The sequence below is a fragment of the Engraulis encrasicolus genome, chromosome 24 (assembly GCF_034702125.1).
Source record: "Engraulis encrasicolus isolate BLACKSEA-1 chromosome 24, IST_EnEncr_1.0, whole genome shotgun sequence".
Classification (NCBI taxonomy): Eukaryota; Metazoa; Chordata; class Actinopteri; order Clupeiformes; family Engraulidae; genus Engraulis; species Engraulis encrasicolus.
Window position 1 is genome coordinate 12,819,905 of NC_085880.1, and position 60,483 is coordinate 12,880,387.

The 60,483-nt window shown below is 42.6% G+C and overlaps 2 protein-coding genes across 2 annotated transcripts; both read left to right on the top strand.

Annotated features, from left to right (window-relative positions):
* The first annotated feature begins 5,010 nt into the window (after positions 1-5,010).
* On the top strand, positions 5,011-26,820 carry minpp1a (multiple inositol-polyphosphate phosphatase 1a). The gene is made up of 5 exons (XM_063191537.1): positions 5,011-5,632; positions 7,439-7,633; positions 8,648-8,745; positions 9,662-9,792; positions 25,483-26,820. The coding sequence occupies exons 1-5, from the start codon at positions 5,056-5,058 to the stop codon at positions 25,868-25,870; spliced, it is 1,389 nt and encodes a 462-aa protein (XP_063047607.1). The 5' UTR covers positions 5,011-5,055; the 3' UTR covers positions 25,871-26,820.
* Positions 26,821-27,916: 1,096 nt separating this feature from the next.
* Positions 27,917-54,822, top strand: LOC134441290 (bifunctional 3'-phosphoadenosine 5'-phosphosulfate synthase 2-like). Its single transcript, XM_063191536.1, has 13 exons — positions 27,917-28,058; positions 33,155-33,269; positions 36,167-36,402; positions 37,657-37,795; positions 41,089-41,207; positions 43,032-43,145; positions 44,117-44,228; positions 45,651-45,856; positions 48,293-48,428; positions 49,017-49,078; positions 49,784-49,990; positions 51,438-51,667; positions 52,377-54,822. Exons 1-13 carry the CDS (start codon positions 28,032-28,034, stop codon positions 52,516-52,518), a joined length of 1,845 nt encoding a protein of 614 aa, XP_063047606.1. The 5' UTR covers positions 27,917-28,031; the 3' UTR covers positions 52,519-54,822.
* Positions 54,823-60,483: the final 5,661 nt, after the last annotated feature.

The following is a 60,483-nucleotide window of genomic DNA, read 5'->3' on the forward strand; positions in this document are numbered from 1 at the left end:
CATAATTATGAAGATTGCAAGATTCTTAATTTCCAAATAAATTATCTACAATAGCAAATACTGTAGGCCTGAATGAAAAATAAATAGCAGTTAAATAATAACATTCTCTACCTAAACAAATCTGTAAGGCGTTTGAGATAAAAAAATAAAAAATAAAAAAAATGTCAGATCATTAGTGTAATGTAGAGTGGACACGCCAAACAGCTTATATGATGCACAAAAGATCAAAAGTGCCCAACTGAATGGATATCAAGATGCTATCAGATCGATATGCCTCACTATTCTTTTTGACACACTGAAGGCTATAAAATGGTTTGATGTTAACCTAACAAATAATCATACACTTAAACTGCATTCATACTATATTCACAAATACTGTAACTATGCATTTTAAACAAATAACAATGCCTTTAAACACATCCATTCCATATTGTAGTACAATAGTATTAGTTGCATCTATGCATTGGAGAGGGTTAGAGTATGCCCGTATAGGTAATGGAACCTCAGGTGCCAAATCGGAGCTCTGAAGCAGACTACCGGTAATTGATGTGACAGTCAGAGCACATCCACGTCCACAGTTATTGGAGCAGGGTTGTCGTTCAGGGGGTTAAAGTGTGACTGAGTCACATGTATATAGGGGGCCTACACAGTGTCTGATTTATGTAGATACAGTATATGCCCCCCCACACACACACACCCAATGCATTCAATGTAATGAGGACAACTGACCTCTTTGTCCCCACTTGTCGGTGTCCCTGCATAGGATCCACAATTTACCCCTACGCCCCTGTATAGCAATATACCACAAGAGACCCCTTGTTATCCTTCCCCTCCCTAATGTCACCAGAGTGGGCAGGTGTTAACCCCACACGTTATCCTCTCCTTAATACCATCGGTGCACGAGGGGTCAGACATTATCCCCAGACGCAATATCCCATCCCCAATGTCACCAGGGTCAGGAGGGGTAGTAAAGCACTGTAGTATAATGTAGTGTAGTGTAGTAGAGCCTAGTAGCGGTGGTCACTCCATCATGTTGCCTTCCCCTTCTGGAAGCAGACCGTAGCCCCTTAATGCACGCCGTAATAGACATTGAAAAGTTAACTACGATAGTACTACACTACTGTGATATAACACAGGGCCTTTAGTAATGCACTACGACTTGGTCATTGCCATTCTGGTAACAGCAAATGTATAATGCTGTGTCTTAACAGTAATAACAATAGGGAGTGGAAAGGTGAGATTCGAACCTGCACCCTCTGATCTACGTAAAGCTCATCTCCTTAACCACTAGGCAACGGCTGTCCCAGAAGCGGCTCTTATCCAGAACATCCCATATTACCTTGCACGCGAGGTTACCTACCTATCCTGGGGTCCCTCGCATGGCTCACACAGCAAGTGTCTTCGATGGCCAGGGCCGGTTCTGNCTTATTTGGTGTCCTAGGCGAGTTTGAGTTCTGGCGCCCCCCCACCCCCCCCCCCCACCCACCCACCACACCCACCCCCCCACCCTTCTTATACCTTACAGATCACAAGAGTAATATCCGTAGTAAGCTTAACTAAATAGCATCAAGAACAATAACCATTTTTCATCAAATGGATTTGTGGTTCTTTTTGACAGGCGACCAACACATCAGATTGAGTCGCATGAAAGTAGCTTCACTGTGTGGTATGTTGGATGTGATGGTGGTGGGGCCCCCAACCCCAGATGAGATGGAGGTTATCAATGTGTTTGAATTGTAACGTGAAATTGAAATGCCAGGAGAGTGATACAGTAGGCCTACATTTGCATGTAAAATGCATGTGTAGACAATAAGCCTACCAAGGAGGTCTGCATTGATCTACACTACCTACAGCATCACAAAGCATGGCAGCATAACAATTTTAATAAGCCACACATTTGTGCTGTCTTCCAAACCAATTTCATTTCTGGACTGGAAATAGTGGTGCATTTGTGAGTAGGAGAATGAGAAGGGGGCTATCTATGTGTTTGAACTGGAGGGACAGGGTGAGAGAAAGGGAGAAGAGCTGTCACGCTATTGAATTTCATAATATACAAAATATAGTAAATAGCCTCACTTGTCTGCTGTGCATGGTTCTGTTACATGATTAATGTAGGCTATGTCATTCTGGTCTGGAAATTAATGTTTTTTTAAGCTTACAACAAGCAGGTAATTCATGTGGATGGAAGGAGATATGGCAGCTAAAATTGTTTTTAACATTGCACCAGTCTCACTTTACATTGCTTGTCAACCTAAGCAAGTAGGCCTATTATGATATCAGGTGGGTGTTAGTGAGTAGTGAGTAGGCTACTAACAGCTACTTTACTGGATTTCATTGCTTGGCATACTTGGCTAATGTTAGCATGCTAACTAGCGATTTCTCTGATCAAAAACAAAGCTCTTTTTCTCTCTAATTCCAAATAGTAACCTCATAACTATTAGGCTTTCCATAATCACAAACGGTTGCTGATTAAATCACATAGTTCCAAAACACCCTCTGAAACTCCTGCATCATGCAATGAGTGGTTTAATGAGAACATAATAATCTCCATCCAGCAGAGCAGCACTATTGTTTGCGCTTGCCCTCTCTGTCTCTGGAGTGAGTCTCCAAATTCAAAATAGAGCGCAGGCTGTCACTCGTCCCGCCCCCTTTCTCAGAACTGTCTGTTTATTGGTTCACAGACTTCCCAGAGACAGTTGGAAGCGATATTACTATTGGCTGAGGGGCGCTTTGCCGTGAGGAGCGCTTTCGCCACTCTTTGTTGATTGCGACTTCATAAAAAAAACTTCATATCGCAAAATTACGCATAGGAGAGCGCCATTTCGGCGCCCCTTCTTCACATGGCGCTCTAGGCGACCGGCTAGCCGGCCTATGCTAAAAACCGGCCCTGTCGATGGCCTCATGCAAAGGGCTTCCCACTTCTTACTCCATTTTGTAGTAAAGGCAAGGAGAGTTTGCCCACTCGACCTCAAGCGCAGGCCTACACAAGGCCTGTGACTGCTACATTGGCATGACAGTCAAAGTGCAACCACAAGCCCTGTGATAACTCCATCAGAATCCATCACAAATGCGAAACCTACCGTAGGTTTCACACGTAGCCATGTGAGAACTATAACAATCAATGTACTCTCTGATAAAAACCAATGAGGTATATCAGTCTCATGTGTGTAAAACATTTGTATGTGAACATCACTTTTTCTGAGATCTGGTTCCATAACATAGGGGTATACAAAGTATCATGTAGAGCTACTGGATGTAGGCATACAAGGCACACTACTTGCTAAATGAAGAGTTCAAATGCAAAACCTCCAGACTCCATTTCTGAAGACCTGCACTTCTATATTTTTAGAGAACCCCGTTGTTGGGTTGGTTTACATTCATATACTTGATAATACATATAAATAGTTATATTACATAAACAAAATAAAAGAATATGCAATTTTGATAGCTTTGTATTAAATAAAAATGAATTAAGATTATTTTCTGAAAAGGCACTTAGGGGGGTTTGCATCTGAACTCTTCAAATGCTGCTAAATGCTGATGTGCTGCTAAACACTGCTACTTGACCACTGGGCTACAATGGACCATGGTGGACTGCAGCACCGTGTGTAGTACAGCACAGCCCCGACTTTCTTTGTATTCCACTATTGGATTGAACTCAACCTGCACTACCCCACAAGAACACACACACACACACACACACACACACACACACACACACACACACACACACATACACACACACACGCGCACACACACACACACACACACACGCTCGCGTGCGCGCACATACCACACATACCACATGCGCACACACACACACACACACACACACACACACACACACACACACACACACACACACACACACACACACACACACACACACTGCACCATGGACTGCACCTTACCTGCACTACCTCAGTCCTGGAAAATAAGACAATATAACGTGCCGCTACATGCTGCTACCCCATCCACTACTTGTATAACTATTGTATTATACTGTCACTCTCTATTGCTACTGTCACAGTTATTTCTATTATTGTAATGTCTATATTCTATATTTATCTTATCTTCATGTTCAATGTTAAATGTTAAATGTTGAATGTTAAATGTTCTTGTACTGTTTTTATTACTGACCACTTATTGTTACCAGTCCATCAATGTTACCTGTCCTGTCTTGCACTTTATGTCAGTCTGTAAAATGTCAGTCTTGTATATGTCTATGTCCTGACATGGTATAGAGAGAAAACGCAATTTCATTTTCTTTGTATGTCTGTGCATATGAAGAAAGTGACAATAAAAGCTGACTTGACTTGACTTGACTTACAAATACTGATGTCTATAGTCTCTGATAACAATGTAATATAATATGCATCTGACATTGGCCATCATAACACCTAACCCTGTCGTTGTGGAACCAGCTCTCTGAAACAGCTACGTTCACACAGGCCTATTCGCAAATGTTATACACCCATGAGACAATTTTAAAATATAGGCTATGATTTATGGTATAACTACTGGTTGATGTTTTGAGAACAGGTAAAGCGGTGTGAAGTGGCCTTCAAAAGTCATATGAGAAATATGAATGAGGGAAAGCATGACACACCATCATAAAATATTATATAACGTGATATATAGGCTAATATGACATAGGTCTACTGCTCTGCATATGAACAAGCATCCCTTATCGCTTGTGCCTATAATAACAACAACAGCAATAATAATAATAATAATAATAATAATAATAATAATAATAATAATAATAAGACTAATAAGAGTAATAATAATAACAATGTACTAACATTTTGATAACAACTAAAGGTGAACACAGATAATTTAACTAATTAGTTCATCAACAAGGTAGTTGAGGTCAGCTGGTTAATTTAGTTGACTGTTGCATTTTTGTGTGAGATCTACCCATGAGAGTCTTTCCAAACCCTGGAATACACTGCGGTTGTCCCCATGGCAAATATTTGTGTTTTCAGCTGGAAATGTTTACCAGCCAGCGTCTGCTCTGACAGTGAACGGTTTCAGGAGCACTGGAGAGCCGGAATGATGGCGCTGGCTCGGATGACTATTGCGCTTTTCCACCTGGGTTTTAGTATAAGCGCCAGTGTACTTGAGAATAGCATCGCAGATGTTCCAGGTATTCCCTCAATAGCCGTACATTTTTCTACCAAAGGTCGTTATGAAGAGGTGAACACGTACTTGATCAACGACATACTGGCGGTGAATGCAACTTTACCCCTGTTGCCCTCCGCTGAGTGCCGGGCAGTTCACCTGACTGCGGTCATACGACACGGCACTCGGTACCCCACCACCAAAAATGTCAGGAAGATGAGGGACTTTTATGACCTGGTGCAAACCAATGCCTCAGACTGGATGCAGGCAGTGGGTTTGTCTGAGTGGAAGATGTGGTATACAGATGACATGGACGGTCGACTTGTGCGTAAAGGGCAGGAGGACCACACGCATTTGGCACAGAGACTGGCCAAGTCTTTCCCGACTCTGATTAATGAGGATAATCTGCGGAATGGACGCATGAAAATAATCACGAGTTCTAAACACAGATGTGTCAACAGCACGATCTCTTTCAAGGCAGGCTTGATGAAGGCTTTGGGTATTGAAGGTAGGTTACGTGAATCTCTCTCTCTCTCTCTCTCTCTCTCTCTCTCTCTCTCTCTCTCTCTCTCTCTCTCTCTCTCTCTCTCTCTCACACACACACACACACACACACACACACACACACACACACACACACACACACACACACACACACACACACACACACACAGACAGAGCGATCCACACACAAAACACGTATAGACCACTTTTTCTCTAGGCAGCTCTTTGATAAATTGTGGACTTTGGTAGAGGCCTTTCGGTAGCTATTTACAAACTGATTGGGGGCCATAAGTCCCCTAAACCTTTGACTCATTGTGTGTCTGTGTTCCCAAATAATCCTCAGTCAGTTTATGAGTCATAGTCTTTTTTATTGTGTTACATTGAATGAGGCATTCATCACAATAGGCCTACATAATGGGCCACACATGAATGATGTCCTCTGTGTGCTGTCAATATATAGTGGAACTTTTTCAGTGTAAGCGCCATTCGATCCAGCTATAGTAAACAATTTGAACATATTCGGGTTTAGGACAATTAGCAACAACATCACAGCCAAGTAAATGCAGCAGACAGCAGTTGAAGTTGGTCTTTGACTTTGACACAGCGTCCAGCTGCCACTGCTTCTTTTGCTTCCAATGTTCTCAAGTTCTGACATAAAAGTTGGTGCTACAGCAATATCACTGTGCATCTGTAATGTTGTGTGTTTGCACATACTGTATATGTGTGCAATACATAAGCTGAAGTCATTGACACAGCCTCTCTTATGGCCTTTTACTGTCATCAAAATTATAATGACCAGTCACCAAGCATACATAGTTAAGTAGCCCTTTCATGCAGATGGGAATCAGACAGTGGTGATCCTATTCACTATATTTTGCTGAAAAAGCTTAACTGCATACTAACAACATTGCCATGACATTACCAGAGTAAAATATAAAGACATTATTATAGATATTACCACTTTGGTGATAGTAAGGTTACAACAGAGGATCTACATGAAAGGATTGGCTCCGTCATTGCAATGTTGTTATGATGTAATTACCTGATGTCTGTTCAGCAAATGGAGAAGGGGCCTGCAGGTGGCTCCATCTGCACAAAGAGGCTACTGTTCCAGCAGCCCTGCTATAACGACATAGAACTAACACCATATTTATGGAATTTATTTTGTGTTTTGATGGCATGTCTTTGCTTGTTTTCCAGGTGACTATTCCAAGAAACTTGCTCAATGGTAAACAAGGTTAAAGTTCACTTTGGAAGGGGTAACTCATTTAATAAAAGAGCCTGGAGTCCTTATTTTCTTCACTAAATGACGCCGGTGGGCTGTCTATTGCTAGGTTTACTACTTCCTGTATGTTAACATGGCAGGCTTATTATGAAGCATGTTCTTGGAATACTCCGCATACAGAAAAAAATGTGATGTCAATTTAAATCTTTGAGTTTCTGATAACATTTGGTACCATTTTTAAAAAGTGTCAAATTTACTCTATAATCAGGGTCACATTGTTAGAGTCAATTCCACACAGCACAGTGTCAACACCAACACTGTAGAGTGGGTATGTATTTCGCTGTGGAGTTGCAATGACACGGGCCACCTGCAGCTAGTTGACACTGGCTGTTGAGTCCACGGTTGACCCCCTGGCACTGTTGGAAATACTCTATCTGGAGTTAGGCTATATAACTTTACTCTGCACTTTTGACACCCAGGTTTTACTGTGAAAAAGAAGTCTACAATTAAAATCTTTTGACACGTTTATAAAATAGTCACCATCATATTTCCTTTCTCCCCTTTCACTCATTTTTTCCGGTGCAGGTGAAGAGCTTGAGCATGAGGTGAACGACGCTCTGATGCGCTTCTTCGACCAGTGTCCCAGGTTCAGGTCGGAGGTGGAGGACAACAAGAACGCCCTGCTGGAGATGGACAAGTTCCACCGTGGACCTGAGATGCAGAGGGTGTACGAGAAGATAGCCGATAGACTCCAGGTCCCCTACAGCGCCATCACAGAAGGTTTTCTAGCAATATTTGCCCCCCTTCCCTTCTTTTTTTTTTAAAGATTATTTTTGGGGGATTTAAAGGTGCACTGTGTAATATGTTTAGTAGTTTATTTCCAGAATTTATGATGGCCATTCACAAATGTTACCTTTTTCATGAATACTTACCACCACCATCAAATTCTAAGCATTCATTATGAGTGAGAAAATTGCATTTGTCATACGCGAAAATGGGGATCTCCTCCATTGTCCGCCATTTTGAATTTCCAGAAATAGACATTTTTAGCAGCAAAACTTACTTTACTTTGTCATACTAGTAAATATTAGTTTATTATGTACTGTAGTAAATATTCATGAAAAGACCAAATTTGGCTGTAGGCAGCATAGTTTCAATGAGCAGCATAGTTGCCGTACTTACTCTGGCCATCCCACAATGCTTTCATTTGAGATGGGACAGTGAATATGGAGGCAACAGGAAAGATACCGGGAAGGATCAGGAAATGAACTTGCGAAATCACTGAAAATCCCAGATGCTGAAACGAAAGCATTACGTATTAATTATATTGACTGTAGAAACATGAATATATCTCGTGCCTATAGCAAAGACCTGCAAATGTCCCCAATTTAAATCTATGCATGAGGCCTGGTCACCTCATCCTACCCCCTCTGTTCTATTGTGATGCTCTTACTTAGTGAAAACTGATAAACTGTTCTTTATTTTCTCAAGGGAAAAAAAAACATTTGTCATGGATTTTTTAGTGGTTGCTGTTGATTTGTGAACTAGAAGGGAGATTACTCCAGTGTAGCTGTGGTGAAACATCCAGTGTGTTCCAAACTCACAGGACGCCATATTGATCAACAACATATATGGCTATGTGTTTCTGTGTCCAGCAGAGGGCACTGTTGGTCATGATTTCACTCATTGACGGAACTGTGACATGCAGCATCTCCGTGTCTTCATGCCATAAATGACTTTGAGCATCTATGTTGTTTGTTACATTGACACGTATACGTTGTATTGTTTTTGCAGAAATGGCTGAGGCTGCACTTTACTTCTGTGCTTATGAGCTGGCCATACACTCTGTGAACTCCCCCTGGTGTCAGCTCTTTGATGAGGTGGATGCGCAGGTAAAGTACGCACTGTGGTAGTAGTAGTAGTAGTAGTAGGAGGAGGAGGAGGAGGAGGAGGTGTTGTGGTGGTAGTAGTAGTAGTGATAGGAGTCGCAGCAGTTTGCAGTAGTAGTAGTAGAAGTAGTAGTAGTTGTGGTGGTAGTATTACCGTTAGAGTAGTAGTAGTGGTGGTGGTGGTAGTAGGAATAGTAGTAGTAGTAGTAGTAGCAACAGCAGCAGCAGCAGCAGCAGCAGTGGTAGTAGTAACAGCAGTGGTAGTACTGGGATTAGCATTGTTATATGTATTGTATCTAGTAGCAGTAGCCATAGACAAATAACAATAATAACAGTAAGAAGAATAATATTATTTTAAGACATAGTAATAATAGTAGAGGTAGTCCTACTTTATCACAGTAACCACAAAGGACAGTGATAAACGTCATGGGAAGTGTATTAGACAATTGAAAAAGTACATACCCTACTGTACACAGTTGCATCTGGGCATGTTTTAGGTCAAATCGAGGCATCAGATGAACCTGAAGAATGACTTCACATACAGAAGACAGAGAAATCTTGCCTGACCTGAAAAACTGAAATTGAACCTTCTACTTGTAATTGTAATGGAGTACAGGGTGCTAGCAGGGTACTGGTTACATATTTCTGGATATTTCGAAATGTTAATACATTTTTTTATCCGTTTATGTGTAAATGCAGCATGTGGATGTGTGTTTTAGCCCCTTGAATAATATTTTAAAGCCAGAGCTTTGGAATGTGCGCTCTAAAAGTCTGCTTAGCCTACATGTAGATGCCAAAACCAATGCATTTTCAAAGATACCCATATCCATACTGTATGTGCACATGTGTGCGTCCATGTGTGCGTGCATGCGTGCGTGTATGTGTGTGGGTGTGTATGTGTGTGTATATGTGTGTCCAGGTGATGGAGTATGAAGCAGACCTGAAGCACTACTGGAAGAGGAGCTACGGCCACGAGATCAACAGCAAGGCCAGCTGCAACCTCTTCCATGACGTATTCAAACGCATTGACAAGGCCGCCTCGGACCTCAGGTTAGCCTCGTAAAACATCAACCCGCCCGATTAGCTTTCAACTGCACACTGTACGTAGAAACAAACGCTGGGTTAAATCAACACGTTGAGAGTCTGTTTAACATCTCCCAGATTGTATTTGTATTTGTTTGGAGTACTCTCAGTGTTTCATTAACACTGCATTTTAATTACTGTGTTAGTACATCAAAGGGAGAAGACTGACTCAAGCTGAAAAGGCAAGTTCACCGGAGCAGCTGTGAAAATGTAATTTCACTTACCTGTGGCACGCTGTAATAGACATTGAAAGTTAACTACTATAGCACTACACTACTATGACAGTGCACAGGGCCTTTAGTTATACATTACGACTTGGACATTGCCATTCTGGTAACAGCTAATTTATAATGCCGTGTCTTGGAGTTAAAAAGGAGACAATCCGCACACTTCAGGTCTTTTTTAGTGCAAAGAAGCTTTACTTGACTTGCAAGCTTTCGGTCCTTAGACCTCTACTGAATCCTTCACCTTCTAAACAGATGAGTGGTGGCCTATCACAACTTTGGGGACTTTAATAGGCCTATTAAAAAGTTGCATACAATTACGTTTTCACATCTAAGCTGCTCTGGGTAGCCTCTCTATCTGGCTTATGTAGGCCTATGACATTCTCCCTTCTACCCCCAAAAGCACATATTCATTTAATCGTTTTTAAACTTAAAAGGGTTGTTTTCAAAATAGTTTCAGTGGTCCGTTGCCACATGAAAGAGTGATTAGGCCCTTCCCAAGTAGCTTTGCTGCCCTCTACAGGCTGTAATGCAATGAGCAAGTTTAGAGGAGTGGAGAGTGTCTCTCTGGTGTTGTGTCTATAAGGGAAATTCTAAAACCATTTTGCATTGCTTTAGCCTCTTCACGGATGCTGTTTCACCAGAGAGATGCTGTAATAGTCACTGAGACGTAGCTGTACAATCCTTGTGCACTGTTTCAGTGGTGTAGAACTACTATGATAGTAACGTTTTTTTCAGTGACTACGTTTGTATTACAGCATCTCACTAGTGAAAGAGCATCCGTTACTACCCCACTATGACAGTGCACAAGGACTTTAGTAAAACATTTTGACTTGGTCATTGCCATTCTGGTTTCAGCCTATTTATAAAAGGGGCCATGTCTTACTGGGTCGCCCTCTGCAGTTTACTGTGAGTTTGCTCGGTGTCCGGCGACATGCTGGTCTGAAATTCTACACTAAAGATTTGAGTTGTTCTAAAAGAGTTGTATAAAGTAGAAGTAAAAGTACAAATGCTATTACAACTCTAGTAGTATATTACAAAGTTTAAACCATGTAATCTCATCAAGTCAAGTCAGCTTTTTATCATATCATCATACTAGTGTTGTAATTAAATCTGTAAGAAGTTCTACTTCTACTTTACAGCTGTGCTAAAGAAATGACATTTTTCTCCCCTGATGGTCCTATTGTTTTCATCAACAGTCTATACAAATGACAATATGTCTCCTGTGGTACGTAATGTGAGATTTTATTGTAGCAAGATTTTGTATTCACTACCCTCGTCAGCCAAAAGTTACGAGTGGCTAATTCTGACTGCGGATCTCAAAAGCATTGGGGACAGTCAACGTCTATTAGTGACTCATTTATGCATTGGCTAACTTGTGAGCGTCATTAATTAATTCACTTGCAAATCCTACTTTCTGTCCCTTTAATGTGCAACTGTGTCTGCAATGAAGCAGACTGCTTCTGTAGTCGTGGCACCATCTGCTATTTTCTATGTTAGAGTGTTCCTGTTCTAACCAGGTCACTCTATCAATGCCATAGTAGTTGACATTATCTACATGCTCATCTCAGTCTCATCCTGGTTAGATCAAAACCACAGGCAGCTTAACCAGGTTATAACCTCGGCATTATGTGTGAGAAAGCTGAACTCACCTCACCGACAACTTCTTTCTTTGCCTTAAGTGAATCTTCCTTTTGTGACACAAGAAACGCAATCCTGTTTTTTTCCCCTGGAGTAAAGGTGAGGAGGGTAAGAATGGACTTATCTTTTCTTTTGTGTGCCTGGGTTTGCTGGAGTGAATGAAGGTTTTTGATACCAAAGTGGGAGAGCAGGAACACTAACACAACAGATATGCCATAGACGTGTCCCACTTCCCAGACGTTATCAGGATGTGTGTGTGTGTGTGTGTGTGTGTGTGTGTGTGTGTGTGTGTGTGTGTGTGTGTGTGTGTGTGTGTGTGTGTGTGTGTGTGTGTGTGTGTGTGTCTGTGTGTGTGTGTGTGTGTGTGCGTGCGTGCGTGCGTGCGTGTGTGCGTGCGTGCGTGTGTGTGTGTGTGTGTGTGTGTGTGTGTGTGTGTGTGTGTGTGTGTGTGTCTGTGTCTGTGTCTGTGTGTCTGTGTCTGTGTATGTGTGGGAGAGGAAGAGAGAGAGAGTGTGTGTATGCGTGCATGCGTGCGTGCTTGCGTGCAAAGTCTTAAGAGGGACATGCTCACTCGATCATCACCATTCTGGTAACAACAAATGTATAACAGGGGCCTTGTAATTCTGCATTACTGTGGACTCAAAAATATCTCTTTTCTGTGACCTACAAACCAGACTAGCCGATTGCCCATGACCCATGCAGTGTTTATTTAACACTTCACACACACGCACACACGCACATTTAACACCTTATAGACTAGAGTGTTTTTCACCCCAGAGTACTCTGTAGCCATATACAGTAATGCACACAGTTCCACTAGTGGGACACTGTAGTAGTCAATCAAAAGTTAACTACCATAGTACTACACTACTATGACATAACACAGGGCCTTTAGTAATGCACTACGACTTGGTCATTGCCATTCTGGTAACAGCTACTTTATCACGCCATATCTTAACAGGCTAAGTGTGGAATCAACACTGTATTTGTTTTCTGTGCTCATGCTACTGTTTTAAACCTCGGAGTGGAGCCCCAAACACTTGCCACTAGGGCAGCACAATATATCAAAAAAGTGTATCGAAGTCGCAATACCAAGTGTGGCGATATACGTATTGTGAATATGACTTAATTAGATTATAATTATTAATGAATAATTATTAATTATAACAAGTTAAAACTAGAATGAGCACTCGGTAGAGCGCAAACCTTCGCCTACGCCATTAATTTTTTTCTGGCCATCTTCAGAGTGTGGGGCATAACATTCTCCAAATTTTGGTGTTAGTTTCATTTAAATCGGACCGGAATATCGTAATATTACAATTTTGGCCCAGTCTTGACCTCTTATTCAATTCCGCATGCACACGTTGTTCTGGCATATAGTGCTTGGCAAAGAAAAATGTTTTTGACCTTTTCGTGACCTTGACCTTGATCTTTGACCCAATCACTCCCAAAAAGTAATCGATTGTTCCTTGGGTCATGACCAATCATCCCAGTAAATTTCATAAAAATCGTCTGAATTTACGTTTTTGACCTTTTTTTGACCTTGACCTTGACCTTTGACCCAATCACTCCCAAAAAGTAATCGATTGTCCCTTGGGTCATGACCAATCATGCCACTAAATTTCATAAAAATCGGCTCAATTTACGTTTTTGACCTTTTCATGACCTTGACCTTTGACCTTTGACCCAATCACTCCCAAAAAGTAATCGATTGTTCCTTGGATCATGATCAATCATCCCACTAAATTTCATAAAAATCGGCTCAGTTCTGTCTGAGTTATACGAAGTAAAAACAAACATTTTGTCCTTGACCTTTGACCTTTGACCCAATCACTCCCAAAAACTAATCGATTGTTCCTTGGGTCATGACCAATCATCCCACTAAATTTCATAAAAATCGGCTCAGTTCTGTCTGAGTTATACGAAGTACAAACAAACAAACAAACATATTCACAAATAAATAAATAAATAAATAAATAAATACACAGCGGTCACATACCTTCTGGCGAAGGTAAAAATATGCTGTCCAATCACTAGCTGAACGTCAACAAATGCGCGAGAAGTCGTGCCATCCACACAGACCAACAAATTAGTGACAAGAAAAACACTTGGCAATATTTCTAAATATCGTTTAAATATCATTATCGAGGTATTGCATGCTGTTATCGAGTATCAAGTTTTTTTTCTGATATTGTGCATCCCTACTTGCCACCCAGTTGTAGCCTGATTATCATAGAATTTCACATCTCGATTCGATTCTGAAGTTGTTGCGTCACTAGGAGGGCGCAGCCAGGCTAACCCAGTTGAGCAGTGAACCACATCAGGGATGGTTTTCTTTTGTCATAATAAAACAAAACTAACTCCACTTAGCATCTGCTCTTGTTGTTCTGTATATTTCCTGTGGACTTTATCCACTAGTGTCATTGACTATGATTATGTCCTCGATTGTAAGTCGCTTTGGTAAAAAGGGACTGCCAAATGCGATGTAATGTAATATAATGGCGGAAATAAACTCAAAAGAGGTGCTCTGGCTCAGAGTGGATTGGCAAAGGAGTGGATTTTCTCCTTTGTCCCCTCCCAATCCCAGAGACAACAATCCCGTTCCACTTTTGCCTCCAAATACCATCCAGACCCTATTCACTTGGTCACTCTACATGGCTGCTCCTGTTGGTCTTTTTCCTGATCCTGCCCGCACCATTTCTAAACATTTGACTTCCATTCCACAGGAATCCCACAAGACCCACATTGTTCTGTTGTATAGAGCAGAGTGATAATGTTTGATAACTGATTTAGGGTTAAGCTTACAAGGAAATAGTATTGGATGATATACGGTAGACCTGTCCAAGTTTGTGTGTGTGTGTGTGTGTGTGCACATGTGTGCGTGTGGACATCCTCAGAGATTATGCTCAGATCTGTCAGTTGAAGAACAAGGAATGTCTCCTGACAGGTTCCCAAGAGTATTCACAAACTAATTCCATTTTTGGATGCACATGACAGTACATTTGCCTATGCCTATGCCTATGCTCTGCCCATAGGCACAAGTGCTCAAAACTCGTCCCCATTGAGCAGTCATGGGTTACAGTGTCTGGTTAGCAGAAGTTAATACTTGTATGTGATGCCAATGCCACATGTAGTACAAAGCCGCAGGTTGTACATCCAGATGTCTTCCAGATAAGAACAACTTGAAATCCATTCTAGAACGTCTTGGAAATCCATTCTTCTCCTTCTTCCTGTCAGATCTTGGCGCACACTTACTTTTGACAATTTTCTGAAGTGTATACTTTTTAAAATCTGTTGCCAGGATGGTTGTAGTAGTTGTAATGCAGTACTAAAGAGTAAAGACTCTGTGCCATAGTAGTACTAGTCTTTACAAAGACTATATACAGTGAGTCCAATATGTATTTGATCCCTTGCTGATTTTGCCGGTTTGCCCACTAATAAAGACATGATCAGTCTATAAATTTATGATAATATGTATTCAAACATGGAGAGACAGAATATCAAAAAGAAATTCCAGAGAATAACTTAAAATAATATATTTTAATTTATTTGTATTTAATTTAGTCAAATAAGTATTTGACCCCTCTAGCTAAAGAAGATAAAGTGCTTTGTGGCAAAGCCCTAGTTGTCTAGCACTGAGGTCAGATGCTTCTTTTAGTTGATGACAATTTTTGTGCATATAGTAGAAAATATTTTTGCCCATTTTTCTTTGCACATTATCTCTAAAACATTAATAGTTTGTGGCTGTAGCTTGGTAAATGGGAGGTTCAGTTCTCTCCATAGAATTACTATAGGGTTAATATTTGAAGACTGTCTAGGCCACTTCACGACTTTAATATGCTTCTTATTGAGCCACTCCTTCGTTGCTTTGACTGTATGTTGTGTATTATTGTCATGTTGGGAGATCCAAAAATGGCCCACCCTTCAGTGTAGTGGTGGAGGGAAGGACGTTTGCACTCAGGATTGCACATTACATGTCTCCCTCCATCCATTCGTTGACGATGTGAAGTTGTCCTGTGCCTTGGCCAGACAAACACCCTCAAACCATAATGATACCACTTTCATGCATGATGGTGAGGAGGGTGTTCTTGGGATCATAGACAGCAGTACTCTTTCTCAAAACACATTGAATTGTGATAATGCCAAACAGCTTGATTTTGGTTTCATCTGACTACAGCACCTCCTTATCATATCCTAAACCAGTCTGATGTCCGTTGGCAAACCTCAAGTGGGACTGCACAGGTTCCTTCTGAAGTAGAGGTACCATGTGTGCACTACAGGATTTTAAACCTCTGTGGCATTAAGTGCTACCAGTAGTTTTCTCAGTGATTTTGGTCCCAGTAGCTTTGATATCATTGCCTAGTTCATCCCGTACAGCTCTAGGGTGATTTCTTTCTGTTCTCATGATTATCAAATCCCTACAAAAGGTCAAATCTTGTATAGAACCCCAGACAGGCTGATGGATAGTCATTTTGTATTCCTCACATTTTGGAGGAAATGCATCAACAGCTGGGTCATTAATACTCAGTCTCTTTCTTGTGGCTTTGCAACCCATTTAATCTTTGTTCAGGTGTAAAATCGTGTCCCTGATATCATTTGACCACTCTTTGGTCTTTCCCATGCTGGTGAGGTTGGAGTGTGACTGATTCACTCATACTATGGACTGATTCTGCTGATTCAATGTGTATTTTATGCATGTTAGTATGTACAGGTGTCTTTAATTCAGATGACAAGTTGATCGGAAGTGACCATCTGGTCTGTGGGCCCGGAACTGTAATCAGTTGGCAGGGGATCAAATACTTATTTTGCTTGATGAAAAGGAAATAAATTAATATATATTCTCTTCAGTTAATTTCTGGATTTTCTTTTTGATATTCTGTCTCTCCATATTAGAATACATATTATCATAACATTTATTGACTGATCATGTCTTTGTTAGTAGGCAAACCAACAAAATCAGCAAGGGATCAAATACATATTGGACTCACTGTATAAGCAACATGGCTGCTTTATGAATTCACAAACATTATTCATCGTCCATCACATAATGAACAGGTTTACCAGACTTGTACAATCTGTGCTTTTGGCTGTAAAATTTCAACTAGATTACCCAGTTTCTCTGTGTACTTGTGTGTGTTAACTTTTCACACAGAGACACTTTCCATGTTAACACGTTCTGTAATTTGTGAACAAAAAGTATCAAGCCATCATTGTTTGATTTGCTTTTGGATAAATATAAATCTAGGGACATAACACAACTCAGAATGCCACCCAAACTCCTGGCACAGGGCAGGCATGTATTTTGCTCCGACCACTACCATGCCCTGTTTTTGGGCGTGTCCGCATGCAGCTCACATGGTCAAGCATTTACAGATGGTTGAGAACACACACAGAGGGCAGCATCTGTCTCTCGTGGCACAGTAATGGGCATGGATGAAGCTAGATTGAGCTAGATCGTCATTTACAACCTTTTTTGAACAAATGCCCTCTTTACCTCATCATAAGCCTCACAACGCCCCCTCTACCTCATCATAGGCCTGCCAACGCCCCCTTAGTATAAAAAAATAAAACAGACCAATGCCCTCCAATGGAAGCGAAGTCCCGCCCCCACTCAGCGGTATCCTTCTCAATGCGTGTGTGTGTGTGTGTGTGTGTGTGTGTGTGTGTGTGTGTGTGTGTGTGTGTGTGTGTGTGTGTGTGTGTGTGTGTGTGTGTGTGTGTGTGTGTGTGTGTGTGTGTGTGTGTGTGTGTGTGTGTGTGTGGTCAGTTAAATACCATCAGGTTTTTAGGGGGCATGGGCCCCAGTAATTAGATCAGTTTAGTGTGGACTCTTTAGAATTCTCTCTATGGCTGGACCCAGCTACCAGATAGGTAAAGAAACAAGTCTGATTCAACCTGGATCTTTCTGCTCCCACTTTATTTATTTATTTATTTTTCAGTGATGTTTCAGGTGGAAACCCATCACTGTTTTTTTTTTAAGTGAGAGCAGAAAGATCCTGTTTGAATGGACTTTTTTTCTTTTTTTATCTGGCTTTTATCCCAGCCACCAGGCATCTTTATGTGCCTGCCTGTGCCTTAATACATCCTGACATGGAGTATTACAACAAGCCAGTTCCAGACGGTGGTCTCCAATTATTTTTTCTCCAAGGGCCAAACTGTGTAGAGCAAGTGAGGCTGCGAGCCAAACTAATGCCTAAACCCAAATGAGAAACAAGTTAGATGTCTAGACAGAGATTAGATTTTTGCTTTTCAGTTTTCCCTTTTTGTCAATGTCTGATATGAGACTGTTAGCATAAGATCTAATGTGAATGCTTTGGAGAGATATGACAAGCTGAAGTTTTAGTGATCGACAATCACACACATTTATGTTTTCATTTGTTCTGACCTCATGGCAGGCTAAATGTTTGCCATGCCCGGGCCAGATTTGGCCCGCGGGCCTTTGTTTGGAGATCAAGGCTGTACAGTCTCCCTCAATGGAGTAAGCCCCTCATTTGTTTTATGCAAAAAGAAATATTTTATGTTTACATTTTAAAGAAATGCTGCCCTACTTTTTTTAGCAACTCTTTTTAAAAAAGAAAAATGTATGTTGTGTGTAAACCTTGCAAAAAGTGATAAACCATTAACCATTGTATAAACAATTCTTCAGTTTCTCTGCTGGCTCTTGCATTAGTAGTTCATTTTCAATGCTCTGCATTACTGTAACATTCAGGATCATTGGTATAATGTTGTCTGTTTAGGGCAAAGTAGTGCAGCGTAATGAAATCACACCTCACTCAGATCAACACAACTTTTGGACAAGGAACATTATTTGGTAAATCTAGTTTTCCCTTCCTTTTCCCCTCCGACTAAAACACAAAAAAATATGGTGCAACAAGAGCTCTAAATTAACACCCTCAACCAGTCAAATGCTGATGAAAATTCAGATTGGCTGGTAGAAAATAAAACTTACTAGCCACTTTCGCCCATTGGTGAGTGTGTGTTTGGTTGGTAAGATTAACTTCTACTAACCATTTTCAACGGTGATGAAAAAAAGTTAATTTAGAGCCCTGTGTGCAAGTTTTTACATTTAAATATGTCGTATCTACAACATATTTGCCTTTGTTTTGCATGTGGGTCGATTACGTGTATAGTGTTATTATCAGTGAGCAATAGATTTCCACAAGGCTGCAGGGACTGTGTGGCTCCACTGTAATCTCTAAGGTCTCCCTTTGTCCTCAGTATCTGCAGACATAGACACCGTAACATAAACCCATAGAGCTTGAAAGTCCCGCCCCTTAGTTCCGCATTTCACGGGACCTAAGCTGACCATCTAACAACATGGTAGCTAGTAAATATCTTCTGATCTCAGTCATTACATGCGCTGGGCTACAAATATGCTGTTTAAGTGGCTAGATGAAGATTATTCATGCAGACGTATCAATGTTCTGTTCCAAGGCCGTCTGCATGAAAAATGTGAAGAAACACGGCTTTCTAAAAAGTTTGGGGGTTCGTACGAAAAATTAAACAAAAATATCAGAAACAACATATTTGGAGCTCGTGGCACAACTCGAAGGGGATCGAACTATCATTTTAATACCGCCATTGGATTACATGCTACGATTTTTGGCTAAAAATGCCATTGAGGTCCCATGAAATCGGGGGAAGTGACGTCACTTTCAAGCTCTATAGAGGCCTTCTGTTGTAACCTGTGTCTGCAGACATACACACAGTGATGGTTAGAGGTTCAAGTCCCCTACAAGTATGGAGAACATGGGTCATCTCCCGCAACGCAACCCTCCTTCATGGCTTATTTCAGAGAAAAGTGTCTGTAATGCCATAATGTCATTTCTGTCTCTTCATACTTCGGAATGGGAGTTCGAAGATGGAGAGATATGGAGGATAATTGGATGAGTGTTCTCTCGCTTCCGTTACAGCATATTAACTATATGAAAAAGGCATGATGAATGAGCTGTGTGAAACTTGCATATGTTTTAACTAAAACTTGGAAGTAAAATGTGTGCCCAGGTGTCCAATTTGTATTCACTCTATAAACCATTTTAAGTGTTATGCTTTTGTTGAATGAGAAGCATGTGGAAGTTGATTAAGTCATAGGGCCAACATGAGCATTATAACATTCTCATAATATTGTCTTCTGTTTAATTAGGATGTAACTCTTATTAGCTGATTTTTTTCAGACAGGTTTTTCGGGTTTGTTTGTCATCCCACAACTTGTTCCTATTTCTGTCTTACATGAGTTACAGTAATTTAGGTCACAGAGAGCCTAGAGGTCTCTGACATCCTCCACCAATATCTCCCTTCCATATCTCCCAATCTTCTGTCTCTGCTCTGGCCAGAGTTTGTTTCTCAGACATCACACACCACCACAACTGTGTAGCCCCATAATGCACGCCATACCAACAGTGGCATGCTGTAATAGTAATTGAAAGGTTAATTATCGTAGTACTACTGTGCTATGACGTAACAGAGGGCCTTTAGTAATGCACGACTTGGTCATTGGCTTTCTAGTAACAGCAAATGTATAACGCTGTTTTTTAATGGGTTAAGCGACGACCTGAGGTTTTTTTTGTCCTTTCAGGGTGACATGTTCCGATAAGGGTATTAATGAGGGCATCGAGGGATAAAGTGCATTTGGTTTGGAGGAGCTATCACTCTTGTCGCCATAACAACACTAATGGCTAGCTCCTTGTCTTTGAAGACTGGCCTTGAGATAGGAGACTGGTCTTGGAGATAGGAAAGAATAAATATTAGGAAATGATATATTTTTGTCATAAGGTCTATAATCAGTTATTTTTCCCTCACAAATGTCCAGTTTTTTTAATCTTTCCAGGAAATGAGTTTGTATGGCAATGAGAGAATTTGAGACACGCTAAAGGTTTAGGAAGTAGTGATGTAGAAGTAGTAGCATGTGATGATTTCATTACTTTTGAATACACAGATACTATCCAAATATGAATTCATTCAGGCAAAGTGAACACATTTTAATATGTAGAAGTTCCTGCATGTATGCATGTTACACACACACACACACACACACACACACACACACACACACACACACACACACACACACACACACACACACACACACACACACACACACACACACACACACACACACACACACACACACACACACAGAAAAAGTCAGATATATCATAATAACAGTGCCATGACATTATGGTGAGTCTTAAGTAATGGATTAAGACAGATTATTGGTCTATTTACCATTTTGGTAACAGTAAGCTTATGGTAGAGGCTCCGCATGAAAGGATGAGCGTCATGTATTGTATTGTGAATATCCATCCCCATTCATGCTTTTGTAACACACGCAAACAAGTTCGTATTGCTCAGACTCAGCCTGATTATCATCGACTTTCAAATCTCTTAAAGGGGTATGCCACCATCTTGGGGCTCAATACAGTCAAAATCGCCGGCCGGTGCTCACAAAGGTGGTGAAGTGTCTCATTTTTNATGTTAAGCATTGTCTTGCTTTAAGACAAGTTAAAAGAGGGAATATGTCGCTAAGCTAGTGAAAGTCAATGGATCCCTGCATGCTACACGGATCCATTGACTTTCACTAGCTTAGCGATATGCTCCCTCTTTTAACTTGTCTTAAAGCAAGACAACGGCTTACATGAAAAATAAGACACTTTACCACCTTTATAAACCCTGTCCAACTATTTTAATTGTATTAAGCCCCAAAATAGTGGCATTCCCCTTTAAAGACTTGGTCTGACCAAGAGCATAACAATTAAAGTTTCCCAAACGGCATGGCTGACCCGCCTCCCTAGGTTTGCTACTGGTTTCCGACAAAGTGAGTGGGGTTCCCAATTTTTCTGGAGATCAGATATGATATTTACATTGCCCTTGGCCTGACTAGAAGCAACAGCGAAGGGGTTGCGTCACTGTAAGGGTGTGGCCTGGCTAGCTCAGACTACCCTTGACTTGAATATTTTTGTGAGCAATACAACTGCTTGTTAAAATTGGCTGGAATTCTCCTTTAATGGCTAAAGTGGAGGATAAAAGGATGATTTTTGTCTTCAGTCAGATGAAAGTCATGGTGAAAAAGATGGTGGATATGAAAAAGATATGGTGAATGAGCTGTGTAACTCCTGCATACATATTAACTAAAACGTGGAATTGAAATGTGTGCTCAGGTACAAGATCCTTCAAAGGGTAGCATTTCTAATTTGTATTCACTAAAGCATGTTAAGTATTTGTGCTTTTGTTGAAAAAGAAACATGACATCTGACATTGGAAAAGTTGAGTGAGTTGTACATGTGCATTATAAGAGTCACGCCTAGAGTAAGAGGAATAGATGTGGAGGATTCTCTTGCAAAAGAGCGATTGAGGAACTGTGAAGGATGTCTGCCATCACAGTGTTTCCAGTCCTGGCATTACACAATTTAGGCCTCACTCACGGCTTACGCAACATGCGCAAAGTCAATGTAAAGTTCATATTAATCATTTTGCAGACCAGGCATGTCTTTCAGCTTTCAGAGACTAACTGCTCGCTCACATGCTTTCAAGAAGGGCAGGGCCATGCCAAGGTACACACACACACACACACACACACACACACACACACACACACACACACACACACACACACACACACACACACACACACACACACACACACACACACACACACACACACATACCCTTCCCTCAAAGCAAGAGTGAAAGCTGGGATTGCTGTGTCATAGTGACTTACTATACAGCACGCACAGCCATTATGTCACTACTTAATGACTACAATGGTTTATATAATACAAATGAAGGTGTCTCAAAGTGCCGGAACTGTATCAAATTAGTAGGTACAAGGTAGTAATCATCCTTTGTCTGTTCAAAGTAGCTCCTGGCTACATTTCCTCTGAGCCATCTCCCTCTCTCGCCATTCATTCTTCTGTGTGCTTTTTTCTCTTTCTCTGACGTGTTTTATTAGGCTACCTCTGCCAAGGAGGTTATGTTTTCAGTCGTGTTGGTATGTCTGACTGTTTGTTTGTCTGTATGTCTGTTAGCAGGGTAACTCAAAAATTCATGAATGGATTTGGAAGACATTTTGTGATGTTGTTGTAAATGGCAAAAGGACCAAATTATTACATTTTGGTGTGGATCCAGGACTTTCTAAAAAAGATTCTTCACCATTGCGAGATTGGGCGAATTTTGACATTCCAGTTTCTAATCGCACAAAACAAGGCAGAAAGACTAGAACAAATTAGGATATAACATAGCCAAATGTTTTATCAAACGGCTTCCTTGGGAGAGGTCTGCACTTCTAGTTTTATCTGTTTTTCTCTCATCCACCAAACTTGTACCTGTCTTTTTTGTGTAAGTTCTTTGAACAAGTTTTGTCTGTTGCTCTGTGTTTATTTAGCTTCAGCTTATTTCCCTCTTTAAAGTCAAGTGCATTTATGACTTAACCCCAAAAAAATTCTAACAAAAGGTTTCTCAGTGGTTTACAGTACTATCAGATGTACTTAACAACATACTAAAAATCTGCCAAAATCTGACTTCAGGAAAGGCCTCATTTTCAAGATGGCCGCCGCCGGGCCCTGAAATTGACTCGGGCTTTAAAATTGCATTGAAATGACCAGGAATAGTGGTGTTTGATGCATGTTTCAACCTTGTAATATTTTAATTAGACTATGTCCTTGATATATTTATGGTTATTAGTGCAGTTTGCTGTTAAAAAATCAATTTACAACTGTATGGTACTGTAATATTAGACAAATTTGGCCTAGCGGTTAGGCTTAATAGTGCTAACCTCTTCTTTGTGTGCATTTTAGGTTTTTTTCCAATTATGATTATGTTTTACATTAATATACATGTTTTGCATGTGCATGTTTTAAAATGTATTTATTTATTTTATTTTGACAGTAATGATCAATGGTAAAAAGCAAGGAATCCATACGAAGGATTCAAAATTTCACTTTTCACTGCCTCCCGTGTAGACAAGACATGACAAACATTAAAAGTGCATGACATTACAACATCTATGTGCACAGGCACAACCAAAAATACATCTTAACTTATCTTAACCTATCCTAAGTACACAGCCACAACACACAAAATACCAAAACATTACAGTAACTATAAATAAATGAATCAAATTACACATATGCGTACAGTAGTCAGATCAGGTATTAGTACCAGTAAAAAACAATTTGTTTAGAGCAACAGGTATACATAGTACAGTTGTATGTGGGAAAAGTCTTTTCTGGGGGGTCTGAGAGCAATTGTTCTTTGGAAAGATGCAGATTTTTCCGGCAGCCTGTTGGGTGCAGAAAAGAACTCAGCATCCTTACAGTCTGTTTGAGACTCTGGTGGTGCCAGAAGAGAAGCTTGTTGAGTGGCTTGCATCACTATTGTGATCACTTTGTGGGTGGTGTATCCAAACCCATTCAGTATGGTTGTGACGAAGGGGAGTAGAATTGCCCAGCCGAGAATCGAAACTGGACCCTCTGGGGTAGTAAACTGGGGCCCTGACCGCTGCACCAAAGAGCCAGGCTCGTTGGTGTGACAGTCAGAACACACCCACAACCCTAGTGATGGTAACTCCATCACACTGCCTTCCCCTTCAGGAAGCGCACTCGTGCACTTCACACACTTCATGGTGTCCCTCACGCAACTGCCCGTCATACTTCCCCCATCCAGTGTGCCCCATCATGAGTGCTTCACCCATCACTGGGGTCCCTCACCACGGGGTTACCAATCCTGGGTGTCCCTCACTTGGAATTACGGCTCACACACAATGCGTACGCTTCTGATGGCATCACACCATCCCACTTCTGACACCATTTGTAGCGAAGGGGAGAAGAGTTGCCCAGCCTAGAACCAAACCCAGACCTTCTGGGCTTGTAAACTGATCAGGGAAATATTCCAACAACATTACATGGTGAAAAAAAAACATATCAAACACCTCTATTCCTGGTCATTTCAATGTCATTTTATGGCCACAGTCATCTCTTGTCTATCCATACAGGAAGCAGTGAAAAGTGAAATTTTGAATCCTTCGTTTGGATTCCTTGCTTTTTGCCATTGATCATCACTGACAAAATAAAATAAATAAATACATTTTAAAACAGGCACATGCAAAACATGTATATTAATGTAAAACATAATCATAATTGGAAAAAAAACTAAAATGCACACAAAGAAGAGGTTAGCGGTATTTAGCCTAACCGCTAGGCCAAATTTGTGTAATATTACAGTACCATACAGTTGTAAATTGATTTTTCACTGCAAACTGCACTAATAACCATATATATATCAAGAACATAGTCTAGTGACAATATTACAAGGTTGAAACATGCATCAAACACCACTATTCCTGGTCATTTCAATGCAATTTTAAGGCCAGAGTCAATTTAAGGGCCCGGCGGCGGCCATCTTGAAAATGAGGCCTTTCCTGAAGTCAGATTTTGGCAGATTTTTAGTATGTTGTTAAGTACATCTGATAGTACAGTAAACCACTGAGAAATCTTTTGTTAGAATTTTTTTGGGGTTAGGTGTATTTTTCTCATAAATGCACTCGCCTACTTTAATATACTTTCTTTTTGATTCAACCTGTAAACTCTGAGTCTGCCAAACCTGCATATCCAAGTAAATTGTGCTGAAACACATTTATAGTAATTACTTACTTTATAATTATTTGTTTTCTTCTGTCCTTTTTGTCTCACTCTCTCTCTCTGTCTCTCCCCCCCTCTCTCTCCCCCCTCCTCTCTCCCTCCCTCCCTCTCTGTCTCTCTGCCCCCCCCCCCCCTCCTCCATTCCCATGATGCCTCAGTTCCGGCCAGGCGGTGGTGTCCGAGGCGGTGACAGTGCAGGTGGGCCACGCGGAGACGCTGCTCCCCCTCCTCACCCTGCTGGGCCTCTTCCGCGAGGCCACCCCGCTCACAGCCTCCAACTTTGCCCACCACAATTCCGCCAGGGTGTTCCGCGCCGGCCGCATCGTGCCCTACGCCGGCAACCTGGTGCTGGCCCTGTACCACTGCGACGACGGCCTCCGCCTGGAGACCAGGCTCAACGAGCAGCCGCTCCTGCTGCCCGGCGCCTCCTCTTACTTCCCGCTGCTGGAGGAGGTGAAGAGGAGCTACGCGGGGCTGCTGCAGGGCTGCGACCAGGCGGCCGAGTGCGCACTGCCCAGCGCCGGGCCTCAGGTCACCAGCCAGTGATCAATCACCTCACCTCTGTCCGTCTGTCCGTCAGCGGCACTGGTGGTGGCAGCTGGTGGTGATGCTGTCTCAGCATGAAAGCAACATCATTCGCATCTCAACAAGCAGGGTCTAGTCACACAGTAAAGAATGCAGAGTTCATGCAACATTTAAAGGATCAATTTAACATCTTCTGGAGTGTATTTGGTCCCAGTGTTGTACACTTATGCCTCTTTTCCACTGTCGGTTTCTGGTAGACCTACAGCGCGACTTACTGCCACTTTTTTGCTTTTTCGAATAGGCACGACACAGCTCAATCATGAAGCAAAAAGTGGTGGCTGAGTCGCTCTGTGTCAAGCTCTAGGCCAACCAGAAAACCGGCAGTGGAAAAGAGGCATAATTGTTGAATTAACACTGCATTTTTTACTGTGCCCAATATACACAGTATTCCCATATCCACAAGTTCATAATGCGTGTGTACAGTACATATGGTGTCATCCAAGAAGCCAGAGGGGTGCTCGTACCCTCTTTTTACATTCACTGTGCCCTACAAGTTGGCCCTATGCCAACATTGAAACGTAGAAAAAGACTTCAAAGTATTGGTATTAGTTTGGATATTGTAGTTGCGGCAACAATATCTCTAAAACGGGACACATTTGTACCAAACCAAACTAAACTAATTTGCTTAATACCCTTTCCATGTGTTCCCTTTCCCTTTCCACTTGTTACACAATCTACTTTTAGATAAGACATTACTATGCTTGGTTTGCACAGCCCAGGTTTTTTGAGCATTGTGAATGTAACGTTATGCTGCTATGCAAAGAGATTAAAGTATTATCTTTTGATTTTCACTTGTGATGTACGTATTTGCAATCAGTGAGTAAGTATTGATGCAATGTGAGAAATGCCATTGCCATCTGATGTGAAATAGAATTGAATGAACTCACTGAAATAAAGTGTCTGAGGTTTTAGTTTGATGACTCTTTCATTGCAGTAGACCAGCCAATGATTGATGAAGGATGGATGTTGTCAATCTCGCTTTGAAGTCATTGCTCTTCGTTACCGTGACCCAGTTTAACGTTTCCCTCATATTCCTAAAAGGCATCACAAGTTAAAGGTACAGTGTTAGATTTTTAGTTGTTTATTTCCAGAATTCATGCTACCCATTCACTAATGTTACCTTTTTCATGAATACTTATCACCACCATCAAATTCTAAGTATTCATTATGACTGGAAAAAAATATATTTTTCATACATATGAGAATGGACATATGAGGATTGGGCCTCAGGGCCTCCTTGGCTCTTGGGCCCCTGGGCCGGGGCCCAGTAGGCCTGTGCAGTAATCCTTCTTTGCAGGCGATATACAACGGGGAAGCAAAACTGATTTCATTCCAATATTAAATTATATCATTTTTGTAGTGGGAAAGAATAAAATCAAGAGGGAGAATAAAATTATGTTATTATTTGAAATCAACTTTGTAAAAGTGGCACAGCCCAGGGCAGGCCTATTCCACTGGAGAGCTTCAAAAGTGCGCAGTCATTTAAAAAAAGGAAAACAAAGGAAAAAGCGTGCTTATTCAACACTTACCCTATAGAGTATATAGGCCTATAGGCCTATAGGCTAGGCCTACACCCGAGGTGTTGAATCAACACTGCGGGTTTTTTTTTTTTTTAACTGTGTGGAGGACACCTGATAAGATTACGCTGAGGGGTTATAGCAGGTAGTTGACCCCGTGCGCATGAAGTTTATTTGGTTAATAAAAGACGCTCCTACGCAAGCAGCTTATGAATAGTTAATAAGGAGTGAATGTATTATTATTTTGTCAGTTTTACAGACAATGTCATGATTGGACGTTACGTCGATTTAAAAAGTAGGCCTAGCCCATAAAGACTGTCTATGGACGGTTTTATCTATCCCATTCTCACCACAAACATGTCCCACCTCCGTTCTGGTCCTGTTCTGATCCAGCCCCTGACTTCGAGGCATGGATGGTTTGCAATGTAGAGAGACACGGAAAGGGGCAGGGCGCAGAAACGCTACGTGTCTTAAGGAGTTCTTAAAAATCCCCGGACCCTCCAGCTCCTCTCACCGGCTGCTCAACTCCCCGCCCCGAGCGATCGCTCCGCACCGATAGAGGAGACATCCGACCAGAGTCCAAAGCTCTTTCGAGCAAAATCACGATGTCCGGAAATAAAAAGCAGCGAACGGTAAGACAAATAGCTGGAGTTTTCGTGCTATGGATTGTTTTCGAATAGGTCGTACAAGGGACGCAAAAGCGCCTAGAAAGTTTTGGGAGGCAATCGTTGTCCTTTGTGCTCGGTCTTGTTATTTTCCTATGACAACTTAACTCTCGAAAACTTCTAAGATGTTATGTAACCATTGATATGTCTGGGTATTTGACGGTCTTTAGATGATAAGCCTGCAGCCGATAGCCTATGATGGAAGTTGGAATACGGCTGTGCCTCAATTAGAATACAGCGTACTGAGTGGGTTGTCAATCATATGAGTGTTTAAATACCACTGAAATGCAATGCGTCCTTCTGCGCATTCTTCAACGTTTGACAGTTTAGTTGACTGTATAGCCTACAAAGTGCACTTTCAACTGCACCGAATGGCCAAGACTTGTAAAGTTGTAAAGTTATCTACCACACACTCAATGTTTTCTATACAATGTTCCCCCCACATATTTGATAAGAGAAGTGGCATTTTACGTTTGGCTATTTGGTGTATGCATCCATGACTTTTCACAGATCAGGAGATTGAAGAAACTACACTGGTTTCTGATTCTGTCAAACTTGTCAGTGTTGTGTCCAGGGGTCTAAATTAACACTAGCCAACCTGTCAAATGATGGTGAAATTTCTGTTTGACTGGTATAAAAAAAACTTACTTCCCACTTTGTGCTTGGCTAGTAAGATTAACATCTACCAAACTAGTTTCTCTGGTGACAAAAAAAGTTAATTTAGAGCCCGGTGTCTGCAGATGGTATTATCAACAACGTGACAATAGGCCCATCAGCAACATGACAGTGTCTATAGATTAGACATTTTAAATGATGTATTTAGATAGTAGCCATTATAACCCATCATGTGACCTTTCCGACCTAATCATTCCTTATCAGACAGATCAGCAAATCTGAAGGTCATCATGAGTTCTGATTCACCAAAAAAGGTTAAATCTTACAAGTAAAGGGCTTCCTTATATCTTGTGTCAGGTAGCCTACAGTAGCTTACAGAGGCCAATGGAAACTATAGTGTCCCAGCAGTGGCAGACTGTGAGTGTGTGGAGGAGGTTGGAGAGAGTGGAGGCAGCCAGGCAGTGGAGGGGAGGCTGTGGAGAGGGGAGGCAACCAGAGTAGAGTGAGAGTGACTGTAGGAGGTTGGAGGCTGTGTGTGTGTGTGTGTGTGTGTGTGTGTGTGTGTGTGTGTGTGTGTGTGTGTGCGTGTGCGTGTGCGTGTGCGTGTGTGTGTGTGTGTGTGTGTAGGAGGTTGGAGGCTGTGTGTGTGTGTGTGTGTGTGTGTGTGTGTGTGTGTGTGTGTGTGTGTGTGTGTGTGTGTGTGTGTGTGTGTGTGTGTGTGTGTAGGAGGTTGGAGGCTGTGTGTGTGTGTGTGTGTGGTGTGTGTGTGGTGTGTGTGTGTGTGTGTGTGTGTGTGTGTGTGTGTGTGTGTGTGTGTGTGTGTGTGTGTGTGTGTGTGTGTGTGTGTGTGTGTGTGTGTGTGTGTGTGTGTGTGTGTAGGAGGTTTGTGTGTGCGGTAGCGTACAGGTTGTGACTGGGCTGCTGGTCCACCCAGCAGAGTGCCGCTGTGAGGGTGCATGAATGGGCCTATTTGTTTACCTCCTGCTCGGCCCGGCGCCTGGCCTACCCTCCCAATACGAACCCTAGCGAGGGAGCACTCAGGCCAGGGAGGAGGGGTGAGGCCGGGGGACCCTCGCAGTACTGTGTGGGTTTCACACTCAAGGCAAAAAAGCAGGACATTTATTCAGCACTCTCCAATTCACAATTGATGCCGTTTCTCGCAGAACGTCAAGGCTTTGAGACTTTTTTGGCGCTATGCAGTTGACGGTACTGTATTGGCCTGGGAAATCCCATGCTGCTTTGCACAATAGTTCCGATCTGAAAGACAGCAGGCTGGATGCTCGTTCCAAAGCGCTACCATGAGGTAGGGAGCCAATCCGAGAGCGGGCAGGGGTGGAAAGATGATGACGCGTGTTACTCGGCAAATGGAAGCTTGCAGTTGATTTGAATACAACTGACATGATTGGCGATGGGCTACGCATATACCAAATTATACATTCGTAATGGCCAATAAGTTGTTGTAAATCAGATTACACCTCCCCCACAAGAAATTCAGTAGGCAGTCTACAGACCATACAGTATCTCACTTGAGATATGGTCTGGTATGAACCAGGCAAGTACTCTACTGTACTGTACTGTACCATGAAACAATGGCTGCCTTGGACACAAACATGTAGGCCTACAGAGAAGAGCATTTACGTAAATCTCTATCCATGCAGCGTATGGGCAGGTGTGACCTAGCCAGGCCACGCCCTCCTAGTGACCCAACACCTTCTGCGTTGCTTCTAGTCAGGCCAAGAGCAATGTAAATATCGTTTCTGATCTCCAGAAAAATAGGGGACTCAACCCACTTTGTCGGAAACCAGTCAACCAGTAGCAAACCTAGGGAGGTGGGTCAACCATGCCGCTTGGGAAACGTTAATTGTTACGCTCTTGGTCAGACCAAGTCTCAAAGAGATTTGAAAGTCGATGATAATCAGGATAGGTATGACCAGCTGATAAAATCAGAGAGTACTTTGTAGGCTACATGGGTTCCCTTCTCTGAATTCTGCCCTCGCTAGTCCCCAATTAGGGCTCCCCTGAAGTCCCAGGTGGATGGATGTGCCGGTTCAAAGAGGCCAGTTGCATTCCAACACTGTAAAAACATGTTGGCCGAGGCCAGGGGGACTCAGGTGTCAATGGCTTGAATTGTAGTCTCCCTCAGGTAGAGTTGGTTGGCTGTGTGTGTGTGTGTGTGTGTGTGTGTGTGTGTGTGTGTGTGTGTGTGTGTGTGTGTGTGTGTGTGTGTGTGTGTGTGTGTGTGTGTGTGTGTGTGTGTGTGTGTGTGTGTGTGTGTGTGAGAGAGAGAGAAAGAGACAGAGAGAGAGAGAGAGAGAGAGAGAGAGAGAAAGAGAAAGAGACAGAGAGAGAGAGAGAGAGATGAGGGGGTGAAAATGTGTGTGTGAGCGAGAGTGTACTACCGTCTTTGTGTGTGTGTTTACAGTATGTGTGTGTATCTGTTTACAGTGTCTGTTTGTGGTTGTAGTATGAATATGTGTGTGTGCCTTTACGGTGTGTGCGTGCCTTTACGGTGTGTGCGTGTGTGTGTGCGTGTGCATGTGCGTGTGCGTATGTGTATGTGTGTGTGTCTACCCGTGTATGTCTAGCGCACAGAGCCGAGTTAGTACACATGTTCCTGTGTATTTCTCCGAGCATCTGGGAGGCTCTACTCCACTGGGTATAAGATGGGCGGGCAGCGCTGCTGATTCTGCCACATCATCACTGCTCTGCTCTGCCCTGCTTCGCTCAGCTGCTACACACTGACCACATTGTCCACTCGCAGCCTCAGACACACACTCACCCATTCCCTCACTCCCTCCACAGCAGCCAGACGTCACACTGGCCAACGTCATGGTCCAACCAGGCTGCCACCCCACCCCACCCCACTCTGCTACACCACACTACACTCCAGTCCAGTCCACCCAACCTGCCTGCCAGCCTGCACGCAGCCACCCTACCCCGCTCCGCTACACTCCTCCCAACCCTACCATGCCCCACTGTACCCTACCCTACCCGTGCCCTCACACAGCCACCCCACTCCACCATACTCACCCAACCAACACCCAACCAGCCTGTCTGTCAGCCGGCACACAGCCACCATAGCCAACTCTTCTCCACTCCAGTACAGTCCACCCGACCAGGCGGCTGCCATCCTGCTCATCTGCACTCTACACCATCCAACCAGTCTGCCAGCCTGCCTACCAGCCTGCATGCAGCCACCCAACCCCGCTCCCCTACATTCCACCCAACCCTACCCAGCTCCAATGTTCTCCACCCAACCCATGCCCTCACACAGCCACCCTACCAGGCTGCCTGCCTTCACATATCCCACTACTAACTAACCAGGTTGCCACCCCACCCTGCTCTACTACACCGGAGATTCTAGGAGTATCTTATCCAGTCTCTCTGACTACACTCTAGTCCACCCAACCAGGCTGCCTGGCAGCATGTATTGCACACAGCCACCTTACCCGCTGCCCTACATTCCAACCAACCCTACCCCGCTCACTCACAGTACTCCATCCGTACCCTACCATGCCCCACTGCACCCCACGTCACTTTTAAAGTGGAAAGCGTCATTTGTGTGTACGTAATTCGTGTGTGTTTGTGAAACTCCTTTCATGGTCAGTCACACATTCATTTACACCTTTGTTTTCTTTGTTGATTCGTTTCGTTGTTGTTCCTTTGCATCCATTCATAGTCCCTTTAAACTGTCACTGATGATCCATTCACAGTGATTAATGCAAATGGGTGTTGTTGATGTGCAAATCATTCTGTCATTCATTCAAGTACAAAAATGAAGAACCAGATCCAGAGCCTGACCCATTATTTATTGAATAAGGACAATACAATTCTACAGACTGTGCAGGCAGTGTGATCAACGACACAAGTTGATGAATGACGTCCATTATGTCTAACAGTTCAATCAAGTCTTTAAGTTTTCTTTGTTTCAGACGTGTAAAAGTTGTATCTTTTACCTCTCATGTTTCAATGATGAGACTTCAGTCTTCATCAGAGGGTCACATGGATGTTGATTTGTGACATGCTTGAAAACAGCCGATGTTGCAGAGGTGTGACTTCCCTGTCAATATTGATAGGTGGTCGCACCTCTTGCTGTTAGAGTTGTGGCCTCAGGATGGTGGTCCAGGTGTAAAGCCCGCGGGTTGCAACCCCGGTTTGGTAACTGGTAATGGGAGCGATGCTGGTCTTAATTTTCATTGTTGTGTGGTCTTAAAGGTCTTAAAAATCTGTCTTAAATTTGATGTGGTCAAACCTGGGGACACCCTGGCAACAACAGGTTCCCTATGTTGGATTAAGGAGTCAATAGAGATCAGAAAGTGCAGCCTAACCACCATGAACAGGGATGAGGGAGCATATCTGCCGTCTCACACCTGGACCACCATGTATTACGTTCATTATCTCTACCTGTTAAATAACGTCTTTTTGCTGTTGCTTCTTGTTGCCCACAGAACCTGCAGCGGTCGACCAACGTGGTGTACCAGGACCACCATGTGAGCCGCAGCAAGAGAGGCCAGGTGGTGGGCACCAAGGGAGGCTTCCGGGGCTGCACTGTCTGGCTAACAGGTACCAACGCCCTTTTAACACTTTCATGCAGAGCCACTGTTATAACCTTATTGGCACAAAATGGTAATGGCCATTTCTTAATCTGTTACATAGCAGCACAATGCATGACTTTCCAACACTACAACACTGTCATAGTCATTGGAAAGTTAACTACCATAGTACTACACCACTGTAGCATAACACAGGACCTTTAGTAATGCACGACTACGACTTGGTCATTGCCATTCTGATAACACATTTAATAATGGATTAAGGCTCTCAGTAATGTCATAGAAATGTTGTTATGATGTTGAGTATGAGTATTTTCAGCAAAGAGATAATAGGCCCGTCAATGGGCCCATCTGTAGTAAGCCCACCTGTTGTTTTTGGGCTTTTTAGCCTTTATTGAGATAGGGCAGTCCAAGATGATGACAGGAAATAAGAGGGGAAGGGAGAGAGAGATGGGGAAGGATCGAGATATGGGCCCTGGCCAGAATCAAACTCCGGTCCACAGTGTAACGGTCAACCCAGAGGTACAAACACTTTACTAACAAGCAGGGCTCTAAATGAACACTGGCCAACCGGCCAAATGCAGGTGACATTTCAGTTCAACTTGTAGAAAAGACTGACTTACTAGCCACTTTGACTGATTAGTTAGTGTCTGTTCGGCTAGTAATGACAGAATGAAAAAGTTAATTTAGGGTTACGAACTGTCAATTCACAATTGACTCAGTTCTGATGAAGGCGACTCTTTGGCCGAAACATGTTGGCGTTTTTAAATTTTCTATAATGATATAGCCGTTTATTAAACCTATTTTAACCTTTGAAAGAGTGCCTTGGATACTTCAAATTCAGTTCTTTAATTTTTTACCAAAGAGCACATTAAGACTACTTTTCCAAGACTAACGCTATATCCCTCCAAACCTACCCTTTGTTCCACACTAGGGCTGCAAACGATTAATCGATTAATCGACTTTAATCGATCAATGCGTTAATCGATTAAAAACATTAATTGCAATTAATCGACAATTCAACTGACAAGAGACCCAGGTGAAATGGGCATGTGAAGAGTGTGTGTGAAGAAGGGTGTGAGTAGTGGGAATATTTAAATCACATTTGGATTTAAATAATTGAAATAGAATTAATTTAAATGTGGGATTTTATCTAAATTTTTAATTAAAATTTTTACATTTAGTAGTTTTTTTTTTAGAAACATTGAGATTTCGGGGGGAAAACGCAGCTTATCAATTAATCGTAAGTCGATCGATAAGGCTATCAACTAATGATTAATGAATTAATCGATAATTTGCATCCCTATTCCACACACACACACATACACAAAGGTGGTGGCACGCTCTCTCTGACAAATATATCACCCCCCCACACAACACACACACACACACAGCAGATATGCTATCAGAAATGAACTTCTGATCGACATAAATGTATGTAAATGTATGTGAACATTTGTACAAAAGGCACCACATTAATGTGTGCTGGCTAGCCGTTACACAGTAACCACGTGGATCAGCAGGTGTGAACATCTAGTGCCTCTTAGTGCACACCGTGTGACCAGAGAAACTCTTTGCTGTTCACTGTTCAACAAGGAAGCTATAAAGTAAAGCAATCAAACAATAACACATTTGCTATGACATTACAGAGTGTCCTTAGATATGTGTTATAACTAGTTCATGGAGATTAGGGTAGCTGCACTTTACAGAATAGAATAGAAATGAATAGAATAGAAATTAATAGAATAGAATAGAAAGGTTTTATTGCCATTGTATACAACATAATGATGTGAAGCAGCTGATGTCAAGTCCACACAGGGCAATATACAAATGAGGCTCTGTAAAAAACATGAAACAACTACAAACTACTACACATAATCTACAGTTTTATACAACAAAAACTATTGTGCAAAACCCACCAGAGATACAGATTGACAGACACATAACAGGTGAGGCTTGGTACCAAAGTGTCTGGATGCGGTGACAATGACATTGACGGTGTCACTTTTTGTTTCAGACAGACAAATGAACCAGACTCAAGTCTAAAGTGGCTGGTAGCTTTAAAGAGGTAGAGGAGACAGTGGCAATGACCGTATGAATACCCTGTCAGTTCTCAGTGCAAACTGAACATAAATGGTGTATGGTGACAGCTTTGAGGAAACAAGCCACCCCCGAGTCCATTTGTTCTGGCTGGTATATACCTGAATCGCCTGCTAACCTAGCAGTGTTGCCAGATTGAGAAGTTTCCCTCGCAGTTGGGCTGTTTAGGATGGCCGACCCTACAGGTTGGAAAGCGTGTTGTTTTTCTGGAGATTTATGGCCATAGAAATCAATAGAATTTCATTCAAATGGGGCGGTATTTAGTGCCTCCAGGCAGCTTCTGAGCATTTTTTTTCAACCCTGCCTGCCAGAGGGCAAAGGTTAGAGCTACAGTATGTTTTAAGGATACGCCATTATTCATGCTTAAAGCTGTAGACCTGCACAGCAGTACAATGTTTTATGTACGGTAGCAAGAATGTCACCGAGAGCAATGGAAGAGATGAGATGTTCTTGAAATGCGTTCCAGTAATCCCCACCTTCTTCCTGTTTTGAAAATTTTGAGGGTTACTTTTAACTGACTAAAAACGTGTACAAAAGTCTCCCACCATCATTTCATAAGGACAGACTTGCTTACACTGCATGTACATTGAATCTTTTGCTGTATTGTTTGTTTCTGTATTGTTTGCCAAAAGCCTTCAATCATGTTGTGAAAAGCTCACTCCTCACTGTACTTTCACACACAAAAGAGTGAATTGTGTAACAGCAAACCACACCCCTATGCCTGTAAGCATCAAGTGCCTCTTGCTTCGTTAGAAAACCAAGCGGTTTGAGGTGAATGGCATATCTGTGCTCTCCTTTTGTCCCTAGGCCTCTCCGGTGCCGGTAAAACCACCGTGGGCTTTGCTCTTGAGGAGTATCTGGTGTCGCACGGCATTCCCTGCTACTCGCTGGACGGGGACAACATCCGGCACGGTCTGAACAAGAACCTGGGCTTCACTGCCGAGGACCGCGAGGAGAACATCCGGCGCATCGCCGAGGTGGCCAAGCTCTTCGCCGACGCCGGCCTAGTCTGCATCACCAGCTTCATCTCGCCCTTCACCAAGGTCAGTCAAGGGCGCCCAAGGTCAAGTGCTGTACCTGAGTTTGATGCTGACCTGAGGTTATTATTTCCCAATCTTTCCCCATCTCTCTCTCACTCATTTCCACTGAGCCCAGATACTGTCTATGGTTATCATCACTCCGCAAGTTGTGCTTGCGTAGTCCTCAGTCATGTAATACACTACACACATACCAATAAACTGTGAATTGACGGCCCTGCCGGTAGGGCACTCGCCTGCCATGCGGCTGACCCGGGTTCGATTCCCGGTCCTGGTCCTTTGCCGTCACCCTCCCCGTCTCTCTCCCCATTGGCTTCCTGTCCACCTCTCACCCTGTCCTGTTGAATAAAGTTGAAAAAGACAAAATTATAAAGATAAAATGCTGTGAATTGACTGGACTAGATGAACACATGCACATATATGTATACATTTATACTTGTCAAAGTACCTGAAACATCGAAATGCTCTGTGTCTCTGCAGTAGACATATTACATAATGCTGAGCACGGTCTCATATTCACTGGTAAGGTTAATAATTATTATCTCTGCTGTGCCTGCTGTGTAACACGTATGGCCATGGATGACTGGAATGTAGTAGTGTGCCCTTTTCACAGTAAGGCGTCAGACATACCAAAGCCGAACGGAACGGACGCGAGACGAACGCGGTCTTTCTGCTTAGTTTCGGCCGGTGTGTTCTACTCTGCCTTTCACACTGACAGCGTTGTCGTGCGCGGCCAGTCCTGTTCAAAACCCTCCCGACAGCCAAAGCTAGCGTGCTACTTTGCCATTCATTTGAATGAGACACTGCCGGTCGCCGGCGTAAAAAATATGCTCGAGTTCTATTTTCCAAATGCAGCGCGGAGCCGTCTCCCGCGCCGCTGACATCCGACTACCGCCGGTTGGTGTGTAAGGACCGATATGTTTCAATGTATTTTCACAGACACCAGTAAAAATGGTGGCCGTTCCGTGAAGCTTTACCGCCCTAGTGTGTAAGACCTCTAAAAGTCCTTGTGATCATTGAACACTTTGCGATTTGGGCCACTACTCTGAATTCGACTCTTAGCAGCAGTGATGAGCAAAATTCAGCTTTGAAAACATCATGCAAACATTTAACAATTTGGAACTAAATGAAAGATCAAAGTAAACTCGCCAGAACTATTTAATTCGGAATTATTAATTCGGAATTAAAAACGTCATGTAAACGTAGCCATTGTATACATATGAGAGACTGTTGACCTTTGACCTGTGTTGTGTGTGGCAGGACCGTGATTTGGCGCGCACCCTCCATGAGAAGGCCGGCCTGCCCTTCTTCGAGGTGTATATCGACGCCCCTCTGGAGGTGTGTGAGAGTCGTGACGTGAAGGGCCTCTACAAAAAGGCACGTGCTGGGGAAATCAAAGGTAAAGCGTCTCTCATGTATGTCTAGGAAGAAACACACACATATACACACACACACACACACACACACACACACACACACACACACATACACACACACACACACACACACATATGATTTGTCTTTCGTCACAAAAACGGATGTTTTTTATGCTTGCTGGCATAACTATACAGGTGCTAAATACAGGGCGTGAGAACAGCAGCAGTGTATCGTGCCAGTTCGAGGTTTGCAATCTTGTGTCAACAACTCTTTTGTTTGTGGCATGCTGGTACCTTGTACTACATATGGGAGTGGTGTCTTTCACTAGCCACACATATTGCACACACTTCAGCTACTGTATGGTGACGCCAACAGTGACCAACAGGCAAAAGTTGGCTGAAGTTCATTAGTGAAGTATTTCACAGAGGTGTTGTTTAAAATGACATACACCGTAACACCATAGCAAGGAGAATGTCGTGAGTGGGTGGCAGTACCACATGGCTTTGAGGTAGTTTGTCAAAATGCCAACGTCAACGACGTCTGTTGTTCCAAACCATGACATGTATCTAAAAGGGTAGTTGTAGGCAGTCAGACCTGTTTCTTTCAATGCTTTGACACGCACATGCATCTCTCTTTTATTGTACAGTTTTCTTAGACAGCCAGCCTAAATACTTAACATTCCTTTCAATTGTGACTGGTGTGAGATGATAACTCAATGCACTTTAGTACCATAAAACCCAAGTCAGGGTTGGGCACATCTAGCCAGAGACTGAAGACTGCTCACTCATTAACCGGTTTGCTTTTGACAAAGCTAGGCTTAGGCTAGCATGTCATGTCACCTCAAATGTGGTACACAACTAAATGACAATAATTCTCCATCTCCTTTTGATTCTGTTTAATTAACTGGATATTCACTGGAATGTCCTGGATGTTCTAGGTGATCATTGGAAACTGTGCAACTTAAGTATATGATTAAATGTGATTCCTTACTAAGTTATGATATTTCTCTCACTCCTTTAACCCATTGATGCCTAAAGCTCCTGCAAAAAAGCCAGCCGAATGGCTAAGCCCTTGTTGGAAGAGTTGCCCTCAGCCTATAAAAGCCTAAATATCTCAGCCTCTGAAGCACATACAACATGACATATGATTGCATTTAAACCCTAAGACCCTTCTCTTGTATTAGGTAAAACAACATACTGTACGAGTCATCAGTCTAAAATGGGTTAAGCTCTGTACAGTATTGTATTGTGGGAACAAACCCTAAGCTCCTAGGAGTGTACACAGGAAGTATGGTCAAAACTTGTCAAGACTCCAAGCTCCAAACTTAGAAAGAGAATAAAGTAAACTGCATGTGTCATCATCACTATGCATTGGGCCAACACTATCCCTAGTGTATGCTGACAAACAGCATCACTCACTGCCTGCCAAAGTTTAGACAGTATATTTATACAAGTAAAACAAATAAGTATCCTTTATATTGTTGTATTCTTGTAAGTTAAGTTTATATACTGTATGATCCGTATACAGAAAGTATTGTGAAAACCCACCAAGACCTCAGCTTCCAATCTTGGTCAGAGAGGAAACCCATTTGGCTCATTTCCATTCATCACACCACTGCACCTACAGTAATTGTCAATCTACTTGCTTTATTCCCTGCCCCATGGTCAATATACTGCAGGCTAACAAACGGTGAATTCACACACCACCTATCCTATACCCATAATCTTTGTACACATGGCGAATAAATATCCTTTATACTGTATATATCTGCATCCTCTTCCTGCAGTCTCACTGTTTGCAGAAGATTAGAGACACTCAACAGTGCCAAGCCGGATACAGACCACTTTTTAGCCCTTTTATTTAACGTCATTGGCTCTCCCCACATGATAAAGATACACGTATAAAACGTGCATGCCTATCCAAGTTTTATTATGTGAACCTTAATAGTTAGGTATGTACACTGTATGTGGATCATATGAGAACCTTAAAATAAAGTTTTTCCAAAATCCTACAATGGGACACGGTATATACACAGTACATACATACACACAGGGCTGTACTGGCCATCTGGCATAACAGCATTTTCCGTGGGCCCTGCACCCTTGTAGGCCCCTTTTTTCAGAAATGTAAAACATATTTTTTTTTAACATTTCTGAAAATGGGGGCTCACAAGGGTGCAGGGCCCAACGGTGAGTCAGTTCTGCACTGCTAATTATGAGGGGCCCATGTAAGCCAGAAGTGCCCGGGCACTATTTCTACCCCAGTACGCCCCTGCATGCACATACGTACTGTGTATGGTTCTGGAGCTCTTATACATTCAGATTTGTTCTGCTCACTTGAGGGTGGCTGGAATGTGGCTATCCTTACTAAATGTTCCAATATACAGCACAGTCAGCCCCTTGCCATTGTGACAGAACAGCTGTTGTCTTTCAGCAGCAAGAGATTGCCGTCAAAACTGGATTGGCTCCATACTCTGATACTGGCAGTTGCAGGGCCTGGAGTTAGCAAGCACAAGTTACCCCTGCCTTTTAAAATGGCATCTTTGCATTCTTTTCTTGCATTGACTTTGTGGTACAGTCTTTGTGCACGCCAGTGTTGTTCAATGAAGGCTGCTGAAGCTAGTTAGACTACACGCCTTCATAAATGCCTCCCACCCTTTTTACAAGTGGATGAACCATTCAAGCGACTTAATATATATATATATATTTATATATATTGAGGTGGAAAAATGAATACATTTTTCGTTCACATCATGTTTACTATATCGTGGAAAAACTCAAATTACTGTTGCTATAACAAACATAATGAGTGAATTGTGCCTTGTGCACACAGAGCTCATCACGGACACTGTGTCTTGCAAACAGACTCAGAGGCTTCAACAAAGACAAAGTCTGCCCATTGTCTTAATTCCTAACTGCCTCATACACACAGAAGTGAACACAGCTCATTGTACTGCAGAAATGGTAAATGTGTGTGTTCCTGTCAAACTGTTAAAGCACTTCAAGCTGCAATGTTGGATTCATTCTTGTATAGTTATTGGTTCGCACACTGAAAAAGACAATAAGGTCAAGCATAAGGAGTTTTTTAATGTGAGCTGATGAAGGCAGAACACTGAAAAAAACTTGCTGCACTTTTTCAGTGTGCGAACCTGCCCTCACATTTGAACTGTTCTATTTGGGTACACGTACCTGCTTAATTCTCTCTACATCATGAGCGTAACAACCTTGCTTAATTGTTGTATATAAATGTTTTTTTATTATCTCATTATGTAATTATTATTGTCTGATTGGGAATCTCTTGTCTTTCCTGATGCAGGCTTCACTGGCATCGATTCAGACTATGAACGGCCCAATGCTCCAGAGCTGGTCCTGAAGACGGGACAGATCACCGTTAACGAGTGCATTCAACAGCTGGTGGACCTCCTGAAAGAACAGGTTAGTATCAGTGAGCGCAGTTACCTGCATGCATGGACTATTCCGGTGTCCGACGGAATATTGTCAGTATTGGGTTTTAAAACCTCGACATTCTGTTTTCATCTGTGGAACAGCGGCACCCGGAGCTGCAACTGCAATACTATGCCTATGACCACATTCGGAATGAGTACAGAGTTAACGTGACTTGTTCGCACACCAAACACTGCCACCATTCTGTTAAAAATCGGAATATTCCTCACATATGCCAAAGCAGGCGTGTTTGAAATGTGTGTATGCAATGTGTTGTATGGCATATGGAGACCATTTTAGTGAGTCGACCAAACATTCCACCCCATCCATACCCACTGTGACTTTTTGGCAGTAATCGTTAGCCTTGTGCTTTTGGTAACCTACCTATATGTAGATTTGTTCATCTTCTCCAACAAAATCCAGCGGATGGATAGTAGCGTAGACCTAAGGCCATCTTAAGTATACAGTAGTACAACAATGTTAAGCATTTGTCTAGTATTTTTCCTTTGTAGTCATTGAAGCTGCACGGAGAAAAACAGGAAGACACTCCAGCGTGTTGTGAACACAGCGAAGAAGATCATTGGAGTACCACTCCCCTCCCTGCAGGACATTTACACCACACGCCTCACCCGGAAAGCACTGATGATCATCAAAGACACAAGCCACCCTGCACACAAACTGTTCAGCCTCCTGCCCTCTGGAAAGAGGTACAGGCGCCTCCGTTCCCGTACCACCCGGCTGGCGAGCAGCACAATGCACCAAGCGATCAAGATGCTGAACACTCAACCCACTCTCCCTCCACTGTCAGCCTCTAGCCAGCAAGGCCACTGACAACCCCCCCCCCCCCACTGTCAGCCTCTAGCCAGCAAGGCCACTGACACCCCCCCCCCCATCCCCCACCACCATATCTGCGACTGAACATTCCACCTGCACTACTATACTTGTGACTGAACTTTCAACCTGCACTAACTCAAAACATGCACACACACACACACACACACACACACACACACACACACACACACACACACACACACAAGCACACTGCACTTTCTGCACTAAACCCAAACATACACACACTGACACACACACACACACACACACACACACACACACACACACACACACACACACACACACACACACACACAGACACACGAACACACACACAAGACGCACACCGCACCTTCTACCTGCACTAAACACATACACACACATACACACACACACACACACACACACACACACACACACACACACACACACACACACACTGCTGCTGGTGTACTTGACAGACCTTTTTATATTTATTTTCTTCAAAATGCTACTATTACCATGTCAGAACGCTATAAAGGACTTTTTTAGGAAAAGCACAAAAGCACAACAAATACCTCTTAATGTATGTCCTCTACAAGTCTTCTGTTGTCCAGTCTTGCACTTTAAATGTCTGTATGAGCACTGTCTATGTCCATACTGTCTTAAGTCCATGTATAAGTACTGTCTATGTCTATACTGTCTATGTCCTTACCTTAATTAGTCTATGTCTGTATGGGAAAGCAAGAAATGTAATTTCAAATTCTTTGTATGACCAGTGCATGTAAAGAAATTGACAATAAAACCTACTTGACTACTTGACTTGACTTGACTTGAACCAGATATTTCACTCCGTATTGCACATCATGAATTTTATGTGAAAAATAATCATCCATTTTGTTGCAAGGGATGCATTGGACCTACACTAATTGCTTGTTCCAGTGACATTAGGCCCTTTCTACTGTAATGGTGCATTTCTTGTTTCTATCTCCCTGTGTGTAGAGCATCGTTCCGACGGGCGTGGTGGAGGAAGTGACTGAACTGTTTGTGCCAGAGAACATGCTGGACATGGCCAAGGCTGATGCTGCCATCCTGCCCACCATCACCATCAACAAGGTAACACCTAACTCAGTGGATCTCAAGCTTTTTTGAATAAAACCCCATGATTAGCCTGTCAACATCTTCCCTTAGCATTAAAAAAATAAGATAGACTAATGCCCCTCAATGGCAACTAAGCACCGCCCCTTCTAAGCTGTATCCTTCTCAACACCTCTCGGGGGGCTGAAGAGCCCCTGTTGAGAAACACTATCCTAACTCGTCACCAACAACAAGCAGTGTTGCCTGTTTGGGCGCTTTTCGACCCAATTGGACTGCTCAGGCTGACTGTCTTCAGGTGAAAAAAAAACGTATTGGGCGGGTTTTTCTGTAGATTTATGGCCATAGAAAGCAATAGAATGTAGTTCAAATTGGGTGGTATTTAGTGCCTTGTGCCTTTTTTGAGCATTTTTTTGGGCCGGATATCAACTGTCATATCTGGCAACCCTGTCAACTAGGTAACATGACAACCTGGTCTCCATGGAAACGGCCTCCAAGCATGCACACTTTAGTGCCTCTCAGTGTCAACCTGTGACCATGTTCAGCCTCGTGTAACTCGCTGCGGTTATCAATGGTCAATATTTGAGAGGCTGTTCGGTGTAACTCGGTGTGAGTTGATGTTTCCAGACATTGTTTGCTTTTTAATACTGTCGTGGTTATTAAGCTAGCATTAAAAGTGTTGCCTCATGTTTTGGATCGACATTATTTGGTCATTCAATATACAGTATATTGGACATCGTCTATTATAAAGTATTTTGTCATTGTCTTTTCTTTGTTTTGAAATGTGCATTCTAAATCACTCATTACGTGTAAAAAAAAGAGACCAAAATCAATGCATTTTCAAAAATATCCACATGCATGTAAACAGCTTCTAAGTCTAATGGTTCCCTCATCACTGCTGATTTCTCTGTTGTTAAGTCTAATGACTCTCTCTCATCATGTTGTGAAGTCTACTGGCTCTCTCATCATGGCTGTGTTTTCTCTCTCCTCAGCTGGATGTGCAGTGGGTTCAGGTGCTGTCGGAGGGCTGGGCCAGCCCACTGAAGGGCTTCATGCGAGAGCGGGAATACCTGCAGACCCTGCACTTCAACAACCTGCTGGATGGTAAATATCGCCAAACAGCTCCTGAATTTAACGCAACACCCCATCATTGGTTACATTGCATCACATTACATGTAGCTGACGCTTTAGGGCAGTTATAGTCTATTTTACAGCTTATTAGGGCATTAGTTACAGTCCCTTTAACAATTAAACATTTAAACATTAGTTACAGTCCCTTTAACATTTAAAATTGAAGCCATCTCAAATTCAGAGTTGCTTCATCAGCATGCATGACTGTGCATTGTAAGCTACTACGTGCTATAGGCCCCACTGTACTGTACTAAGCAAAGAGGTAATCTTGCCTTTGTTTGCAATCCCCCAAAAAATGTCTGGGAATATGGGACTACCACACCCAAGATAGAAAAAAGGGGCATAATCATAGTGTGTTGGATTTTGTCTTTACTCTGTTAGGAGTATTATTACTGCCAAATCCCCAATGCCCTACTGCACAGTAAACAACATACACCAAAAATCCCTCTTTACATAACTCTGTACTGTCCTGAACAAAGAGGTCGGCTTACCTGTGCACACACTCCCGGTATGCAAACATGGAGCATAATCACAATGGCATAATCGCATTTTGCTCTTGCCTTTGTGCTGTTACTTACTGATGCAATTGACTGTTGTCATGAATTACGTCACAGTATTTACATAAATAATATAAATGTATTTTTAAATCCTGAGTAAATCCATCAGCAAATATCCAGAAGTCACAGAGAACACACTGGGCATCTTTCCAAGGGTTTGCTTATGGCACACGCACATCTGATTTATATGAGCTGCTAATGTCATACATGGAAGAACAAACATGAGGGTTTTTTTCCACATGGTCTGAACTTTGAGCCTTTGAGAAAGCAACAGGATTTACAGATTGCCACTAAAAACAATATCGGGACCCCACACCCATGCTGCAAATGAAGTGTGTGCAACGCAGGTTTGTACAGGATATGGGTTGTGTGCAGATCTTAACCATCTTGACGACAAACAAAGCAATACAATGCGGGGAGATGGCTGGGTGCCAATTCTATTCACCAGTGTGCAGGGTGTTCAAGGATATTGACCTTTCAAGCAAAACATCTCCTCTGGGAGATAATGATATATCTGTTTCAGTGATGTAATATTTGGTATGGTCACTATAACTCAAAAGTAAAGAAATCCTGCACACTGTCTATTTCACCAACAAACTTTAATACAACTTTCCTTTAATACAACATACCTTCTTCAAGTAAAGTTACAAACACAATTAAAATGCAAACTTTTGGTCACTATAATAACTATATGGATTTGATTATTTTAATCATGCAGGCTTTTGAGAGGTTAGAGTTTAATAGTATAATGCCATTCCCTTGTAGAGTATAGTCCTTAGTAGCATTGCATTGCATTGAGACTGATAGAGCTGTAACCACGACGATTGTCTCTTGGCAGGCGGGTCCATCAACATGTCCATCCCCATCGTGCTGCCCGTATCCACGGAGACCAAGGAGCAGCTGGACGGCTCTGCGGCCGTGGCTCTGGAGTTCCAGGGGGTGCGCGTGGCCATCTTGAGGAACCCCGAGTTCTTCCCACACCGCAAGGAGGAGCGCTGCGCCCGGCAGTGGGGAACCTCCTGCCCCAAACACCCCTACATCAAGGTACTGTTGCCTAGAAACCAGATACCTCCTGCCCCAAGCACCCCTACATCAAGGTACTGTTGCCTAGATACCACTATTGCATACGGTAGATACCTCCTGCCCCAAACAACCATACATCAAGGTACTGTTGCTTAGTGTATCGAAGGGGAGTAGAGTTGCCCAGCTGGTACGTGAACCCAGACTTTCTGGGGTAGTAAACTGGGGCTCTGACCGCTACACCAAAGAGCCAGGCTCGTTGGCGTGACAGTCAGAACACACCCACAACCCTAGTGATGGTCACTCCATCACATTTAGATTCCCCTGTTGCATAGATACCTCCTTCCCCAAACAACCCCACATCACGGTACTGTAGTAGGTAGTAGGCCAGAGTAGCTATTGCGATAAGGAGAAGATTCACCATTTCATGTATGAAAATCATTATAATACTTAGAATTTGATGGTGGTGGAAAGTACCTATGAAAAAGGTAACATTTGTGAATTGGCAGCATGAATTCTGGAAATAAACCAAAAAAATAATACACTGTGCACCTTTAAATGCAGTCTCCATGTACAATTTCTTAGATTTCTTATTAGTTGACCGCATGTACAAGATGGTAACTTGCGCAAATTGCCATAGTTAGTGCCATGCCCAGCATGGAGAGGATAGCAACATTACGTTCCCTTGCCTAGTTTCGTCTGCCATGCAACAGGCTCTGCGACCTGGAAACAGGGCCGGCCTGAGGCATAAGCGAATTAAGCAGCGGCTTTGGGCCCCTAACTGGCTGGTGACTAGAGATGTGTCGTTCATGAACGAGCCGGTTCTTTTGAACGGCTCCGTGGAGTGAACGATGGGAACCGGATCACAGCTGGGGGAGCCACACCGTTATTTCGTTCATTTCTCATTCATTTTAAGCATGTGACCTCGACCAGAGTAATTAAATATGGTGAAAAACACAATTGTTTGCCTCAAAGGCAAAAACGGTCTTTAGAAATAGGAGAATAATCACTTGTTGTTTGGACAAAATTACCTTGAGGAGGAGTCAAAATATTACATTCTTAACACTGAATAAATAATTTAAAAAAGAGCCAAAAGAGCCAGTTTTTTGAACGGCTCTTTGAAAGGAACGAGCCACTAAGATAGGGATCCCAAAAAAGAGCCATAAATCTCCTCTCTACTGGTGACTAGGGCTGGGTATTGCAGCCATGTTCCTGTATCGATTCGATTTCGATTCTGAGGGTTTTGAATCGATTAATCACGATTCGATTCGATTCAATTCGATTCACTCCGAATCGATTCAATCCGTTCCCTTTTTGGTGCAAGGATTTCCCCCAAAAGATGCTGTTGCCTATTTTTATATAAAAATGTCAAAGGGCTGTGGCTTGACAGTGTTAACAGATTGCTAATTTGTAATAAGTAGGCCTAGGCCTAATTGACTAATACCTACTGGGTATTTTCCATAGACCTAAATGAAACAAAAAGAACAAAAAGAAAAAGAGCAAAAAAATCGATTTTGTGCCCTGTGAATCGATTATGTGAATTTTAAATGATATCGATCGATTATCGATTGAATCGATTATTTTACCCAGCCCTACTGGTGACATGGTGACAGCAAGAGCATCACATACACCTCTTAATGACGGTGGGTGGTGAGATGTCATCTTTTTTCATGTACCTCACTTCATGTTCCTTTACTAGTTTAAATTGTAAAAGCCCCACAATAAATACACAATATAACGAAGAGTAATATTTTTTTAATCAAAACCAAGGTATTTCTTTGTGATAAATAAGTAAATGTTTGAGAAATTTCGCTCTAAGAAGTGCATTGCATGATGGGTAAGCAATCTACACCACCCAATACCAAAGCCCTAAATGGCTCTGAGCGTCCTTAGCTCCGCCCCCTCATTTGTGAAAGCTAGTTTTATCCAAACAATTTGCCATGTACGTAACCACAGAGATATTATCATTGCTGCATTGGCCATGCATTGCATTTGTTTTTAAAACATTGGCGAAGTTAACTTATAATGTTAAGAAATGTCATCACCACTTTGAACAACAATGTACCAAAATAATCCAGGAAGTGGCTCAGGTACCTCACATCACTCTTTGTGTCTGCCTGGAAATGTCAGCTGCATGCCTCACTCACTCGTTTCCATAGGCACCACATAAATCATACCACAGGTCTAATGATGCAGTCACCCTGCCCGTCCTGCTTCTGTGACATTGCTAGGCAGCTTGCAGTTCTCACTGCCATAGAAACATTCCTGAAATAGACTTTCTCTGGCGGCACTCGATTACAACAAAGCCTCAGTCATGCATATATCTCGTTTGTGTTCCCTAATCCAATGCCAATAGCTTGAAGCAATTTAAGCTACATTCATTGCATGACGTTATCTTAACAGGTAAACGCTGTTATTGTGTAATTTACTAACCCATAGCCCACCCCTCTTCCTGAATAGATGGTTTTGGAGGGCGGTGATTGGCTGGTGGGTGGTGACTTGGAGGTGTTTGAGCGAATCAGATGGGGAGATGGCCTTGACCAGTACAGGCTGACCCCAAAGGAACTGAAGCAGAGGTTCAAGGAGATGAAAGCAGGTATTTTGGAAGATTGACTGCTAATACCCAGTGATGCCATAGACCCGGTCGGCTCTGGGCCCGCCCATGAAACTGCTTGTTTTTCCCCACGTTTGCTCCACCCGCTGTATGTTGTGGCTAATCAGTATGCCTAATGATTGGCAGTGATTGGCACCGCACGACCAGTGGGTGGAGCATTCGGAGGGGAAAACAGCCGACTGGGTCTATAAAGGTCCATGAACTGATCGAATTTTGGAAGTCAACTCTTTCAAGATGACTGACTTTCAAGATGGCCTATATTTGCGTTTTGATGTTGTGCGCTAACACTCTGTAGTATATTTTGGAGGCCTCCATTGGTCAAAAGTGCAGTAACTTAATGTACTAACCCGAATTGACATCACATAACATTTGGCAGGTGCGTTTGTAAAAATGTTGGGTCGTTTTGGGGCTATGCATCAGTTAGTCTGGTGCAACTGCAAAGGCCTGGTTTTTATTATGTATTAGCCCTGTATTACATTACATATAATAGTATGTTTAGACTTTATGTAACTGCATACGTTTTCCGGACCTCTGTTTATCTATTTGTTTGTTTGTTTGTTTTCCTCTCAGATGCGATCTTTGCGTTCCAGCTGCGAAACCCGGTACACAACGGCCATGCCCTATTGATGAAGGTAGGATGGTGATGATGTGTCTACTGTGTATGTCAGAGGTGGGCAAACTAAGGCCTGTGGGCCAGGGAAGGGTCTTGTGGGTTTCAGATTAGCCAAGCACAGAGTATGCTACTGTGTTCATTGAAATACATTTCATCACAATATGCAGAGGTTGTTAAAAGCCAACAAGCGCACATTACATATTTCGCATCATTGACATATTGCAAGTTGTCTGTGATATCTGCCCCCTGATCAATATTTAAAGCCAAATTTGGCCCTTTGTCCAAACTATTACCCATCCCTGGTGTGGTATGTTTATACCAGTGTTTCTTACAGTGGTGGTTCGTGAGGGAATTTCTACAAATGTAGTCAGCGATTCCATATATTTGTACCATTATTAGAAGGCTAAACAGCATACCTTGGTTTTTCATTACAATAAGACAAGCCTATCATTTATATAAAAATAAGCTACGTGCCTCTAAATTTGCTGCAGCTAAAACTTCTTCCATGAGTGAGTCCGTCAATGAAATGGACATGTGGTCCTTGGAAAAAAAACTGGGCAATGTAAACGGACCTTGGGAATAATTTTAAAAGTTAGAAAAGTCAAAGAGCATCACCCATCAGTGTGAGATACAGGATTTAATACAAACTTACAAGCTGAGGGAAAATAATGACGAAGATGAAGAGGATGAAAGTTGACATTGACCCTGAACTTTGACCTTGAAGGACACACAGCGTCAGCTGGAGGGGCGTGGCTACCGGAGGCCTGTGCTGCTGCTCCACCCTCTGGGGGGCTGGACCAAGGATGACGACGTGCCGCTGCCCTGGCGCATGAGGCAGCACGCGGCCGTGCTGGAGGAGGGAGTGCTGGACCCCGCCTCCACCATCGTCGCCATCTTCCCCTCCCCCATGATGTACGCCGGACCCACCGAGGTATGAGCACAGGCAGGCCACAGCAACACATATAGTAAATCCAGTGCTAATACAACACTTAGAAAGTGGACCTTTAAATACCTTCCACCTACCCAGGTACATTTAATATGATGTCAATTAACACTCCTGGTGCCAACCTAGCCCTGGTACACTACGGTCGTGACAAAAGTATGTGGACTCTACTACTCTACTCTCCTGTGGTAAATGTAGACCATGGGGAGGAGGAGTCATTCCACCTGGTCTTACGGATGAGGCTTTAGTTAGTAAAATAGTAATTACCATGTCTTAATGTGTTATTTAAGACCTTCCGTAATGCCATGGCAATGTTGTTATGATGTAGTTGAGTTCTGTCAGCGAACAGTGAATAATAACCCACTGCTCACTGGCCACAGAGAACCTTCAAGGTTGAGAACCTTCATTCGGCTATTAAAGGCCCATTTAAGCATTAGCTGACTTGTTAAGGTGACTCATTAACTACAATAGATTACGTTGTGCTCTTTTCAGCATGTTCAACATAGTAAGATACTCCTTATCCTCAGGGCTTTCAGGTTGCTCATCCCACACAGTTTACATGTGGTGACAGTCAAATGTAATGACAGACAGCTGTGTTTTGAAAAGGGGCCAAGTTCTACATTATTAAAAAAGACAAATATGTATTGCGCTGAACACAAGCCACCAACAGGAATAACAGGAATGGGAAGTCTGCTGCTTGCGGCCTGTTTGGTTTGAGGTTCTCATTATACGAAATTGGTGGCAGGCTAGTAGAGTTGTTCTAGACTTTATTTATCCTAAGGGGAGATAAAGGGATATCGGTGTGTACAACATGTGGTACACGGTGTGTAAATCAAGTAATTGATTGGTCATTGGTCTTTTGTACTTTTTGTTCTATACTGTACCACTGTACTGCACTGTGTTATGTCTCATATTGTACTGACTGATTGTCTCATAATGTCATTTTTTGTATCATACATCAAATGTATTGATTTAGAATTTATGACTGTGGGTCATATACGAGCTGTGTGCCCATGTGTAGACCTAGGTTGCAGTTCAGCCTCAATCATTCATTTCCCAACCCTACCTCATATCTCTCTCTCCCACACATATCCTGTCTGCATCTTCACCGTCTTGTCAAAAAAAATAAATGAAATCAAACTAAAGACATAAAAATTCTGTGTGACTCAAAGGGCCTAAACCGTACAAGACCTCTAACCAATGTGTCTGGGCTGCTGGTTTGTGGAGAAATTTCAAACGAAAGGCGTGATACATTTGCTGTTACCAGAATATCAATGACCAAGTCGCAGTGCATTACTAAAGGCCTTGTATTATGTCAGTGTGCTATGGTAGTGTAGTGCTATGGTAGTTAGCTTGTCAATGTCTATTACAGCGTTTCACTGGTGGAATGACGTGCATTATGGGGCTACACGTTGACCTTTGACCTGATCCACAGGTGCAGTGGCATTGCCGTGCCAGGATGGTGGCGGGTGCCAACTTCTACATCGTGGGCAGAGACCCGGCGGGCATGCCGCACCCGGAGTCGGGACAGGACCTGTACGAGCCCACCCACGGGGGCAAGGTGCTCTCCATGGCACCTGGACTCACCTCTGTGGAGATCATCCCCTTCAGAGTGGCGGCCTACAACAAGGCCAAGAAGGCCATGGACTTCTACGATAAAGAAAGGTATTTTAGAAAATAATTCTAATACTTGTACAACTTTTTTTTCAGTCTTCTGTGTCTGTGTCTGTGTCTGTGTGTGTCTCTGTCTCTGTCTCTGTCTCTGTCTGTGTCTGTGTCTGTGTCTGTGTCTGTGTCTGTGTCTGTCTGTGTCTCTGTCTGTGTCTGTCTGTGTCTCTGTCTGTGTCTCTGTCTCTGTCTGTGTCTCTGTCTCTGTCTCTGTCTGTGTCTGTGTCTGTGTCTGTGTCTGTGTCTGTGTCTGTGTCTGTGTCTCTGTCTCTCTCTCTCTCTCTCTCTCTGAAACACAAACACAATGCATGCACAAAGACCCACACCCAAAATGCAGGATGTACCTACAGCACTACAACACCAGCTGAAAACAAAAGATGAATATTAGCTCAGCTGTATATTTTATGTTTGAGACATTTAGTCACACCCTCATTTCATCTTTTTGTCCTTTCCGACCACTCAGTGTCTTTTCTCTTTCCTGAGAGAAATGCTAAAGGTCTGAACACTGTTTCTATGCTCCCAATAAGTTTAATGGCACTTTTCGGACGTTCGGTCCTTCATCAAAATGTCTGAAAGGTTGTGCCATTAAACTTTTTGGGAGCATAGAACAGTGTTGTTTACCATTTCCTTTCAGTTATCTTCTTTTCGGTCCAGCTCCTGTGTTACTGATGTGTGCACATTCTCTTCCTTTCTTTTCTCTTCCCAGACATGCCGAGTTTGACTTTATCTCTGGGACTCGGATGAGGAAGCTAGCTCGGAGCGGAGAGAACCCACCTGACGGGTTCATGGCACCCAAGGCATGGAAGGTGCTGACGGAGTACTATGGCTCACTACAGAAGGATCAGTAGCTTAAGCGCATCCCCCCACCACCAGCTACACGACCCAGGAAGCCCAAACAACAACTCAGAGCCATAGCCCAAAACCCTGTTTCTCAAAAGCATAGCTGCTAACCACTCAGCAACTTAGTTGGTTGCCAATGGAAAATTGCATTTCAACCGAATAAGTTGCTAACTTAGTTAGCAGGGAAGCTGTCGAGAAATGCACCCCTGTGTCACTACAATGGGACCCTACAGAGGAAATGGTGGTTTAGCACTAGTACCTCCGTCAGCAGAGGCAAACAAACTGGATTAGGGATGCAAAGGTTCTGCCATGTATTTCTTCGGCCTGGTGCTCTCAACACCGGTGATTTCACCAATTAACCCCTTAGCGCAGAGCCTCTGTTATTACTTAACTGTCTCCAAAATGGTTTTGGCCCCGTCTTAATCGGTTACGTAAGACAATCTACATTGTCATAGCTATGTTGTTATGATGTAGTTGATTGTTGATTGTCAGCATAGAGTGAATAGGCCTATTGACGGGCCCATTTACAGTAAGAGGCCACCTGATATATTTAGGGATGGGGTGATTCAAAGAATTGGCAGGAACAAATTATATGGCAGGAGCTTTGCTGTCTGAATCTAGGCTGTCTGCCTCTCACCACAACCCAGCAAACCCACACGACAAGTCACTTAGCTCACCACTGCACTTAAATACACTACCTAAATGACGGAGTCCACAGACCACTGAGGATCCCACAAGAGCAGACACTGCACAAGCCCTGTTGCAATCTGTTACTACAAAGCAAAACATAGATCCTACACAGTACGGTATGGGCAAGCACAATACTCCATGAACCCATGTAGTGCCACCAGCATAACTTATAAGTGTAAATAACTTAATGGCCTTTTTCAAATGATTTAGTTATTGTTATCAGAGTATATACAGTATGTAATTACGTGACCTGATGTGGCATGTCATGTACGATTACTTTGATTGATAATGCATGCACACTGTCGACTGGAGTCCAAAATGTGAAAAGATGCACAGCAACTTAATGCACCTAATGGTCTAAACCCCAGTCTTTCGGGCACTGCTAACTGCCCAAAATTTTAGAAATTAGTTTTTTAAAGATATTTATTGACTGACCTTTCAGTTTGCAATTTAACTGCATCCTAAGTGCCTTCAGTCAAAGTCCCTATTAAGGCTCCGTCACAAATTTTTTTTCGAAGAGTTGGACCAATTTTAGGTATTTGTAACTTAAATTTTACAGCTTATTATTTGCGTTATTGCGGCTTATTAGTTACACACTATTATAGCCCAAATAGGCTAGTAAGGGAGGGAAAAAAGTTGGGAAATGGTGTGTATGTACATGTAATGACATAGACTTCCGTGGTGGAACAAGTGCACATGGGGCCCCAGGGTAAAACCTTTGAAAGCACCCCCCTACAGTCTGCCAAGGTCATAATAGGGCCCCCAACATCAATATAGGAGGGCCCTGTTCCCTGGAGCAAATGCCCTACTTACCCAACCCTATAGCTCCACCCCTGCTAGGCTTTTAAGAACATTGAAGGGACAGATATGATTGGCTACCTCATTTAATTTGGCTCTGTTTCGAGTGAAAGCTGATTGATTACATGTATAAGTACACCAGTAGGCTATAGTAGCATTGCCAGTTGGTTGATTGTGCTGAATCCCAGTTGGTACTTAATGGGCCGCTGACATAATGACTGTAAAATACTGTGTTATAACACAGCAATTGCCTTATTGATCTTTAATTTTTCTCGCATCTCAACAACCCTTCAGCCAGGTCTATGTGTGCCAATATACATTCCATTTTGTAATATGTATGCGTCCACCTCATCTACACACTGTAACCGTTAACTTAGCAACTTAAAGGCTGTGAATATCTAAATATTTCAAGAGAATTATATAAGATTTTTTTAAATGCCAGAAGAGATTTACAATCATGACCTTGTATACCCTTGTTAATATTTATCTTTTTATAGAAAGAATACAACATAGTACTCTTTTTTTACATTGTATACTCGAGATTTGCAGAGGGATCATTACATGAAGTTAAACATCTATATACGTATTTATCTGAGAATTTAATTAGACTTTGAAGTTGTTTCATTACTAAAGGATATGTATCACAATTTCAGAGACACAAAATACATCAGTGGCTATACAGTCTATGTACATGATTCTACGTGGATCATCAGGAATATTTAAACTGGAATCAATTTGTTCAAGACATACTCAACAATTCTGTATTTATTTTATTGTTTTGTTTTAAATTTTTGGACCAAACGAGAAATAAAACTATGTGTCTCAAGAAGCCTCTTCGTTATCCTGATATTATGAAATCATTGTGTCTAAGAAGTAACAGATTTTCAACTCTTTATAAACTCTTGCAGGTTGTCTGACAGCCTTGGTTGGGCAAACCTGGATAAAATCATACCACACTCAATATACAACATAATGGGGACCCAATTCTGGGCCCACCCTCTATAGGCCTGGGAAAACCGACCTGTTTGTTCCCCCTGTTGGTGGGCCCGTTTTTACTAGTGTATTTGGCAACGGATGCCCCGTTAAATGGCCCGTCATGTGCTGTGTGGTGAAAAGTGAATCAGAACACAACACTCCCCTCTGCTGGGGGAAGAACATCAACAGGCTCTGACATCAGGTGACATAATAATTGCCCTATATTGATATCACACACAGATACAGTGGGTCTTTAAAACTATGTGCAAAGTGCAAACTTTAAACATACTCTTTGTTAACTAGCTATGTATTCAAATGAATGTAATTCTAAGTGTACATTTGCAAACATTGCATGCTGAGTGAGTGCTGCTATTGAAAGTTAATGCACAGGAAATCCAAGAGAATTATGTGTGATTGACATTGTCAGCAGAAATGCCTGGACCAGAATGTCAGTTTGAGAACAGGTGGTGACAATTTTTTCAAGAATATGTCCAATGACTTTTTTGCATTTTAGACTATTTAATCAGAACAGTTGAAGATGGAGACGGGAAATCAGTGGGAAAGAGATATCGAGATGGGATTGAACCAGGCCAGATTCGAACACGGCTACCCATGGGCATTGAAGCGCGCTGCACCACAGAGCACCCCACCCCTCTATGACACTTTGAAAAATGATGTGAATTTCAAATACCACCTGCTGTAAAACATGCTTTAACCCTTTATAGGGCACACAAATTTCATGACATGTGAGTTAGAAAAAAACCCAAGAGTTCCTCCAGAAACATTCTGGTGCGCACCAGTAACTTTTTGTTGTGCGCTCCAGAAACTTTCATGCGCTCCAGAAACTCGTCCAGTCCAGAAACTTTCTGGCGCACACCTGAAGCTGTAATGCTAAAGGAACGTTTTAGGAAGGCTGTGTTTCATGTTGGTGGACACAAACCCCCATCCCCCTTTCAGAAAGTTCCAGGTGCGCACACGTTTCTGGTTGGCACGAGAAAGTTTTTGGTGTGCACAAGAAACACTTGGGTTTTTTTTTTTACTCTCACATGTCATTTTAAAGGTACACTGTGCAGGAAATGGTCAAAAAAGGTACTGCAACTATACTGCTCATTGAAACTAGGTTGCCTATTGCCTATTTGGTCTTTTCGTCAAAGTTTACCAAGCTATAAACTAATATTTTCTAGTATGGCCCAAGTACAGTAATTTTTGCAGCTAAAAAAGTGTATTTCTGGAAATTTAAAATGGCGGACCATGGAGAAGATCCCCCTAATGTATGAAAAGTGCACTTTTCCCAGTCATAATGAATACTTTTTGAGTTGATGGTGGTAGTATTCATGAAAAAGGTAACATTAGTAAATGGGTAGCATACATTCTGGAAATAAACAACAAAAAATCTTGCACAGTGTACCTTTAAGGCAGGGGTGGGCAATTATTTTGTCTCAAGGGCCACATTGGGTTTAGAAAGTTGACCAAAGGGCCGGATGTTGTAGGCAACTTGCCCGTGCCAATAATAAGAATTGGTGTACCGCAGCATAATTACACCATTGTCAGTTATGCCATTCCTCCTAATTGTATCTAGATGTAGACTTTAGTAGTCTTAGATTTCCAAGACCCTTGTTTTAGGTAGCGCATTGAAGAATGAGTGACCATGCGAGTCTGCATTTTTTTCTGGGAAAGTCTCTGAGGGCCGCATGAAATGGCCGAGCGGGCCGCATGAAATGGCCGAGCGGGCCGCATGTGGCCCCCGGGCCTGAATTTGCCCACGTCTGCTTTAAGGGCTCTGTAACAATGATCTGAAGTGTGTACATTTTTAGGATGTCCATTTGGGATGAACAGGAGCCTCCTAAAACATTAATTAAACAAGTGTGGGGGGTGAGTTGGCTTAGTGGGCTAAGGTCTTATACTCAGGGATCTGGGTTTGATTCCAACCTGAGGTAATTTCTCATTCCTTCCCTGTCTCTCTCTCCCACTCATTTCCTGTCACCATATTCGACTCTCTCATCAATAAAGGCTAAAAATCCCACAAACAAATGGAGACTTAAAAAAGAATTAAACATGAGTGACAACAAAGAATACCTTCATTATATTAGTTGGCTGCATCTTTTTCAGATGGGGAACCAATGTTTATGCCCAATGTGTCTCCTTCCATGCCTCAAGAGGGCACCATTGCACCACCAATACCCTTCTAACATACTGGAGCAGAGGGCAGATGCATGCAAAGGCCTGGGGAGTCATGTACAAAGACTTCCGTAGATTTTCTACTGAACAAAATGTCTAAAATAGAATATATGTCTTTTAGGCATTCATTTTCACATGAAGAGCATTAGGTACATTTCGGCCACAAAAGAAGAAAGCTGCCTGGACAGTTTTCTGTATTCGGCCTGATGATGTCCTATTCTCTCCTCCACTCTTGTATGATTGGTCTGGAACATTCTCCTCATAAACACTCCTTCAGTTAAATTAAGTATATATCAATAGTATTTTATAGCACAGTAGCATCCGTTATTCAAAGTGCTTGAGAAAGAAGAAAATTATTTTAGAAGACAAGACTGAAGATAATTAAACTCAACCAAAGGCAGATGAAAACAAAGCTTTTTTAAAAAAAAAATCTCTGTTGGGGCGGTTCTAATTTCAAAAGGAAGCTAGTTCCAGCATTTAGCAGCATTAAGTCTAAATGACATTTCACCCGATCAGGATTTTACCCTTAGCGCAACCAGAAGAAGAGACTTTGAGGATGATATTGTTCTAGCAAATCTGCAACACATTTAGGGCCTATGCTTATAAAAAATCAGAAGAGTTTTGAACTCAATTTTAAAACTCACTGGGTGCTAGTGCAATTACCTCTTTCCTTTGTTTTAATTAGAATTCTAGCAGCAGCATTTTTGATTTGTTGCACCTGCCTGAGTGATTTTTGGGGAAGACCTATAGGGTATTGCAGTAGTCAACTCTACAACAAATAAAAGCATGGACTAATTTCTCCCGATCCTGTTTTTATACAAAATCTTAGCTATGTTCCTAGTGTACCAAAAAACGGATTTAATTCTGTTTTTGATCTGAGCACAGAAACTGAGATTAATATTCATCATCACACCCAGGTCTTTCAATGGTCTTTCATGACTATTATATGAGAGGATAGTGTAGTGACAGGAAACGAATGGGAGAGAGATGTAGGCCTACTAAAGGATCGGCATAGGACCCAGGCCAGAAAACCCGGGTCGCCAGATAGCAGCCCAGTGCCCTACAGATAGCCACAGTAAGGCCATCACACCAAGGTTTTTGCCACAAAACAATTTTAAGTAAGCACAGAGGTTCTGTTTTCCATCCTCGTTTCCAAAATCAATTCTTTCAATCTTGTCTTTATTCGACTGCAAGAAGTTTTGTTGTATCCAGCCATTCATGTTTTTAAGTTTTAAGGCAGTGATCTCAAGACTCCCCCAGCCTAGCCTGATTATCATCAACTTTCAAATCTCTTCGATACTTGGTCTGACCAAGAGCATAACAATTAACGTTTCCCAAACGGCATGTTGACCCGTCTCCCTTGGTTTGCTATTTGTTGTTTTCTTCCCGGCAAAGTGGGAGGAGTTCCCGATTATTCTTGAGCTCAGAAATGATATCTGTATTGCTCCTGGCCTGACTAGAAGCAACGCTGAAGGTGTTGCGTCACTAGGAGGGCGCGGCCTGGCTATCCCCAGCCCCCACCCCACACACACACACTCCACCCCATTCATAAGGATGATAATTACCGGCCTATAATTGCATCGAAATTCCCCAATGCTGCCTCTGCCTGAACAGGACAGTATTGTCACACTGCACAGGGGTATAGTGATAATCAATTAGCCTAGGGAACAGCGCCAGTGTCAGGGGCACCTCGATGTGAAACTGGAGGGTGGATTGAACCTGTGAGACTCCAGCCACATTTCCCAGCCCACTGCCGCCACTACCTTAACTACCACCAGTCCAGTGTTGCCACTCGCCACCACCAAAACCTCTATCAGATCTTCAATCCGTGCACTGCCACAGAAACCCATAACAAGCTGTACAAAATACAGTATGAATGTGAAGTATATACAGTACTGTATATCAAGTGAAATTCTGGTTCCACTTTAAATAATTATATCAGTTCATTATATAAGCCGAAAGCGGGGGACAAAGGGGTCAGCTGTCCCGGGCTCAGGGAGAGAGGACCTCCCCAAACTGGGTACTCATTACATTGCATGTACAGTATACTCAGAGATTCTTTAAGTATATAGAGATATGCCAACATAATAGGTTTCTATGGGCACCTAACGTGACCAGGTTCCGGTCTGCCTAAAGGGCGTGTCATAATGCTCCTACAATGAATAGAACAGTCATTAGGTCTGCCTAGGTCTGCCTAAGGGGGGCCATAATAGAACCAGGAAACAATGGGCCAATGGAACCTCTCTCTCTCTCTACTCTCTCTGGTATACTGGGTGGGGGGGGGGGGGGGGGACCTTTCAGATGATTTTGTCCTGGGCCTGACCAAAGCTGTCAGCAGCTCTGATTATCCTCGATCATCACTTTTTGGTAGGCTAGGGGGAATCCAACCTGTACTGAACAGGACAGTGTGTGCAAGCACTACACAGATGTACATAGGCCAGTGATGACCAATTAGCGCTCTGTAATGCCAAATTCCCCACGAGGTGGCCCAGATCTGTGGGCCGGTGTGTTCCAGTGGCATTATGGTTACAGGCCAACCGTGCTAAGCTGCTTCGACAGCTTACAGGACTGAGGTGGGTATCCCTCTGCGCGGTGCGGTGTACCTGCATAAGCAACAGGCTTAGGGAGAGGGAATTCCCCCCCAAGTACAGCGAAAGCACAGATAAGATTGTTTGATCTTTCTATCTGTCTGCCACGTTGCAGGTAACCCCCTGGGAAAATAATCCTCCCACCTGTAAGGTGCCCTCTGTGCTCCAAGCGGCTGGACAGATGAAGTGATCGGGTTAACAGCTCAAGAAAAGCAACCTTGTAGTCACCCTGACAAAGACAGCAGCGATAAAAGAATCTCAGGAATATTTTCAGAATATACAGTATTGTAGCACCCTTTTAACTCTGTTTACCCAAGACCCCATACCCTAACATGTGAGCTAATGTTTTCTCAATGCAACGTAAAAGAGAGTACCAGAGAGCCCTATGCACAAGTGGATTTATCAGGTGCCCTACCTTACTCACTTTAATTTACCTTGCTGCCCCCTCATCTAATAAAAATAAGTACAAGTGATGACAACTACACAGCTATGCATGTGCATGAGGCCTGATGATGGTCATTTATTGCCACCAAATTAGAAAATCACTACTGCACATGACAAGAGCGAGCGTGTGGAGCTTGCTTTATTTGGGAAGTTGACTTTGAGAATAACTCTTTTTTAAAAGGAAGTGTGCAAAACTTTTCAACTTCCTTGATCAAACTACACAGCCAGTGTTAACCCACAGGAGAAAATGTATATATCGAATTATTGATATATGGACTGTTCCTTATATGGCGCATACTA

Bases quoted from the DNA above. Each gene is read 5' to 3' on its own strand.
- minpp1a (XM_063191537.1), top strand. From the start codon at position 5,056: ATGATGGCGCTGGCTCGGATGACTATTGCGCTTTTCCACCTGGGTTTT. The intron at 5,633-7,438 runs GTAGGTTACGTG...TTTCCGGTGCAG, and splicing joins GAAGGCTTTGGGTATTGAAG to GTGAAGAGCTTGAGCATGAG. The intron at 9,793-25,482 runs GTTAGCCTCGTA...ATGATGCCTCAG, and splicing joins AAGGCCGCCTCGGACCTCAG to TTCCGGCCAGGCGGTGGTGT.
- LOC134441290 (XM_063191536.1), top strand. From the start codon at position 28,032: ATGTCCGGAAATAAAAAGCAGCGAACG. The intron at 43,146-44,116 runs GTAACACCTAAC...CTCTCTCCTCAG, and splicing joins CCACCATCACCATCAACAAG to CTGGATGTGCAGTGGGTTCA. The intron at 48,429-49,016 runs GTATTTTGGAAG...TTTTCCTCTCAG, and splicing joins GTTCAAGGAGATGAAAGCAG to ATGCGATCTTTGCGTTCCAG.